Raw genomic sequence first — 72,089 nt, 5'->3', positions numbered from 1 at the left:
TACCTAGCCCCAATTTTAGCATGGGTGGGTGCCTATAGGGGAAAATAGGATTATTTCTGGGGTGTTTTATAATGCCAATCCATATGTGAGTGAGCCTAGGGTTTTTTTTTAAAATGTATAGTTGATAGGTATAATAGAAAAATTGTTAGCTAAATAAGTACTCATGTGTGTGTGTGTGTGTGTGTGTGTGTGTGTGTGTGTGTGTGTGTGTGTGTCCCCACCCTGTCCCATGCACCATACACAATGGGTCGATAGTAGGCCCATTGTGAATGGGCCTACTACCTTATTAAAGAAATGAGGTTATTGTGGTTAAAATGCAAGCCATGCAGTCATTTTTAGAAAGAGAATGTGTGATTTTTTAATTATGTCACTTCTTTTGAATCCAGTAAGGCAAAATTTGTGTATAAGTATCTTGATATCTTCCCATGCTACGAAGTAGTTAGAAGAGGAGCATACTATCAAGTAAAGGAGATTGATGCAGGTACTAAGTGCAGCTTTATGGGGTCTATTACTGTTCTTTTTTATGAATTCAATAGGTGGGATATCCAATAGGTCTCTCTTCCAAGAAAACCTTTGGTCATAGTCTCCTACACATGGTTTATAAAGAGGAATTGAAAAGTTAAGGAATTGTACCGAAGTGGAAAAGAAGTTGTTTGATGTAGTAAACCCTTGTCCATAGGTTGGTTCAATTTTTAAGCACTCATGATAAATATGATTGATTTCCTCCGAGAATGATCTATTATTGAGGCTTAATATGTCATTTATATATCTATAAGTATGCTTAAATAGTGAAAGTTTATGGCACATGCTTTTGTCACCCATGGTTTTGAGAAACCATTTGTATTCAAAGAAGGCTAAGTATAGAATACACATAAGAGGTGAGTGAAGGGGATCGGGGAGCACCACAGACGGAGAGTGAGAGAGAGAGAGAGAGAAGGAGACACACAACACAGATATGGGTGGGGAGACTGTGAAGTGGCAGCTCCCCCTATACAGTATACTCACTATAAGTATAGGGTAACAGTGGGTGGGCGCCCATGACCTGGGCGACCGGTCAAGGCACATAGGCCTTAACCCCAACAACCTCCCACTTAAAGGCCAATGTGCCTTTAAGCAAGATCTACTAGTGTACAACTAATAGAAGGTGAGATATTCTCTCAACCTATGCCCACTGACTCTCGATGAGCTAGTGCATCCGGCTCTACTGATAGACAAACATCCCGCTGCGAAAGCCACACAGAGCTAGCTCCAAGCTCTGCAAAGAGTCTACAAATATGGCCAGAAACACAATGTAAAACCTGTGAGACACACTCCAAAATAGAGCTCCCGCAATGTCAATACAAGCCTTGCATGCCCTAGTATCACACTGCAATCTGTGAGCTAATCACCGAGCCCACACTGTGCGGTATCGATGCATACACACGCACAAATCTCCCACCTGCAAGAGAACACCACACACAAATGTTGAGTGCAACCCGCAATCTCTACCTAGATCACATAAATGATACGCATAAAACTCCTGGGAAAATTTCGCCAGAGTTTCGACGCACAATGGCTATCAACACAAAATAACCATTGTCCTGTAAGCTCAATACAATGAGCAATCAATGTGCATCAAACTACACTCAACATACATGCATAAGCTCTGCAAAACTATGGCAAACAATGCTCGAGATCACAAGACTCTCCCACCCGAGAGCAAACCACTGTCTCAAGCAAAGAAAGATACACAACTCCTCACTCTTGCGAGAGTGGATACAAAAACACAAAACTGTGTCCAAACTGACAAAACCTGTCAAAGTGAGAGTAAACACTCGATCACAAACTATGGCGAGAATCTGGGAAAAATCCGACAGAATTTCCCCCGAAAACTAAGCAAAAAACTCAAGTACAATCTCTACCATAAACCATAACACTACTCAATGCCAATGAGTAGAAATGCTAAAATGGCTCCACATTTTCACATACAATGACAATCCGCACTCAACGTACATCAACGGAGTGACTGCGCATAAGCAAACGCCAAAAGATTTGCAATCCGGAAACTGAAGGAGTACGAGCGGAAGTGCGACGCGAGAGAGAGTGCGAGAAGAAGAGCACGACGATATGGTGAACTCGCTCTACTGTAATGTGTAGAGCATAGTGAGTTCTTATTAGGTTTTACAAAAGAATATGTGTACATACCTGGCAGCCCGCCCACTTACCTGGGCGACCACATTGGGCTTTATACCCCAACAACCTCCCACTTAAAGTCCAATGTGGTACTTTAAGTGTGAGAGAAGCTACTATAAAAGCTAATATACAAGAGATGTAGAGAAGTGATGTACTACCCTACACCTAACTGCTTGCGAAAATGTGCAAAGCTCTCTGAGGGAAGTCCTTTTGTAAGTAGATCAGCAGGATTTTCTGTGGTGTGAACTCTGACAAGCTGAAGTTGCTTATCCTCGAGCATTTCCATGATGAAATGATACTTCACATCCACATGCTTTGTCTTTGAGTGATAAACTGGATTGCGAGCCAACTGTATAGCACTTTGACTATCACAATATAACACAGGCATCTCTTCTTTGATTCCCAAATCTGTTACTAGTCGATTAAGCCAAATTGATTCTTTGCATGCCTCTGATGCTGCAACATATTCAGCCTCTGTAGTAGACTGAGTAGCACAATCTTGTAATCTAGAACGCCATGATACTGCTCCACCAGCCAATGTAAAGACATACCCTGACGTAGACCTTCGGTTGTCTAAGTCACCTGCATAATATGAGTCTGTAAAACCCTTTACACTTAGCTCCTGACTCCCATAGCATATACGCATACTCTTTGTAGCTTTCAGGTATCTCAATATTCCTTTCACTGCCTCCCAATGTTTCTTGCCTGGGTTTGACATGTATCGACTTACTACTCCCACTGCAAATGCAATGTTTGGGCGAGTAGCAATCATTGCATACATCAAACTACCCACTGCAGACGCATATGGAATCTTATCCATTTCAGCCTGTTCTTCCTCAGACACAGGACAATCTTGTTTGCTAAGTTTCACATATGGTGGCAATGGAACACTCAGTGCCTTTCCCTTCTCCATATTGAAACGTTGCAAAACCTTGTCCATATACTCTGTTTGAGATAACCAAATCAACTTCTTTGATCTGTCTCTCTCAATGCGCATACCAAGTATATGACTTGCCTCACCCATGTCTTTCATGTCAAACGATTTTGCCATCTTTGACTTCAAAGCTGAAATTTCTTCCAAGTGCTTGCCAGCAATCAACATGTCATCCACATACAAAATAAGGATCAGCCAACTGCCATCCTTAGCCTTCTTTGTATATAGACAGTGATCGAACTCACTACGTTTGTAGCCTTGAGAAAGCATAAACTTGTGGAATTTATGGTACCATGCCCTCGGTGATTGTTTTAAGCCATAAAGACTCTTTAACAACTGGCATACCCAATCTTCCTTGCCTTTCTCAACAAACCCTTCTGGCTGCTGCATGTAAATTTCCACACCTAAATAACCATGCAAGAACGCTGTCTTGACATCCATTTGGTGCAACACCAAATCTAATATGGCAACCAATGCAAGAAAGCATCTCAATGTAGTCATCTTGACCACCGGATAGAAGACTTCATCAAAGTCAATGCCTTGTTCTTGCTTAAAGCCCTTGGCAACAAGCCTTGCTTTGTACTTTGGATGACTATCATGAGCGGTGATCTTATACCTGTAAACCCATTTACAAGGTAGAGCCTTTTTGCCCCGTGGTAATTTAACTAGCTTCCATGTCTTGTTTTTATGCAGAGTTGTCATCTCTGACTGCATGGCCAATTGCCAATTCCCGGAGTCCTTCATTTGCACTGCTTCCTTGTAACATGAAGGCTCATTGCAATCAGTCAACATGACATAGTTCATAGATGGAACAAACCTATCAGGAGGTCGCGTGGCACGTCTAGATCTATGCACAATAGGTGGCTCAGGCTCAGCCACAACCTGTGGTTCCAATCTATCCTGTCCTTGCTCCTCTTAAGCCCTGACATTTTGTCTTTCACATGCAGGTCCATCTTCTTGGAAGACAACTCTTCTAATCTCCTCAACCCTCTCTGGTTTAGAATGATATTTGGATTCATTAAAGTGAAAATCATTGCTGCGGACAACCTTTCTGGATTCGGGATCCCAAAGTCTGTACCCCATCTCACCAGAATTACCATAGCCTAGAAAGATGCACTTTCTACTCTTTGGCTCAAGTTTGTTCCTAAATTCCTTTGGAACGTGAGTATATGCCTCACAGCCAAAGACTCTGAGTTGCTTGTATGAGGGCATTTTGCCTGACCATACCATCTCTGGCACTGAATCCTTCTGCAAAACCTTGCTAGGAGATCTATTTACAAGATGAACAGCTGTTGATACAGCTTCAGCCCAAAACCCATTTGGCAGCTGTGCATTAGACAACATACTTCTGACCTTCTCTTGTATGGTCCTATTCAGCCTCTCAGCAACACCATTTTGAGGAGGATTGTAAGGAGCAGTAAGTTCACGTTTTATACCTTTTGACTCACAAAAGTCCTGAAAGGCCTTTGAAACATACTCTCCACCATTGTCAGTGCGTAAGCATTTAAGCTTCTTGCCACTCTGATTCTCCACAAGTGTCACAAACGTTTTGAAAACACTAAACGCTTCATCCTTGTGCTTGAGAAAGTAAACCCATACTTTCCTCGAGTAATCATCTATAAATGTCATAAAGTAAGACACTCCCCCTAGAGATAGGTTAGGCATAGGTCCACACAAATCACTATGAACAAGTGCCAACTGTGTATCTCTTCTATTGCTTCTATGCTTATGTGGCTGCTGTGTTTGCTTACCATACAGATAATGTTCACAGAATTCAAAATCATTAAATGAAAAGCCAGGCAAATAACCAGAACAAGACAAGATTTCCATTCCCTTCTTGGACATATGTCCTAACCGGCTATGCCACAAAGAAACGTTCGGCTGCTCGGTTACATTGATTACATTTTTAGAGACATTTGATACATAAATCATGTAAAGTCCTCCAGAATTTACTCCATGTGCTACTGTCATAGAACCCTTGGATATCTTCCACATGTTCTGTCCAAAAGTGGTGACGTAGCCAGCATCATCAAGTAAACATGTGCTGATCAAGCTCTTTGTAATTGCGGGAACATGTCTCACATTCTTCAGCGTGAAAGAAGAGCCATTCTGAAACTTCAATTGAACATCTCCAACACCTAAGATCTCACATGTCTGCCCATTGCCTAGCCGAACATGATCTTTAGTGGTCAAATAAGAAGTAAACCACTCCTTGTTTGGAGACACATGAAGTGATGCCCCTGAGTCTATAATCCAGTCACTCAGTGCATTTCCATCAGATGCTGTAAGAAGAGCTGAGTCCATTGTATTCTTTAAGAAGTAGATGTCTCCTGACACTAGACTGTCATCCTCTGCAACAGTGTTTGTCACATTTATTTCTTGAATCTTCACTGAGGACTTGTTCTTCTCACCATGGTCTTCAGCTTTCTCTTTGCCTTTTTCTGCTTTCCATTCTCTGCAGTCTCAACAAAGGCTTTCCATTCTCAACAAAGGCTGCAGTAAATCTGACAGTACATAGACTTCCCACAAAGTCATACATCCACAAATTTCCCACTGTATGTTGTAACCGCTGCGGCGGTTGTTTGCTGCGTGACTCACAGCCAGCAAACCCTCAACAGACATACATCATCTCTGACAATACATCCCATGTGGAAGTACCTGCAATGTCAGGATGAAATCTGGAATATCAAGCAGCAAACACAAGCTACCTGATGAACTAGTGGATGTTGCCTACAGTCTGTGTGTAGATGCGCTCGTGTCATATGTGACACGCCTCCAAGAATTGTGAGCCGTTCTTCGATGTGTAGACAGCCACAAATCAACACTCTGGGAGTGTCGATATCCTCAGCACCTGCAGTCATAGGCCGAAAAACCCCAAATTTGCAGAGTCGGATCTACACCCGTCGAGACCACGTAGTCGAAAATGGCCTGCGTAGACCTTTGTCGAAGCCGAACGGTGGCCGAGATGACCTCAGAATGAAATTCTGAGAACACCAAGCCCTTCGGGCTTGCCCACAGGATTTGGGGCCGTGTCTTCGCCTGTCGAATTTCACTCCAATCTGAGCTGGTTACTCTAGCCTCCTACAGTGCTGCCCCGAGCCTCGATCTGAGCTCAGATACTAGTTGAAGGAGTACGAGCGGAAGTGCGACGCGAGAGAGAGTGTGAGAAGAAGAGCTCAGATACTAGTTGAAGGAGTACGAGCGGAAGTGCGACGCGAGAGAGAGTGTGAGAAGAAGAGCACGACGATATGGTGAACTTGCTCTATTGTAATGTGTAGAGCATAGTGAGTTCTTATTAGGTTTTACAAAAGAATATGTGTATATACCTGGCGGCCCTCCCACTTACTTGGGCGACCACATTGGGCTTTATACCCCAACAGAAACTTGATCAATGCGAAAACAATGCTCTCAAGAGAGCTTACCGGCACTTGAAAGTGCTCGCCAAAATGCATATATAATGGGCATCAACCATGTGCCATAACCATATGCAAACCATCCGCAAAGACCATGAATCCAAGCACAAAATCACTGCCAAAGTATTTTGTGAAAACCAGTGAAAGAAGCTCCACCTGTGTGCTCCAAAAACCTGCGTCTCTCAAGAGACCGCTTCGGTGGTGTGTAAACGCCTCCGTAGTTCGTTGCCCAAGTCTACCAAAAAACCCTCAAACCACAAGATTAACACAAGCTACAATTGCATCTTCAGCTCAGAATTTATGCACTCAACTTCAAGCATCTCCCGTGCTTCCAAAAGTGCATCAAACTCGCACATAATGCGACAACAGAAAATCTGAAATTTCTATATATAGTCAGTCTGAGCTGAATATCAGCAAAACGGTGAGGAATTTGCAAAAAGTTTCTTCTGCAAAGTTGTAGACCACGTCGAAACTGATGGACATGGCGAACAGAATTCTTAGATCTGCATTCTACAAGGAGAAAAACGAATCTGAAAACAGTGTTGCTGCGCACACAGTTTTAGGGCAGCACCTTCACTTACACACAATCTTCCACACTCCTTTCTGAGCGTCCACAAGAGCATACATCACTCTCAACTGAGCTCACAAGCTCCCATTGCATTCTCACAAAGCTTCCAAGCTTTCTTAATCTCTCTACCGTCGAGAGCGAGCGAGCTATCGCCTCGAAGCTCTCAAAGCCGTCGTGCTCTCCGCGGTCACCATAGCTCTGATACTGATTGAAGGGGATTGGGGAGCACCACAGACGGAGAGTGAGAGAGAGAGAGAGAGAAGGAGACACACAACGCAGATATGGGTGGGGAGACTGTGAAGTGGCAGCTCCCCCTATACAGTATACTCACTATAAGTATAGGGTAACAATGGGCGGGCGCCCATGACCTGGGCGACCGGTCAAGGCACATAGGCCTTAACCCCAACAGTGAGTAGGAAAATCCCATGGGAATGCCCAGGCTTTGTTTAAAGCATCATCCTCCTACGAGAATAGTGTAGTTATCAAGGACCCATGATAGTTTCTCCTCATCGAAGTGTAAGGGATGAGATGATTGTGTTCTTTTAATCCATCTAGGTTTTCTAGAAAGAGAAATATAGAAGAAACCCTTCTTCCTAGCATTTTTAAAGGCCATCGAAGTGTAAGGGATGAGATGATTGTGTTCTTTTAATCCATCTAGGTTTTCTAGAAAGAGAAATATAGAAGAAACCCTTCTTCCTAGCATTTTTAAAGTCTAGCTTAATCATTTGAGATAGAACTTCTTTCAATCCTAATTCTCCTCCTAGGGGTATATTCTCATAGCATCGAGTAATATCTGCTCTGAAAAGATGGAAAATCTGTTTAGGGGGGTTAATAGTAACTTCTGGGGTGTTTTATTAACCAAAAGGGGTTATAGTGTATTTGAAGAAAGTTATAACAGATCTTTTGCTTGGAAGCACAAACAAATTCAAATTCTATAAGTACAAGGTCAAGGCAAAGGGTGATATCTTTGGTAACTTTAGTAAAAATACCATTCAAGGCATCGCATATCCATCTGAATTTATGCTTATGAATTTTATAGGTGGGGAAAAGTACTGGGAGTTTGGTATCTTGAAGAGAATAACACACATTTCCTAAGTGTCCTGAGATATTATTAGTGACCTCACACAAAGCTGTGTTAAGTGGTGTGAATTCCTTCCCGAAAACCCGAGAGTGAGCTGCTTTCTAAGCTAGGTTTTTACATATATGAGTAGGACAATTGGAGATTTTATCCAACCCTACTATAAACCAATCCTTTGAATGCTTTTGAAAATCAATAGCTAGTTGTGATGTGATCCAAGAACTTTCCGTAGACAACCATTTACATGTATGAGTGAGATTTTTTTGGAAAAAACATTGCTCAACTAGATTTGCTAAGTCCAATAGGATTGTCTTCTCGAGTCTGAGAGTACTGACAAGGTAAGTTAAACAGCTAAGTAAAGCTGATAAAGCAAGATATGGGTTCTTGGGAAAGTTAGGTATGTGATTAAGTCCTTTAGCCAGGACTTTCCGAATTGGGGTATCTTCAATAATATTAAGATCACAAGTGCAGACATGCATGCCATATGTATCAATTTTTTTACAAAATGGGATAAATTTATCACAAGCACAATCAAGAATGGAGTTGGGTTGTAAAAAATCATTAATGTAAACCAAATTCTTGATAGGTTGTTGATATTTCCAACCAATAAGTACATTATCAAGTAATTCATGGTTTCCAAATAGTAAGTCAAAACACTCACAAAAAAGTGTCTTAGGGTGTATCCAATCTAGAAGCTCATTCTAAAAAAGACAACGTTCGTAAATATAATCTTTGCAAGAAGTTTTTTGGTTGAGATGTATCCTTCCACATGGGCCCACAACAACCGCATATTCATAAGTGGTCATAAGTCAAGAAGGTGTCAGATAGGGGTGTTTCTACCTCTTCCTCTAGTGTAGCTATGAGATTTTCCTCTATTAAATTTAGAGGAAGATATAGGTGTCAAAAATGAAGTAAATGAATTGGGGGTGGTAAGAGAATTAGGTCTTTTAAGTGAGAGGGAGTCATCATCCTCAATACATGGCTTGAGTAGACCAGTGATAATCTTAACACCTTTATAGTTAGCATAAGCAGTCAGATATATCCCAGGTTCATCAGATTTCAGCTCCTTTAGGGTATCCAGCATAAGCCCACGAAAGATGTTGAAAGCAATTTGAGTAATCACTATTTGTTTAGCTTGGCCACCTAACCGAGAACAGATAAGGGATAGATGGAATTCCATCGTCTTTTCGGGGAAGAGTAGGTCCAGATGGTTGAGGATATCAGTTTATACTGGAATGAGGCTTCATTCTCATAAGACATGTACAAAGATAATCTAAGATTGAGTTATTTTTGTAAACCAGATAGCATGGTCAAACCACATAATGTTGGACTTGCATGATGCTTTAGGATCGAGAAATTTGCAAGCACATTTAACATATGGTCGAAAAACATTCCAAATGGATTCTGTGTAGGAATCCGAATTACTTTTGACAAACTTCATGTTCCCTTTTGTTCAAGTGTATAGACCTGTATTGGAAGAGCATTTGGAGTGGTCAATAAGGTTGAGGTTGAAGGGGGCTTTTATGAGTTTCCCTTTGTCTAAGGATTGTCCTCCTTTTAGAATTATGAGTCTACAATCCTAAACATTGGAGGCAGGGAGATTAGCCAGATATACCCAGGTTTCACTAAGAATTGGTGCTAGAAAGGCTTTGTTAGGTAGAACCCAGAGCTGATGGTCCACACCAAAGGATTCAATTTCAATTTGTTTAACTGGTAGGAAAGGAAAAACCTTGGATGTTTTCGGTACCATTTCTAGAAGGTTAGAGTCACTAAGGGAGAAAAGATTACTCTAAAATTCCTTAACTGCTTCGAGTTCCGCACTATCTTTACAAAAGATACCGCTGGTTTGAGGGATAGTTGGAGCAGCAGGGTACTGATAAAAGAAGGATTGAGGCCACATAATTTTTTCAAAAAGCTAGATACTTCAGTCCCAGAAGAATAAAATAGGGCAAGCTCTTGTTGATATTGTACAGAGAGTATAGGTAACTGGGCTATGTATTGAGAAATCAAATTAACCCTGTAACATTTAATGGCCTAAAAACTTGTGTGTAGCGGAAATTAGCATGAACATAGTGGGCATTTCATTAAAATAGATTCCTAATGAGAATTACAAGAGTGCTTGGGTGGAGAGAGCAACAAAAAGCATAACACCTAGTTAGATAGCATGAACAATACTTTCAAAAGAGAGAGAAATTAAGCTATTGACAATAGTTGAGGATCGGATTTGCATGGAGCCGGTCCCCCCTCCAAAAGGCTTTGTATTATGGTTTCTCCCATCAAGAGAGACATTGTACAATACAATTCTTTGTGTTCCTTCAAGACTAGCTAGTGCAATGAAGATGAAAAATTCATGCACTAAGCAAAACACTTAGCAAACACAACATCAATTATCCCCGGTCTCAGACCCAAGACCTCACACACCTGCGAAGATGGTGAGAGCTAGCAGGGTATGAGAGTAGATTGAGAGGAATAAGGAGTATCTTACGAGAAAGATGTACATCTCCTCACATAATCACTCATATTAGCATAGCTTAGCTTAGTAATTAGCTTGATAGAGGAGATGAGCATGCATTGAAGCTTGGCTCTTGGTTGGATTTGCATCCACATGCCAAGAGTGTGTTGATGTAGGCTTCTATCTCACAAGCTTGGAGTAGGTGATGAGCTCTCCATTAAAGCTTGGGAAGAGATAGTTGTGTGTGTGTGATAATGCCTTGCAAAAATCAGCCCCCTCTCTCTCTTGGGCGAGCCCCCTTGCTATTTGTTCTTACTGTCCTCCCATTGGACCTCCCTAGAGCTAGCCAATGACAAATAAGCAGCATAAGTGATAGCCTTCTGACATGTGTCCCCCTTTTCCCTTTTGTGAGATCTTAAGGTAATTTAATAATTAAACTAAACTCTCATTGGACCTCTTTGCCTCCTGGCCAATAGGAATCAGGCAAGCCATTGGGCTCCTGAATGCTCGTTGGACCCCTTGGGAGACTGTCCAATAGTCTTCTAGAGGACTTAATTCTCATTGGTTCTTTTATTAAGTGTTTTTAAATTAATTAAACTAGATTTACTCTAGCCTAATTCTCATTGGTCCACCTCCAAGGCCATCCAATAGGAATTGGGTACACCTTGTGGGCATGTGGGCTAGGGAGCTGACATGTGTCCCTCATTCCCTTTGTGTAAAGGGAGCTTGTGTGTGTGTGTGTGTGTGGCTTTCTCTCTCATCCGCTACATGCTAGGCTCGCCCCCTCCTATGTAGGGATGTACAAAGACTTTTTTGGTCACACACAAAGCATCCAATTCCCTTAAGGTTGAACTTTGGACACAACCTTTGAATTTTGGAACCTTAGCATTTTGGAAGTCTTAATGGGCTGAACCTTAGGGTCTTTTTAGCCCATTGCTGCACATGGCTCTTTTGCAGATGGCCCTCCCTTTGGATCCCTATTTTCCCTCCTTTGGATCCCTACTGTGGTCGGTCTGCTAGCTTAACCAATATTCTACCTTTTCTCCCCTGGCACTTCCACATATTAAATGACCAGTTTAACATGAGAAAATCATTTAGGAGAATTAGATATTGATTATTATGACATTACCTCTCTCTTGAAATCATAGTCGTCCTCGACTATGGTGTAGAGAAGATAAAGCATATTCATGAGTCCTTTTCTTAGAGGGTAGAGGATCCCTATGTTACCCTACGACATCATTCCACAATGGATGACTAGTCCATTTGGCGCTTGAGAGCCTGAGGCTGCCGCAAGCATGTCTACACATTAGTCCTATCAATCTTCCATAGTAGAGTGACAAGCTCTACTTGGTGTTTGGGAGACGTCATCTCCGCAAACTTGATCTAAGCATGCATACTACTTCATTTTTGTGCACAATAAAGAAAAAGAGAGTCTTATAAGACAAAAAAAACTTTGTTCATTTTTAACATTTTGTACATTTGCTTACTCTTGGGAAGCATTGTAAGCATTGACAAGGTTTAGGTTATCCTTTAATTGTATGCCTTGCATCCATCTAGCATCTTCAAAAGGATAATTCTTAAACTTAATAAGATATCGTCGGTTAGTCTTACCGCCTCTTAGTACCTTGTCTTCATGTTGGAGAATGGACTCGGGCTGCAGCACCTCCTCTTGGTCCTCGATCTCCGGTGGGTCTTCAATAGTTGGTTCTTGAGGTGGCTCTCCTTTGTAAGGCTTTAATAGGCTCACATGGAAAGCATTGTGTATGAGCCAATGATTGGGCAACTTGAGTTGATAGGCCATCTCATTGATTGGCCTAAGAATCTAGAAGGGACCATAGTACCTTTTTGCTAGCTTAGCATAGTACTTTTGGTGTCCCGTAGGATTCTTGCCCGTTGTGTGCCTTAATCGAGCCTTGGGAAACTTTAATAAGACCCAATCATTTTCTTTAAAGGCTTGGGCTCTTCCGTGCTTGTCAGTAGCATCCTTTTGCCTTTGCTGCTGTGAGATAGAGATAGCATCCTTAATCTTTTGAAAATATTCTTGTAGGTCTCGGCTATACTCAGCTGCAATGAAGATCTTCCCATGTACCTTACGTAGCAAGGGACTTTTTGATCTTCCCTCAATTACCTCGAAAGGTGCTTTTCCCGTGGAAGTATGTACAATGTTATTGTAAGCATACTCCAATAAGGGTAAGTACTTCTCCCATTGGGATCTTTGATCTACTTCCATTACATAGGCTTTTAGTAGATCGAGAATGGTTAGGTTAGCTATTTCACTTTGGCCATCCGTTTGTGGATGATAGGCCGAAGAGAAGTTTAGCCTTGTCCCTAAATTCTCAAAGAGACCCTTCCAGAAATTATTGGTCATTCTAGGATCTCTATCCGACACTATGGACATTGGCAAGCCATTGTACTTGAAAATTTGTGAAATGAAGAGGGTTGCCATTTGATGGGCTTTGATAGTCTTTTTGACATGTATAAAATGAGCTTGTTTACTGAACCTGTCTACTATCGTCCATATTCCCGTATTCCCATGGATAGACTTAGGTAATCCAAAGATAAAATCCATGGATATGCTCTCCCATGGTGAATTAGGGATTGGCAAGGGTTGAAGCAATCCAAGTTGCTTCCCTCTATCAAATTTTGTCTTTTGTCATACCACACATTTAGAAACATACTCTTGTATGTTCACTTTCATGGTAGGCCAATAGAAATATGTTTCAATTCCCTTTAAGGTAGACTGAATCCCTCTATGCCCCGCATAAGGTGGAGCATGAGATTCATACATTACTTTCTCACGTAGTGAGTTAGTAACACATAGTCTATTACCATAGAGAAGATAACCATCTTGTAAAGTAAATGGTTCTTCTTTCTTCCCTAATGCAAGGGCTGGAATCACATCTCTAAAATCGGGATCAAAAGCATACTCATCTATCATTGAAGATAGATCATTGTGAGTTGCTATGGAAACTGCATTCACTCTCGACCGTCTTGAGAGTGCATCAACTACTTGATTATGCTTGCCAGCAATGTGAGCAATATGAAAATGAAATTGCGAAAGGAAATTTGCCCACCTCATTTGTTTGTCGGAGAGCTTGGTCTGCGTCATGAAGTACTTAAGACTTTGGTGATCCGTTCGCAAAATGAAAGGTGTCCCCAATAAATAGTGCTTCCATGAGTCTAAGGCATGTAGAACTGCAAGGAGTTCCTTTTCATATATGCCTAGAGCTTGCTCAACAGGGTCGAGCCTTCGACTCTCATAGCCTATGGCGTGCCCTTCTTGGAGAAAAATAGCTCGAAGGCAATCACCACAAGCATCACATTGGACCTCAAATGGTTTTGAGAGATCCGGTAGTGTAAGCACATGTTGAGAGATAAGCTTTTCTTTAAGATTTTCGAAAGCATTGTTCTCCTTAGCAGACCATGTATACCTAACACTTTTCTTTGTTAGGTCATGTAATGGTCCCTCAATTTGTGAGAACTTTTCTATGAAGGGTCTATAGTATGCACACATACCTATAAATCTTCTTAGGTCATGAAGATTCCTTGGTTTAGGCCATCCTTTTATTACCTTTAACTTTGATGGATCCATTTGGATGCCATCTTGAGAGATAATGTGAACTAAATAATGAATCTCTTGCAAGAAAAATTCTCTTTTCTTTTGATTAACATAAAGTTTATTCTCTCTCAAAACTTGAAATATTACCTGGAGGTGTTGCTTGTGTTCGTCTAATGAATTAGAGTAGATGATAATATTATCAAAGAACACTCCAATGAAGGTTCGATGAGGCCTGAACAGCTTCTCCATCAAGCGGTTGAATGTGGCTGGTGCATTGGTCAAGCCAAAAGGCATGACAATGTATTCATAAAGACCAAATGTGGTGCGAAATGCGGTCTTTACAATGTCTCGATCAACTATCCTTATTTGATGATAGCCACTTTTTAGGTCAATCCTACTGAAGTAGGTCGATCCTTGTAGCTTATCAAATAGGTCTACTACCCGTGGAACGGGAAACCTATTCTTGATAGTGATCCTATTTAGTGCTCTATAGTCGACACACATACGATATGTGTCGTCTTTCTTTTGCAGTAATAGCACCGGTGAGAAAAATGGAGATGAGCTAGGCCTAACCATGCCCTTCTCAACTAACTCATGCACTTGCTGCATAATCTCCTCTTGTTGAGCTTGAGAAACTCTATAAGGAGGTTTGTTAGACGGTGAACTTCCTGGAAGAAGTTCAATTGCATGGTCATCATTACCTCGTTTAGGAGGTAGCTCACAAGGGATGTCGTCAATAAAAACATCTTGAAACCCCTTGAGAAAATTGGATAACTCTAATTCCTTTTGGTTGCTTTTATTTTCTTTTGCTAAAGCATTAGGTTCATTTTGAGAATCTTTAACAAAAATCATGTACACGGAAATAGAGCTCTTTATTGACTTGTTGAAAGTTGGTGTATGTACAATGGGGATAGTGTTACCTATTTCCTTAGCATCTATATACATGTCTTTTTCCCTGAACTTAAAGGAGATTCTCCTTTCAGGAAATTTAACATTGGCAGCCAGGCGGTCAAACCATGGTGCCCCTAGGATTATATCCTCATGCTTGAGAGGAGAGATAAAGAAGTCCTCTTTGTCCACATAGCTTTGAACATGAAGCCTCAATTTCCCGATTAAGGGAGTGACTGAAGCTTCTTGCCCCTTGAAAGCACTGTCTGCGGGTAGGACATCTCCCATATCATAGGCTTGTATGCCTAGCTTGGTGGCCAACTCTATAGATATAAAATTGTGAGTAGAACCATGGTCAAAGAGAATAAAAGCATCATGTTCTCTTACCTTTCCCCAAGCATGGCATAGAGGAGATCCTTTGTGGTGAGTTTGGTAAGTCTCCTCCTCTTGGATTTCAACCAAGGAAGCTCTAGGAGGATCTTGGCGGTTGTTCTTTTGGGGACAAGCGCGGTACACATGCCCTTGTTCGCCGCACTTGAAACACCGGTTATCCTTGCGATAACGCTCAAGCTCTTCAGGAGAGAGTTTGTTTTTACCTTTGTAAACTCCCTTCTCTTTAGCTTTGTTGGAGTTGCCCTTAGGAGACTTTTGGACATTGTCCTTCCCCTTAGGCTCATTGGAACCCTTGTTTTCTGTGGGCTTATTATTTCTTTTAGCCCCCATTTGGAAATTGATTCGAGAGGCCACCATAGTATGGTGTATTACCGCCGATATGGTACGTGGCCTTTGGGAGTTGACATACTCCGCCATTTCTTCGGTTAAGCCCTCACAAAATTGTTGCTTTTGCTCTCCAAAATCCAACTTCTTGAAGACAGTGGCTTTGAGTTGTAGGTCCCAAAACTTGTCTACATATTTGTGGATGGATTCATAGGGAGAGAGCTTTAAGCTTCGCCATTCGGTGAGTACTTTGTCTTTGGCATCGGTGGCCAAAAATTGCTTCATAATGGAAGCTCTTAAAGCTTTCCATGTTTGTGGAGCTTCACCGTTGGCTCGTAGGCTAGACCACCATTGTCTGGCAGACTTTTGAAAGTGCATAGCTACATGGCGTATCTTAGAGGACTCCGTGAAGCCCTCATCTCCAAACGCCGCATCGAACTGTTGGATAAAGGCCAAGACTTTGTCCGTAGCACCAAAGGTACCATCATAAGTAAGGAAAGAGATGCTCTTCCCTCCCTCTTTGAATTTCTTCAACTTGGACGACCTCTTCCATGCGGCATAGGATTTCCTATGGCCTCTTCTTTTTGATGGTTCAAAGGTTGCACCATCACTTTCTTCAGAAGGTGAAGAATTTGAAGAAGGTGGAGAAGAGGGTGACCTCTTTCTCGCCTTGATCTTCGTTGTCCTCACCATCACTTTCATAAGAGGAAGAGGATGAAGAAGATGGAGAAGAGGGTGTCCTCTTTCTCGCCTTTTTCTTCTCTTGCTTTTTATGATCCCTCTTTGAATTATGGCGTGGAGAAGAGTGTGATGGTCTTCTCCACTTTGGTGGTGATGGAGAGCGTTTAGCCCGCCGTCTTCGTGGAGCCATCTCCGCCGAGGTGGTGGGAGACTCACTTCTTTCTCGTTCCTTCGGTGGAGGCTCTTGAGTTCTCCTTTGGGAAGGAGATGCATCATCAAGAAGTAAATTCTTGAGCCCTTCGTATGGATTCTCTTCTTCTTCCCGAATCGGAGAGAGACCTCTTTTGGGAGTCTCACAAGGAGGCTTCCTAGGTGTTCTCTCCTCATGGTGATGAGCTTGGAGAATCCCGTGAGCACGGAGCTGCCGCCGTTGCACTTCACGTTGGAGAGATGGATTGCCCATGTCTTGTTGAAGCCTAGAAACAAGATAGTTAACAAGCATCGGAGCATCATTAGTAGCTTGCTCATTAGCAAAATCAAAGTTATCAACATTAATTTCACTCTCTTTACTATTGTCAGCCATTCTAACAACTTTTAGGTGTACTTTGGCACTTCAAGCCCTAGTTGCTACTCCTCTTTACCCCTTTAGAAAAAGCACTCAAGCAACTGTACCCGTGGCTCGAATACCATTAATTGCAAGGAATAGAAGAGAGGGTCGTTCAACACCAAAACAACACCGGCTCCTGTCAAGCTTCTAATAGCTCAATAGTGGTTAAGCTGTAGGCAAGCCCCGTAGGACTCCACTATCAAGACCATAGCTCTCAACGGTGATGCCCCGTTAACTGTACGAAGGCAGGCGCACTGCAAGGCTGAAAAAATCCCTATTCTACCTACTCACAGGCAATTAATAATACCAACGATTTATAGCTAGCTTGAGGACCTCCCTTCTTGAGCAAGAAAAGAGAAACCTTGTGCTCTGATACCAATGTAACATTTAATCGCCTAAAAACTTGTGTGTAGCGGAAATTAGCATGAACATAGTGGGCATTTCATTAGAGTAGATTCCTAATGAGAATTACAAGAGTGCTTGGGTGGAGAGAGCAACAAAAAGCATAACACCTAGTTAGATAGCATGAACAATACTTTCAAAAGAGAGAGAAATTAAGCTATTGACAATAGTTGAGGACCGGATTTGCATGGAGCCGGTCCCCCCTCCAAAAGGCTTTGTATTATGGTTTCTCCCATCAAGAGAGACATTGTACAATACAATTCTTTGTGTTCCTTCAAGACTAGCTAGTGCAATGAAGATGAAAGCTTCATGCACTAAGCAAAACACTTAGCAAACACAACATCAATTATCCCCGGTCTCAGACCCAAGACCTCACACACCTGCGAAGATGGTGAGAGCTAGCAGGGTATGAGAGTAGATTGAGAGGAAGAAGGAGTATCTTACGAGAAAGATGTACATCTCCTCACATAATCACTCATATTAGCATAGCTTAGCTTAGTAATTAGCTTGATAGAGGAGATGAGCATGCATTGAAGCTTGGCTCTTGGTTGGATTTGCATCCACATGCCAAGAGTGTGTCGATGTAGGCTTCTATCTCACAAGCTTGGAGTAGGTGATGAGCTCTCCATTAAAGCTTGGGAAGAGATAGTCTTCTCTTTCTTCACACATGAGATTGTGTGTGTGTGTGTGTGTGTGTGTGTGTGTGTGATAATGCCTTGCAAAAATCAGCCCCCTCTCTCTCTTGGGCGAGCCCCCTTGTTATTTGCTCTTGCTGTCCTCCCATTGGACCTCTCTAGAGCTAGCCAATGACAATTAAGCAGCATAAGTGATAGCCTTTTGACATGTGTCCCCCTTTTCCCTTTTGTGAGATCTTAAGGTAATTTAATAATTAAACTAAACTCTCATTGGACCTCTTTGCCTCCTGGCCAATAGGAATCAGGCAAGCCATTGGGCTCCTGAATGCTCATTGGACCCCTTGGTAGATTATCCAATAGTCTTCTAGAGGACTTAATTCTCATTGGTTCTTTTATTAAGTGTTTTTAAATTAATTAAACTAGATTTACTCTAGCCTAATTCTCATTGGTCCACCTCCAAGGCCATCCAATAGGAATTGGGTACACCTTGTGGGCATGTGGGCTAGGGAGCTGACATGTGTCCCTCATTCCCTTTGTGTAAAGGGAGCTTGTGTGTGTGTGTGTGTGGCTTTCTCTCTCATCCGCTGCATGCTAGGCTCGCCCCCTCCTATGTAGGGATGTACAAAGACTTTTTTGGTCACACACAAAGCATCCAATTCCCTTAAGGTTCACCTTTGGACACAACCTTTGAATTTTGGAACCTTAGCATTTTGGAAGTCTTAATGGGCTGAACCTTAGGGTCTTTTTAGCCCATTGCTGCACATGGCTCTTTTGCAGATGGCCCCCCTTTGGATCCCTATTTTCCCTCCTTTGGATCCCTACTGTGGCCGGTCTGCTAGCTTAACCAATATTCTAGCTTTTTCTCCCTTGGCACTTCCCCATATTAAATGATCACTTTAACATGAGAAAATCATTTAGGAGAATTAGATATTGATTATTATGACAAACCCCATCTTTGAAGTCCTTCTCTAGGGTAGCTAGAATCTTGACCCAATCATTAAAAGACAACATGTGTAAGATAGATAGCTTTTTATCCAAATCATATATTAATTGAGAAGCATCCAACTGCCACTACATCTGAGGACAAGAGATGTTGCCACTGAGAGGGGCTCAGAAGATAATTCCAGCCCTTGCGAGAGAGGAAGGGTCTGCAATATACAAAATTGTTAGTAAGCCATTGATTACTTACGATAGTAAGTAATCAATTGTTAGTAAGACATTGATTACTTATGGTAATAAGTAACACAAAATTTGACCCGTCTAGCCAAAAAAGGTCTAGTTCTAACAGCTAAGGCTTTTTTTGGAGTATGGTCCTTTAGGTAAAACCTAATCTACTCTAAAATCCTTGTATGCTTCTGTAGGTCGTAGTTAACTCTCATGCGAGCTGTCATTTAGAAATTTTTGTGATCCTAAAAGAAAACATTATAGAAAATTAGTCTTGTGGGTTGGGTCTCCAATCCTTAAACTAGCAAAGTCAAAGACTATAATAGCCATAAGCAGGTAACCAGAACATTAGCCTATGAAGGACCACCTAACATTAGCCAACCAATGAAGGAATTATAGACTGTGGGTCCAACTTATAACTAAGATTCAATCTAGTTTAAAGCCAGCGTCCTGGTTTATCCAAAAAGTATGGAAGAAACCTTATGTATAGGACGTGTGTGTAGTTGTTTTTACTTAAATAATAAGACATAATTGAACTTTAACATTCAAAAGACAACTGGCTTTAGAGAAAAGGCCATGATAAGTAGTAGAAGTACTTCCCAAGTAGTAGGAGCAAGTGTAGTCATGGACAGGCATTTGCTTTAAGCGAAAAAAAAACCCAAGAAAGGATAGAGTCCTCACTTGCATGCATCCAAACAAAACATCACATATGTTAGCCTTGGATGTGTTTTATAGGTGTCAATTGTGCACGTCTATCGCACGTGTCAATGCAAGGAACTTGCCGATACACTGTGTGCGAGCCACAAATGGCTCCAAGCACACAACAAGCCTAAACTAGTAAGCTCAAAGATGGCGATGGTGTGTCACTCACCGCTCTACGCTTGCTATCGTGGAAGATTCCTCGTCGCGAAGAAGAGGGAGACGCCGCTACGCCGCACTCAATCGCCTCGCTGCCATCGTACCGCCGCAATACTCGATCGCACACTCTCTCTCTCTCTCTCTCACGCATACGCACGCACACAAGGAGATGAAGAAGAAAAAGATGGAGATGGAGCAAGAGCACTCTCCAATTGCACAAATGAGAGAATGAGTGAATTTTAGGTTTAGTTGACTTTTATATGAGCTTGCCCCATTCACACTTGGGCACCCATGCTTAGCCAACCAATCCCTTGAATGTTCTAGTTAGAGTGCGCCTCTCATCGGCGATCACTCTTACCCTTTTCCTATTGGACCGACAAGCCCAGTACCTGACTCTACCAAATAAATAATACGGCGTCCGTCTTAGGTGATAGGAATGTGCGTGAGGGTTAACATGCCCCCCTTCCTGATGTAGATTCCATCCTCGAAAGCTATTGAGTTGAAGCTCGTTCGTCGAGGTGGAAGAGCGTTTGAGATGAATGTCTCTAGCCTTCTTCAATCACTCCAAAATCAAACAACATTGGCACAATAACTGCATTCTCATATACAATTAAAAAGCATATGCAGTTGTAGACAGACAATTTGATTGGTAACAGAATTTTAAACCATTTGTCAGCAATAAACATTAAATTTCAATATAATCAAACGCATAAACAATTATAAAGATAAAAAATTAAACAAGTATGGGGTCGCTAATTTAACGGTCGAAAGGCACTAAAGATCGACTATTCATACCACGGGCAAGCTTCTCAATTTTCTTTGGTCAATTAAGTTGTTTAATCGCGAGAGCCAAGTATTTCATGTCCAAGGGCTAACTAGAGGCTATACATAGAAGACCTTGTAGTTAAGCTACGATAAAAGAAATTTCTCATGAAATCATTGCCTGACTGATTACTTTTTCTTTGACCCCCCAAAGTTGTTTCACAGTGATTCAATTTTGATGTGTGTGCTTATTTTGTATGCCTTGGATTTTTTGCTTTTCAAGGAAAAGCGCCCACACTGGGAACCTCTAGGGCTCTAGTACCATAGGCGATACATATGAGTGGAGTACCAAATCAAGTTGAGGTTTCTCTTCCAGCTTAAGATTTTACATTGTGGCACTTTGATTTTTTGTTTGTTCGTTTTCAACATTTTAATTTTGTAACTTTGGGGGGTCATATAACACTATTACCCTCCCCAGGCTCATCACACTAGCAAACTCCCTCTATAATACTTAAGCTAAAGGTCAATAGGGACTAAGCCCACTAGAAAGCCCTAGTACATTTTACACAATGTTGCCTCAATCGGATTAAGAACCTAAGTAACTATTGATTATTAGGAAGGCATTCCCCATGGTATTAAGAGAAGATCTCTAACGCCTAACTTGGTCAAACTAGCTTAGTCAGACTGCTTGATTTTTAAACCTAGACAAGTGATTATGACAAAAAATTACATTGAATTTAATGCTTGATACTAAGCAAATGTGTTTAGAATTATGCTACCAATCACAATTAAAGCAGACAAACATGGATGCAAAAAGATAAGGGGCAATGCTAGTGGACAAGAAACACCTGTATGTGTGGATGGTCGTGCTTGATTTGAAGTGTGAACAAGAGAAAGATTCCATGACGGTCCAAATCCTAACCACAGCAACATGTTCCTGTACACACGAGGAAACACAAAGAATACCTCTAGGAGGCACATCAGTAGGAAAAAAGAACTTTGCTAATCAGTAAAATCTAAAACAAAAACACTCCTATCGTACTAATCTTACCTACCCTCCATCACTCGAGTGATGAGGATCAAAGGTGTTTGATGACATAGGTTTCTGTTTCAGTGTACCAAATGTGAATGTGTAGGTCTGGTCAATGTTTTGGCTTTTATTGTGCATACTCGTTTGCTAATTGCTCTTGCTCTTTATATTTTTGATTTTTGTGAGTATAAGGCTTTATATATACATTCCCTAAGATTGGGAGATTGAGAGGTCAGGGAGGAAGGTTGAGAGGGGAGTGAGTGAATGATGAATGTCAGCAAACGCTCCCCCCTTCCTTGGGTAGATCATACCGTTTGAAATGTGCTCGTCACCCTTTGAAACCAATTGTTCCACTTGGTAATAGGTTAGGATTTTTGCCAGTAGTTTTCTATTACCTTAGGAGCCTCATCGAGTTGCAAGGGTGGTAAGGTACTCTCCCAAGATCGAACTTGAAGTGGTTCATCAAGTGATTCTTGAACATTGGGAGGTGTGGATTCCTTTGTAGCTTTATGGAGGTCCAATATTGTAGGTGGAGGCTGTGGAGAAGCTTTTACCTCTATGGATGCATTACATGAGGAGCTAGAAGCTTCATGGGATTCCCCCCTTCCTGAGCTAAGTGGAACAAATTGTTCTTTCTTTGGTACCCAAATTAGCTCTGGAGCTGGTGTGTAGCATTCTTTGATTTTTTTCTTTTCGCGATCATCAATTCGTTTTGGAGCTACAAGATTGGGCACACATGGGTCAGGTGACAGGTAAGAACACAATCTACGTTTTGGCACCCGGATTTGATCATTTCCTTGATAGTAGCCTTGGGCTTCCAATAGTCATTTAGGAATCCACCATCACGTTTCCTAAGGCTTCCATTTTTTAGCACTAGTTATGGTCGCTAAAGAAGCTTTAGGGACCCACTTGTATGTTTTCTTTGTTATATTAGGATGAGTCTTGTCAGAAGCTATATGCATTGCTTGTAGAATATTTGCATATTTAAGGGTACGGGCATTTCATCCCCCTCACGTGTTACCCAGGTCGTCCCCCTGTTTCCCCAAGTGTCTATGGCTGCTGCTAGGTGGACCCAATCCACATTGTCTGACTCAGTCATCCTAGGTAGTACATCCATATAAAGAGAATCTTCCCTAACATCAGTGTCCGCTTTACACGTGTAACAATAATGCAATGGGGCCGAGTGAACTGTGGTGTTAGATCTATGATCAATTATAAACCTGTTTCGTAGAGGATGTGCTCGACCAGTCACAAGATCCACTCTAATGACAGAATCTTGGAACTGTAGGTAGACATGGTTTTAGACCAGTCATGCAACATTTTTGCTTCCCTCATGAAAGGACGTCCTAAGATCATCTCCGATGCCATAGTGTGTTTGGAGAAATCCATAACAATGAAGGTAATTCTTATTTTATGTCCAAAGACATTGATCTTGAGATCTTCTAGCATCCCAATAGGTTTAACTTGATAGATCCATTGGCCATCTTCACTACTATGGTTGTGGTCGCAAGGTGAGGTCTTCCCATAGTTTCCCAGCAATTTTTAGTCACAATGCTAACCCCAGTGCCACCTTCAAGGATTACCTTCACAGTCAATCCCTTAGTAGTGATTGGTATGATCGCATTGGATTCATCACCCTCAAAGTATTGTCCCAAATTGTTAACATATATTTCTATAACAAGGTTCTCATCTAGGTTGGGTTGTGGATCTAAGTGTTCCTCCTCTATTGGCATCTCCTTAACTCCATCCATCTGTGCAAATTGTGGTAGCCCAAACTTTAGTTCTCCATTGAGGAAGGCTTGAAGAGTTGAGACTAGCGCAGGGTCTTTATATAGTTTGGACATGATGGTGGTTCTAACTTCTGAAGACATGAAATCCATCAATTTGGCAATGTTTAACGACACCTTTTGGGCTTCATCCCCTTGACGTGGGGAAGATGGGATCTCCATTTCTTCGATAGGATTACGTAGTCCCTCTGTAAACATTATTTCCATCAAGAAGTGAGTACGCCCACTTTCCCATGACTTTAAGTCACTTTCTTCTTGGATGACACTAGGTATTGCTAAGGGTCTATGGACTTGGTGAGGTTGTTGTTGCGTAGGGAACACGGTGTCTGTAATCTGGACCTGCCTAGGTGCTGGTTCTAGATCCCTTTGGGTATCTTCTACCAAACTCCTTAATTGCTTGACTCGCTCATAAGTTCCTATCTTCTTCTTGGATCCTGGCCATTGTGGCAAATGAAGATCTTCATTGTTGGTTTCTATCTTAGTGGTTGTTTTGGTCTCCATGGCTTCACCTGAATCAGAATCCTCTTCAACGTCGTTCATATATACGGGGTCATCATCAGTCCCTATGTTGGTCTTTGAACTGGGGTCTGACTTCAATGCTTTTTGCGATATCTTCCTTCGTGTTTTCTTCTTTTTCTAAGATTGGGCAATTGATGCCGTGTCTCTTTCCTCAAGAATAGAATTTTATTTTTGGAGCATCGATCGTGTGAGTACGTTTACTGGTAACACAGGTGTACTTTGTGATGGCTCCTCGGTAACTTCAATCAAGTTTAATGGCGTGATATTCGGTGCATTTGGATTATTTGGACATTGGGCAATCAAATGATCTATGCCACATCGATTACACATGAGTATCGGCATTGTAGACGTGCTCGCTTGATTGGTTTGCATTAGTGTGGCATTCTTTTGTACCTAATAGGACACTCGGCTACACGATGTGGACCTTCACACTCATAGCATTGAAGAGGTGGTCTCTTAGCAGTGTAATTGATATTTTGGCCTCTTGCTTCAAGAGCAGCTACTTGATAAGACAGGTTTGACTTGTCCCCAATAGTCCTCCATGTAGTATTGTGGACTTTCTTCAAGCACATCCATCCCATAGGCAATATTAAGATCTATATCTTCCTCATAGCCTTCCAAACAAGCAATAGATGACTCACAATCCACTTGATTCATTGAAGTGATTCTCGGATGTGGTGGTTGTGGTCCTAGCACTCGAGGTGGTAAGGGTGTTGTTTGAATAACAGTTTGGGCCCTAGGGACCATGTGTTGTGCTGTTTGTTCAAGAGGTGGGGCCGACATCAATGCAGGCACTCGACGTGTGTCTGTCCATACTAAGGTTGGGTCTATTGGCCATCTCATGCATAAATACTTTACTATCCTTAGCTTGATGACGATACCTTCCACAGGCATTGCAATTGCCATTGAATTTTACTCTGAAAGTAGGGCATTCATTGGTACTATGCGGTCCATAGCATACTGAGCACCATTGTTGCTCCCTTCTTGGATACATATGATTGTTTTGCGGAGCACGATTCTCTCTAAGACTCTCTTGAATAGCCTTGGTGAGATCTGCTAAAGTCATCTCAGATATCTTTGGCATCTTAGCAATAGCTTTAGGGTCATTGGCTGATGCTCGGATGCTTGTGAGCTAATAGATTTAGGCTCAACAGACACTCTTTCTCCTTGAATCATTAAATTATCCTCCAATTGGATTGCATTGGTGGGGACTGCTTTCCAAGTGGTGATACCTCTAATCACTAGGCTATTGTAGATATCCTCATGTCGTAACCGCCTTATGAATCTATCAAGCAATTGGTTATTGTTGAAGCGCTCATTTGGATTACAACAAGAATTCAAATGCTTCAAGTGACTTATAAAGTCTCTCACCGACTCTCCTTCCTCTCGTTGGGCTCTCTGGAGCTGAGAGGCTACACCCCAAAGCACTCCCTCTCGTATGTATTCTTTCAAGAACAGTCTCCTAAGAGTAGGGTAAATCATTTTTTCTTCCACCCTTAGGGTTCTATACCAATCCTGAGCCTTTCCACTTAAGGTTAGGCTTAAAGCATTGCTCTTATGCAGGTCATTGTGTTCTCCCAGAGAATCGCATATTTGTTCAAACACTTCGATATGATTTCTCACATCCCCATCTCCACTAAATTTTTGTGTGAGCTTGGCTATTTGTACTGTCTTACTTCTAGGCTCTCTATCAGGCGTGTTACGCATATTCTCAGCAATAGATCGACCAATAGCTTGAGCAAATGTTGCCAAGTCACCTAAGTGAGCAGGCACCACGGGTGAAGGTGCTCCAGAGACTACATGTGGAGTAGATATCGGCATTGGGCTTGGTGCATATGAAGCCCTTGGATTCCACATTGGGTACGATGTTGTGCCATGGGGTGGCCCAAAGTTCATATGTGTGGCCCTAGGCATAGTAGACGTCGCATGTGACATGCTAATGCTAGCCGGTTTTCCCCATGGAAATAAGAACTTGGGTATTGTGGTTGTGGAGCATAGGTAGTTGAAACAATGGGAGGGATAGGGGCTACATGAGTGCGATGACCCATGGGTGTATACGATTGGTACACACTTGTAGGTACTGTTGCAGGCATTGAGCTACCATGTAGTGGTGCTTTACTAACAAATGAGGTCCATGGCCTGTTTCTTGGCATGCCTATCATTGGGGTAGGCATGGTAGCCGTGGTGTCATTAAGGGAAAGATGAGCTAGACTTGGAAAGGTAAAGCTATCACTTGTGGGCTCAGATTGCACTGAGACCCCTAGCGAAACAACATATGGAGGATCCATCGGAGTTACCGAGGGAGTCTCCATTTGCGATAATGTTGGTTGTTTAGCCTTCCCTGTATCCAAGAATATCACGAGACCCGTTGAAAGCATGTGGATCCCGTTGTTCTGTCTCTCTAACTCAATCACCCTATGGATGACCTCGCAAACTCTGTTGTTGATCCTCCACACTAGTAGCACCCATTGTGGATTGTAGGACATCTAACCAACCCATGTGATTGGTGTGACCTGTGTATAGGTCGGTCAGAGTTTCTGTTGTAGTTCGTACTCCCAGTTCTCATTTAAGAACGCTCCATCTAGAATTGAGGTGCTAGGGGTGTCCTTTGAGCTAGATGCAATGCTGCTTTCTAGGGGTTGGCCCTTAGTGGTTGCTAAGTCAGGAGCACTCGATTGCTCTCCTGGCAAAGATATTGACATAGGAGCTTTTGATTTTAACTCTCTTCGTTGCTCCGCCTTGCGTAAGCTCTCAATTTCCTTTTCCCTCGCTGCAAGGATATACTGCTCAACCTCTTACACTTCGGCAAGGCTTCTACCATCAGGTAATATAACCTCGGAGGGGAATAGCTCTGAAGAGTCAGGAGGTGCAGTGAATGAAGTATTCACGTGCACATTCTCTAAGGGCATAGGGTCTACGTTGTTCATCAATGGAGAATTTACTTCCCCACCCCCCTCATTTACATTACTAGCACCATGTTTGGAGCGAGTGGCTCTACTAAAGGTTTCCTTCAAGCGGCTAAGCACGCTCAGCCCGGACTGCACGCGAGCACACACACACTCTACCTACCTACTTACAACTAATACATCTACTGTTACACACTAACACACTTCATTAGCTCTCACATATCTACTTCCTACTTACTGTACTTTACATTACACAGAACTAACAACCTTAATACTAAGACCTTATCACAGAGAAAACACAATAACCTTTCAAAACTTCATTAACAAAGAAATACACAGTAGCAACACAAAATCCTTATTCTTAACACACACACCTTCCTTCCCTACATTTCCTACAATTGAAATTGCACCACAAAAGAAGCACAAAGTGCCATTCAAGCTTAGTGTATGGCATTCCCCGGAAGCGGCGCCAAAAATGTGCACGTCTGTCGCACGTGTCAATGCAAGGAACTTGCCGATACACTGTGTGCAAGCCACAAATGGCTCCAAGCACACAACAAGATTAAACTAGTAAGCTCAAAGATGGCGATGGTGTGTCACTCACCGCTCTACGCTTGCTGTCGTGGAGGATTCCTTATCGCGAAGAAGAGGGAGACGCTGCTACGCCGTGCTCAACCGCCTCGTCGCCGCAATGCTCGATCGCACACTCTCTCTCTCTCTCATGCATACACACATACACAAGGAGATGAAGAAGAAGAAGATGGATATGAGGCAAGAGCACTCTCCAATTGCACAAATGAGAGAATGAGTGAATTTTAGGTTTAGTTGACTTTTATATGAGCTTGCCCCATTCACACTTGGGCGCCCATGCTTAGCCAACTAATCCCTTAAATGTTCCAGTTAGAGTGCGCCTCTCATCAACGATCACTCTTACCCTTTTCCTATTGGATCGACAAGCCCGGTACCTGACTCTACCAAATAAATAATACGGCGTCCGTCTTAGGTGATAGGAATGTGCGTGAGGGTTAACATCAATGGACTCTATCAGTTGTTATCCATGTCCAACTTACAGCTTTTTTAACTTAAAACCAATGTCCAAATTTTTTCAAGGTATTCCAGATTGTTGTTTTAAAAAAATAAAATTACCCAATAATTATATTATAAGTATGGTTCCCGCATTTTCTTTATACTTCTAAATAGATAATAGCAATCATATCATTTTTTATCAGAGGGCCACCACCCCTTCCTATCCAAGTGTCGTAGTTTCTATAGCATCTCATTAGTCAATATCAGATTTTGCTTTAGTCAGACACTACTTCTTTTAGTTTTTACAGTGCTATGAAGCTATAAAGTAAAAAAGAACCTTTAAATACCTCTTATCAACACAAACTTCTATTTGTCAGTAAAAGGTATCCGATTCGGTCATGTTTATCAAAATCAACCAAAATATAAAAGTCCACTTGGGCTAACTGAATCACTCTACTTTTAGTTTGTATGTCCCAAGTCATTTTTTATATTTATACCAATCTTTCCTCCAAGTATATTGTATCAAACTAGTGAACGAGGTGTCAAACCTTCCAAAAAACAAAAACCAGCATAGTAACCCATCCTTCTATGACAGAAACGAGCTAGAACCAAGATGTTAATGCATCAAAAAAATCCTTTTATAGCTTTTTTAGCAAAATTTAAACAATTAACCATTCTTGTTTACAGTCCTGATAGCGTATATTTTTAGATGCCATGCCACGTAAGACAGTAAGCAAGATATCCTCCAAGTGCAACTTTTCCAAAAAGGCATCAGGGAAGAAAACCCTGTTAGATTATGTAGTAATGTGTAGAGTTTTTTATCGTTAGGTACAGAGTCTAGAGAACAGACACAGAGCATGACACTATTGTTTTATAGTCCCAAAAGGCAGGATTTCCTACCAATTACCAAGTAACATAGTTGTGTACAGTACTGCCAGAGTCCAAAGCAATAAGAAGAGGTCCCGTCTATAGTACAAACAGATCATGGCAGAACATATCAGTAAAGCATAGGAAACACTCCCCCCCATGTCTGGTTCCTTCATTAGGGTATGAAAAAGGTGCCAAGTATACCTTAGAGTATGCAATGAGTTTCATTTATGTAGTGCTCAATATCAAGCTGTAGTGTAATAAAGACCAAAGTGCACAGTAATTTCAAAAAGCGGGGTTGGAACAAAACAAGCCTACACCTAGTTTTTCCTCTAACCTAGCGCCCCCTTTTTTTGGGCAAGGAACCATCCCATGCGCTGTTGAACCAGCCAATACATCCTAATAATCAACTACTCCAAGTGTTATCATACATATACAGAGCCAAAGATAACCATCATAAGCCTGTGCCATTTCACCTTTAAATGTTTATTAACATTGTCGGAAATGATTGTCAGTCGCTTTTATAATTAAGCAATTACCACAAATGTTCAATCAATGTGTTTTATCGAGGTACGAGCATAGGTGCTTAAATCACCTCAAAACCACCATTTCATAGAGAGATCACCATATTACACTATAAGAATGAATTTAAACCAGGTACAAACCTGTGTGGGCTGCATTGTGATCTCCATACCACCACAACAAACAGCAATGCACACAGTCCTCTCTTTCAAACTCAGTGAGAGGCAAAATGCACCCTCACTTGTTTAAATAGAAGCAGGCCGAGCTTGAATAATCATGGCATGTAGTGATGAGCAGTAACCTCCATCAATCTAAGCTTGATTTGGCAAAGTGCCACTCTCATCAAGGAACCAAATGTAGCCGCCTCCAATGTGGCTAGGTTATGGTGAACAGAGCTACCTACACGCCATTAACACGACAGGGAGGAGAGACCGAGGCAAAGAGAGAAGGCGTGAAGCCGACCTCATTATACGAGAGTTTTATGCCCACATTTTAGGCTTATTAAGTTTCTTCCTTAGGGATACCATCCCTTGGTGGGAGTAACCAAGGGTAGTCAAGAGGGAAACAGACACAATAACCTTGCCTATCTAGTTGTCCACATGTAGGATGTTCCTAGCCCCAGTTTTAGCATGGGTGGGTGCCTATAGGGGAAAATAGGTGAGTAAGCCTAGGTTTTTTTCTTAAAAATTGTATCAAAGAAAAATTGTTAGCTAAATAAGTACTCGTGTGTGTGTGTGTGTGTGTGTGTGTGTGAGAGAGAGAGAGAGAGAGAGAGAGAGAGAGAGAGAGAGAGAGAGAGAGAGAGAGAGAGAGAGAGAGAGAGAGAGAGAGAGAGAGAGAGAGAGAGAGAGAGAGAGAGAGAGAGAGAGAGAGAGAGAGAGAGAGAGAGAGAGAGAGATGATGATTGCAAAAGGGTGCAAAAGGAAGAGCCATGTTGTGTTTACACAGAGAGAGTGGATAGATGAGCTCCTCAATGTTGCCTTTTATGAAGATAGCACTTGCGGGATATCTATCGAGGGTGAATCGAGTGAGGATCTTGAGATGCACGACCTTTTCAGAGATGAAAGTGCTAAGGTTGAGGTCAATGAAGATCCCATCCCTTTGAAAGATCCCAATTATCTAGGATAGATCTTGAACCAGTTTGCGTACATCTCAAAGACCTTCTTTTCATTTGATGAGAAGTTGTACTCGTTGATTTGCTAGATTTGTGGGGGGGCACAATTACGGTGTTACTCAATGTGCTTAAGTTATATGATGCATGAGGAGTCATGGACATAAAGAAATGGAATATGGTTAGAAAAGATTTGAGGCTTACCACAGAAGGAGGCTCCCAACAATGTCACATTTGCTTAAAATCATCTGGCTTTAAGATACCCTGCATTGAACAATGGGAGCATATAGTCCATGCAACCCATTGTTCTTCAAGGGATGGAAGACACTTGGGAGTGGTTGCCACCATTAGTGAAATCCAAGCAGAATGCTGCACAGACCAAAGAAAGCATGCATGCAACAACGAATGGATGCACTAGCAAGTGGTGGAGGTGAGTGCGCGAACCAGGTTGGAGCCCCTCATGAGTGCCATCGACCATGATAATCACCTTGTCTCCATCATGAAAGTGTTGCACCACCACCTTGAACGGACACCCACATCTCTTAGACATTTTTTGTCACCTTTTGTTTTCAAGGCTATTCCTTCTTGCATTCCCACCTCGATGACACTGTATCAATGGCCACAGAGATGTGTATCAAAGTGTTTCATGGATAGTGTGTGTCCATTTTGTATGGTGATTGGATTGCAATGCTTGCAGAAGTTGTTCGCTTGCAAGACCTGAAGAAGGTAGCATTGGATGATCATCTTCTTGCCTCAAGTTCAATTTGTCTTGCTCATACCATAGTGCCTTGTATCAAGTCATTTTTGTGCAGATGTACAACCTACAGGCATCTAATGAAAGTAGACAACCCTTCATCCTCATCATCATTCAAGATGAGTGGATGCGGGAAATGGATCTTCGATTCTCACGACATATCGCATGGGCCGTAGACAACACATGCAAGACAAACATATTTGGGTTGCCTCTTTATGCCGTTGTCTTGCCTAACCAAAATGGCGTGGAGATTCCAATATGGCTGATGTTGTGCACAAGTGATGTGGGCACTAGCCAAGAAAAACGTGCCTTGGAGTTGACCCTCAAGATGGTGTTTGCAAGGCCAGGTGTAGTTCGGCCAGCTGCCATTGTCACTGACAAGAATCAATAGGAGTTGGAAGCAATTCTCAAAGTGGTCCATGAAGACCCTCACTGTTGGATTTAGCGATGAAGGCGGCGACAACAAGTAGCATGCCATGTGTTTCTTTGATGGTTCCATATGAAGAAGGCATGGGTGGAGAACCTCCTGCCACAGGTTTGTGATCCATCAATTGGTCAATATTCACACTTTTTTTTTTTGGCATGCCATACAAATACAAGCGGACTTGTACATTGGTCTCAACTTGTCTGTGTAGTTCCCTAAAGACAAACGAGATGACGTGTATAATCGCTTGCCAAACCTAATGTATGCACCACTTGAGGAGATGTTCGATAGGGGATACACTGAGTTGTTGCATAGATACTCAACACACAAGAATATACAACATTATGTCTCAAATAGCTCGTGTGGTCCGACGTATATGTGGGGAAGAAGATGCTTGAGGTTTGGGAATTTCTTCCCACATGGGAATGTTGATACTACAAACCTACTTGAGAGATTATAGCAGTATTCCAAGCATACTCTACTTGATGCAAAGACAAATAGGTCAATTCTCGTTCTCTTGCATATGCGTGTCGGAGATTCGCTTCATGGAATAGCCATTGGTGGAACATTGCTCGAGTTCTTCCAACAAAATCAAGAAATTGGTAAGAGCCAGTAGAAACACTGATATCTATGCTTTTGCGCCCGAGTTGGATCTAACTCTCAGGTTTTTAATGCATTTTGGCTCTTATTTCAACAGATTCTAGTAGTTTTAGCCGGTTTGGTTCGAGGAAGCAACACATAGCTAGATTGGCAACATGTGAAGCAATCCTCAAAAGATTTGAGAGTGACTCCTCCACGCTTGAAGTGCTAGATGAGAGAACTTTCAGCTTCAAAATCCTAAGCATGTCATCTCCATTGAAGTGGTATCATGTGAGCATGCAATGCAACTATTGTGATTATCTAGATTTGGAATCAAAGTGCAAGTACCTTTATGGGATCCGGCTAATAGTTGAAAGGCACTTCCTCACCTACAAATCGTTCTCCCAACCCTTGATAGTTTTCATGCTCTTAGCTAGGTAGTAGATGTCCAATGCCTAGGTGGAGTGGAGGAACAAGGGTCACCATCTTCAGAGGCACCACAAACCATGATGGTTGGGGAGACAAATTGAGCATTGATGAATAGATTGATGACCACATCTATGACTTCAAGGGTCTTCTACAAACCCTTGAGAAGGACATGCACAAATGTGACATCAAGCTAAAACATGTCATTCTAAGTCACCTACTCATCTCAAGAAATAACATCTCTAGTTTGATTGTCCCCAATAAGATTGAAATGCCAGCAAAGGGCTTAGCTAGACAAATCCAAGCTCATGTTACCTTGACATGATGGGCTACCTGGAGTAGTTGGTGTTGACAATGGATAGGGGGGTGATCTTGATATGGTCTTTGTCCCTTCGGCTAGAGCTTCTGCTTACAGGTGTTTTAATGCACAAGCATCAACGTGGAAGGAGCCAAGTTTTCTTCCAGAGGAGAAGGTGGATATTTTGTCCTCATTGTTTTAGTTAGAATCTTTTGTTGGATCCAATGGAGACAAACTCATGCCACACATGCCATGCATCACTTCCTCTATCACAAAAGGTATCACCAATTGGTTTGAAGTTGCCGCTTCTTCATCAACATGTTACCCTCTTTGCTAAAAATGTTCAAGAGGAGAGGATTGTTGATTCCAATATAGTCAGCTTGAGACATCAAAGAGAACCTTCACAACTTGTTTGGCAGATGGAATCGTGAGGCATTGTATCACTATCAATGTTTATCTGGACATAGGCCTTGTGCTGACATGAATGCGCATACTCCATTGTTTTGGGTGTGTATATATTTGTTGGGCGTACCATAAGCACTTTGTGGATATGGATAGTAGTATATTATATGCATAATGTAGGGCTTGTAGCTTCTCTACCTGTTAAATTATATAGGAAGGATGCATACACTAGGCAATGCTTTTCTCTTGTGGCAACTTGCCACTAGCTGAAATTTTTTGCATGGAAATCTTATTTTCTTGCTTGTATATGGGCTCTCAAACAACAAAAGTGCACCATAATTATGAATGGACAGTTTTTGGTTGTGTTATGTTGGTGCATTGGATAATGCCTCCCCATGGTGAACTGGCATGAGTTCCATTTTTTTGCATGGCATTCTTTTTCACTAGTATGTATTTGCGTTCTTAAACATCGAAAGTGCACCAACATTGTCACTAGATAGCTTAGGGTTGTGTTATGTTGGTGCATTGGATTTGGTCACACCTATGCTCGCATTATGTGTATCTTGACCTCACTTGCTTTATTTTACATTTATTGCAGGTTTTAAGGTCTCCCCTATTGTCTACTTGAAGCTACCGAAGCTGCTCAAGGAGGATTGAAAGTGGTGGCAATCACAAATCTGGACAACCAACAATTAGGTCATAAATACAGCAATAGGACTAGCCCCTTGGAATGTGGTAACATTATGCGAGCCTTTCGATCGTGAAAATAAAAGGGACGAGCCTTGCCTTTTGCTGGTCGGAGGGAGGGAGAGAGGGAGGCTACATGATGAGAAGAACCAGGAGCGCCTTCAATCTAGATACACGTGCTCCATCATACAATGGCGTATCGGCTTCACTTTTCATATCATCATAGATAAGCCTTTATGAATCCATGATCGTCTCGATCATTTCATTGATCTTGGGCTCGATCTTGGGCTCAAACATAGCCTCGTTGGGAATGTGGTCTGCATGATCATCCTCCGAGTTGTCAGAGGCTACATCTGGTGGCCTCATGTATGCTGCTTGACCAAAGGGCCTGCAATACGTCTATTGGGTTGCAAGATTGCTGCCTGTTGGCCAACGTTAGAGTCTCGACGAGTTATAATTAGCAACAACTCGATTTATAATAGATGTATCAAACTCGTCGCATTCGCGAACATGCTACAAAGAAACATGTCTTGTCCGTCGCACAACATGTTTGCATTGGTTACAAGGATATAAGATCCTCGTTGAGAGATAGGTGTTTCGGTTGGACAGCCCTACATCGTCATCACTACTCATAATGAATGTAAAAACCGTATACCCTGGACATAAAGTTAATCTTATATTGGCATCCTCCGTATTTTATCTCTCTCTCTCTCTCTCTCTCTCTCTCTCTCTCTCTCTTTGATCACACTATAAACTACCTCACACTCTCTAGTCATGTCCGATCCTCGTACACCTCGGTCTAGAGGTGCACGGCGATCAGAACCACCAGGTTATAATATCGTCTTTATTGGTCAATGCCTATATTTGTGGGTACGAGAAATCTACACACCCACATCTACATGGCAATGTATGTAGTGGACAAAACCCCTTTGCCTCTTCTTTAGCTGTAGCAATTCACAGCATCTTAACATCTCTTCATAGCAGATCCTTGTTCGAGGGATGACTGTGCACATTACATGTTGGCCTCCAATCTGAGTATCATGCCGTTGCAAGCTTTCCAACTTAAGGTCGCATCTGTATAGAGGAAGAGAGGGATCATCGTTGGCCTAACTCTAAATTTTTTTTGTAATTCTGAAGGTAGACTTTAATATAAAAACTAAATCCAAAATCTAATCTTAAATCTAAGCTAATTGAACATATGGTGATTCTGAGCTAATTGAACATGGTTAGTGGGTGAGTTAATAGGTGTCAGATTTTGATGGGACAGTGCATTGCGTTGTGTACCTAGTTTTTGCTCTTTGGGAAAATCCTTGAGCTTAGCTGGAACTCCCCCTTCATTGACATGCCCTAAAATCTAACCTAAATTTAAATCTAAATCTAATCTAATCTTAAACTCAACATAAACCTAAATCTCGTCTAATCTTAAATCTAACCTAAACCTAAATGTAATCTAACCTAGTTTTAAGTCTAACCTAATTTAAATCTCAACCTAATCTTAAGTCTAACCTAATTTTAAATTTAGCATTAATTTTGAATATAAGTTAAATGTAATCTAACCTAATCTTAAATGTAATTTTAAATCTAACCTAATCCTAAATCTTAATATAACATTTCATTAATTCATATTTTTTCTACTTTTTTTAATCTCTCTCTCTCTCTCTCTCTCTCTCTCTCTCCCTCTTTCTCTTTCTCTTTGTTTTCTCCTCTTAGCTCTCTCTCTCTCTCTCACTCTCAGATATTCTCTCTCTTTACTTTATCTCTCTCTCTCTCTCTCTCTCTCTCTCTCTCTCTCTCTCTCTCTCTCTCTCTCTCCTTCTCTCAATGTGTGTGTATGCATTCTTTATTTATGCATGTGTGTGTAATTTTTTGTACATTCAATGTGTGTATGTGTTTTGTTTATGCATGTGTGTACATTCTCTCTCTCTCTCTCTCTCTCTCTCTCAAAGACACAATGTGTATGTGTGATTGAGAGGGAGAGAGAGAAAGAGGGGAAGGGAACATGAGAGGGAGGAGAGGGAAGGAGCACACATGGCTCTCCTTCTTCTCCTCGTGTGTGTGTGTGTATGTGTGTGTGTGGGGGGGGGGGGGGGGGAAGAGAGAGAGAGAGAGAGAGAGAGAGGGAGAGGCGTGGGTTTACCTGTTTTGTTAGAGCGTCGAAACTCAGATATGAGATCTGAGTTTTTGGCACTCTAGGTTTATTTTTTACCCCTGTCGGCATCGCTATGAGCGTCGCTATGCAACAAAGAAAATAGCGACGCTCATAGCGACGTTGTGGATTTTAACTTTTGAGCGTCGCACTGCTAGCATCGCTAATATGAAGAACCTCTTGTAGTGCCAAACCAGGAACAAAAAGAGCTAGGTTCCAGTCACGATCACGGACAAATGCTCAAGGACCGTGCATTAGAGCCAATGACAATGTTGAATACCACGGAACTCTTTCAAGGGATTTCACATAGCTATACTTGACAGTTGTAAAGAAATAGATGGTCTTGACGAATTGTGGAAACAACTCAAAGGCCAATGAAGCAAGTGAGATAAGCAAACGAGTAAACCAGACGGGTGATGGAAGAGGAGTGTCTTTTCCACCAATAGAGGAAATTGATACTGAATCTCAAATCTAGAAGTCAAATCGTATAAGGGAGACAAAGGATCTGTGTACAGTCTATGGAAAAACCGCATTCGCTAAGAACACTACCATCCTATACGGGAGACTACGAGGCCAAGTCAGATGTTATTGCAGTCCCATCATAGAGACTATCTCCCAACAAGGTCATAGATTTAAAAGGACTGATAGACTTTTTGTTGACACCAGTCACTTGTACGATAACGTTAGCCAAGTTGCTCAGAATACGAACAAACATGTGGGCTACTATGGGGAAATTCCTAGAGAAATTTGGTGCTAAAAAACCAATGACTCAAATCAAGGAAGGGATCAAAGAGCTAAAAATGCCGCAGCTAAACACTAGGCGAGTGCCATTAAACAAGGTCGGAGAGTATTAAGAGGGAGAAAATGGGAACACCACTCTTCCTGTGAAATTCCAAGGTGTAAAAACCATGGCAATCCTTAACAGTGGAGCCGGTGTTTCCATCACAACAAAAGAGATCTTGAAAAAATCAGTAGTGAGGCCTACTAGGATAGAACTGTAGCTTGCAGACAGACACATGGAAAGGCCCATAGGACTGCTAGAAATTTTTGTTGGAATTAGGGTTGCAGAGAAACACACACAGCTTGGAGAAGACGAATGAAGCTCAAGGCACACAATAGAGAGTGTGTTACTTAGTGCGCAATGGAAAGATAGATAGCCCTAGAGTGATGGGCGTATATACAATGCACGGGGGAAAAAACCTCCTAAAGAGGGAAAAAATGCCCCGGCGGTCCTAGTGTGTTCACACACATCACTACCACATGTATATGGTAACAAATCCCCCCTGGAGTGATGCGGTGAACGAGAGCTGGCACATGAGTAAAGGGAAGTGCCATGCCCTGAGGACAGGATCAGTCCACAAAGGGGAGTAAGCCCAAAGCTTTGCGGAAAGCTTCAAGCTTCTCACGAGACAATGCCTTTGTGAAAAGATCTGCAAGGTTGTCCTGTGTTGGCACATAAGCCAAGCTGATCTCTCCTGCTGAGAGCCTCTCCCTGACATAGTGGTAATGCACCTCAATGTGCTTTGTGCGAGCATGAAAAACTGGGTTCCTCGCAACTGCCAATGCGCTCTGACTGTCAGTGTAGATAGTGTTGGCAGTGTCCTGTCCAACACCCAAGTCAGCCATAAGGCGTCTGAGCCATACACACTCAACCGTAGCTGTGAAGACTGCCCTGTACTCAGCCTCACAACTCGAAGTGGCCACAGTAGGTTGCTTCTTGCTCAACCATGATATACATGAACTGCCAAGCATGAAACAAAAACCACTTGTGGACACTCGCGTGTCAAAACAACCAGCCCAATCTGAGTCCGAAAAAGCATGTAAGTCTGGCGGCAATGATCCCCCCTTGGGATAAAACAAGCCAAGATGTAAAGTGCCACTAAGGTAGCGGAAAATCCTCTTGACAGCCTGCCAATGCTTAGACCCTGGGCTATGCATAAATCTGCTGACCTGCGAGACTGCAAACTGAATATCTGGCCTCGTGTTGCATACATAAATGAGGCAGCCAACAGCAGTTTGGTAAAGAGTGACATCAGCAGGATCTCCAGCATCATGTAGACTCAACTTCAAACCTGTTTCCATGGGAGTGGCAATAGGTTTGCAATCCTCAAGTCCAAACTTACATAGCAATGTCTCTATGTAACTTTTCTGACACAAGGCAATACCACCATCACACTGCTTAAACTATATACCCAAGTAATGATGCAACAGCCCCAAATCTTTCATCTTGAAAGTAGCATTCAAATCAGCCTTAAATTCAGCAATATGTCTCTCATTTGGTCCAGTGATCAGCAAATCATCAACATAAAGAACCACAATGAGAAATACATCATCCTCACGCTTTACATACAATGTGCTTTCTGTTGGACTGTTACGAAAGCCTCGTTTAACCAAATGAGTGTCAGCTTTCTCATACCAAGCACGAGGAGATTGCTTCAACCCATACAAAGCCTTCTTACATTTGCACACTTTGTCCTCTTGTCCTTTTATGACAAAACCGCGAGGCTGCGTTACATAAACTTCCTCAAATATGTCACCATTCAAGAAAGCAGTAACAATGTCTGATTGATGTACATCCCAACCAAAATGAGCTGCCAATGCACATAGAAAACGCACAGTAGTCATACGACAAGTGGGAGCAAAAGTCTCTTCATAATCTATGCCTTTTTGTTGTGCATAACCCTTTGCAACAAGTCGAGCCTTATGGCGATCGATCTCACCATCCGGCTTGCGTTTCAACTTGTAAACCCACTTCGTACCAATGGCCTTTTTGCCAGGAGGCAAATCACATAAAGTCCATGTGTCATTCTCTATAAGTGCATCATATTCTGATTTCATGGCAGCAATCCAATTTTCTGAATTCTGTGCTTCATCAAAAGACAGAGGCTCCTCAACATCATGTAAACTAGACACAGCCAAAGCATAACAATCTGATGCATAAGATGCATGGCGAGAGCCTGAACGAGTACGACTAGATAAAGGTGCATCCAATTTACTGTCACGCAAAGTGTGCACCAGCCATTTTGGCATACCTCTAGCGTGCTCATTTTCAGCCCTTTCCTCATCAAGTACATCATGTACATCTGCATCAGTAATAGGCTGTTCTAAAACATTTTCAGAAACCCCCATAGGCTGTACATTTGCCTCATTGGAACTTACATTCGTATTTCCACCACTGAAAAGAGGCAACAAAGTGTCATAAATGTCCTGTGAGCTTACATTACTGTCTCTAGTACATGACAGCAAGGGTTGAACAGAATCTTCCACAAACACTACATCCCGTGAAACCAAAATACGTTTTGTTTGCGAATGATACAACCTGTAACCTTTGCTTTCAGCACTATAACCAACAAAAATACATTTGACAGCCTTATCATCCAATTTTCTGCGCTGCACTTGTGGCACCAAAGCATATGCCAAACAGCCAAAAACACGCATGTGCTCAATAGAAGGTTTTCTATCATGCCATGCTTCATATGGAGTAATAGACTGCAAAGCTTTCGTAGGACACCTGTTAAGTACATAAGTGGCACACATGATGGCCTCAAGCCAAAAAGAATGCGGCAAAGCTTGACTTTTGACCATACATCGTGCCATTTCCGTTAGTGACCTGTTTTTCCTCTCAGCAACACCATTTTGCTGAGGTGTATAAGGCACTGTACATTGGTGTTTTATCCCACGACTAGCCAGAAATGCATTAAATTCATGAGACATATACTCCCCCCCTCGATCGGAACGGAGGGTGCCCATAGTACATTTTGAGACATTTTCAGCCATAGCCAAAAATTGTTTGAAGCACATAAAAACTTCGGACTTCGCTTTAAGCGGAAATACCCACGCATGCCTGGAGTAATCATCAATGAAAGTTACGAAGTACAGGTAATTGCCCAAGGACGGAGTTTGCATGGGCCCACAAACGTCACTATGCACAAGCTGCAACCTGCATGTGGCCCTAACTGAACCATCCTTTGGAAACTTAGAACGCTGCATTTTACCCAGAATACAGCCTTCACAAACATGTTTGATAGGTGCTTCAAGAGGCGGCAAAGAAGCAACCATATCAGATTTCTGCAAACGCAGCAAACTGGCAAAATTCAGATGACCAAAACGTGCATGCCAAAGTTTTGCATCTGAAATAGCCCTTGAATCTGCAACAGCATTTGCAAAATTTTGTCCACACTTGTCATACAAAGTGAGCTTATACAGCCCACGGTACAAAAGCCCAGATGCAACAATTTCATCACCAAAACTGAGATCATGAACTGTACATCTGTCATCCACAAATTTGACTACAAGTCCAAGTCTAGCAAGTGCGGATACAGACAATAGATTCTTCTTGATCCCAGGTACATAAAGTGCATCAACAAGTGTGAAGGAACTGCCATTAGCAGCAGTGAGCACAATCTTTCCAACTCCCTGAACTGGATAAGAGGCGTTGTTGGCACAAGTGACTGAATTCCCATGAGGGACAGACTCGAGAGAGGTAAACAATTCACGATGTGAGGTAATGTGCTTTGTAGCACCATTGTCGAAATACCACACATGTGAATCTGCAGCAACTGACAAGCATGCATCATGGACAGCAGGATTGTAAGTGCACTCTGCGCTAAAAGCCCATTCTGCATCAACATCAGCATCACAATCTCCTTTCACAGAAGACTCAACAATGGCTGCATTTGTAGTGGAACCAGCATTTGCAGTGGAACCACCCTCTTTCTTCTTAGCCTCTTTGGCCTTCAACTTAGGACACGACTTGATCAAGTGATCATTGGCTTTACAATAATGGCAACGCATCTTCTTTTTGCCCTTATCACCAGAATTGCCAGACGAAGTGCTGCCAGCAGAAGCATTAGGAACAGAATTTTTGCCACTCGCAGCAGAACCATAAGAAGTGGCTGCATTACTGTTACCACCCTTTCTTTGAGAAGCAATAAAAGCCTGTTCAACTGCACGTTGCCTAGTCCTGTTTTTTCTAGAAAGTGACTCTTGCAACAGCAATGTGCATAATGCATCAAACTTGACAACTTCAGGATTTCCTTGGGTCATCAGTCTCCAAGTACTAGCAAAAGTCTGGTAGGAATCTGGTAAGGCATCAAGAACAGTCTGCACAAGGGAACTGTCAGAAATGACTTCACCTGCAGAAATGAGTTGCTCATTGATATCCTTGACACTAGCAAGGAAAGTGTCCATATCATCTTCCTCATGCATAATCTTCGACTCTAGCTCTTTACGCAGCAAAGCAATTTTAGCCTCATTGCGGCTTGCATAAAGACCTGCTAGAATATCCCAAGCCTGTTTTGCAGATTTTGCTGAACGGATGTGAGGAATAATGGTGCGCTTCACAGACAACGCAATCAATGCATGAGCCTGCGCATCCTTAACATCCCAACGAGCTTGTTCTGCTGTAGGCAAAACAACTCTAACAGCTGCAATCCTTGCAGCAAGACCTGCAACATCCTCAATATCGCCTACATCTTCAGAACCAGGACGTACATCAATGCCCTACACAATGTTCCAGACACCTTTTGACACAAGAACGTGTTGCATCATATAAGCCCACATAGGGTAGTTGTCCCCATCCAACCTGTCCTCAGCAGCAAACATCTTGAACACATCTGTGTTGTTGTTGTCAGCCATGGTAAATGCTGCACCTGATGTGAAAACTGCCCGAAAATAGGAGAAATGGAGCAAGAACAACTTGTGCTATATACCACAAACCGTAGAAGACTATAAGGCACCTGTTATGCAGAAAACGGCACTGACAGAAAATCTGCACAAAATGACGAAATAACATGTGCAGTACTACCAGTAGTGGAAACGGAGGCCGAAATGAGCCCAAATCAAAATTCTGAGCAGACCAAGCTTTTCGAGCTCTCCCAAAATATTTGTCGACCTGCGAACGCTTGCCAAAGCTCACTGAAATCGGAGAAAGTGAGCAGGCGTGTGCTGGAGCAGCTGGCGACTAAGCCCGGGAGGACGTGACCTGCTCTGATACCAATTGTTGGAATTAGGGTTGCAGAGAAACACACACAGCTTGGAGAAGACGAAGGAAGCTCAAGGCACACAATAGAGAGTGTGTTACTTAGTGCGCAATGGAAAGATAGATAGCCCTAGAGTGATGGGCGTATATACAATGCACGGGGGAAAAAACCTCCTAAAGAGGGAAAAAATGCCCCGGCGGTCCTAGTGTGTTCACACACATCACTACCACTTGTATATGGTAACAATTTTTTTTGTTACTTCTTGTGGAATTGAATATGAGAAAACCTTTTCTATTGTTGACTTTGGCAAGAAGAACAACTATGATATTATTCTAGGAAGACCATTCATGAGGCAACTGGAAATGGTCCAAGACTGGGCTTATGACCATATCTACCTGAGACATATGGAAACCACGACGAGAATAAATCTTAAGGACCATAGTTACAAGGATGTGATAAGAACCCTAGTAGAAGAGTTTGATTTCTCTACTGTAGTAGGATTAGAGCTTCCAACATGGTTTGATTTCGCTACTGTAGTAGGATCTGAGCTTCCAACATGGTTTGATTTCGCTACTGTAGTAGGATCATGGTTGGGTAAGCATAAAGAGTTGTGGATGTGTGGAGCTTCGCAATGCGGAAGCTTAAAGCGAGAGGAGTGTATTTTAGAAAGGGCAATCAAAGATAAGGATTATATCCTAGAACCCTTTCAGGAGGAAGCATTAGAGCCACTCGAATGGGAACACATCTTGGCTACTCTGGATGTGTGCGCTATTCAAGATAGTCCAACAACGAAGTTTTGTGATGAAGATGGCTATGATGTCGTTCCTTACTTTGTAGTGAGTGTGATCCAGGAAAACAAAGACAAAGAAGGAGATGAGTTCTATGAATCCATAGAACACTTGGAGCTTCAAGAAGATGCTGCCATTGGACATCTCAACAACCCAATAGGTGACATACAAGACACTTTAACTAATGAACGGTTTTTGGATTGTCTAGATCAAAGACCCAAGAACCAATGTCACGACTACAAGAATAAAGTGTATCAAAAATGATTCCAAAATCCTTGATGGTGATGCAACCGCAACAAGCATCCTCATAGGTGGCTCCTATACATGTAGAGAAGACTCAATCAAGAAGAACATAACCATGTCAATGGGCTAACAATGCTCTAATCAATTTACTAGAAAAGCCCTCCCAGAAACAACAATCCAAGAGTAAACAAACAGTAATTTTCAATAACAAACTAAACCACAAAGGGAAAGTGCTACAATGCAACCTTGCGAAGGATTGTAGCAACAATGATGATTCTTATGACATCCCCTACTAGTAAATCAGGTCATCAATGAACAATGAAGGCCGAAAGCAAAGAACAACAAGTCAGAGCCCAAAAATTTGACAAATCCAGATTCCAAAGAGCCAGCTTTGTCAAAAGCAGGTATGGATCAAGAAGACGAAGATCTCTGATGAAAAATCATAAGATCGAATAGCTAGCAGAAAAATAGTCAAAGCTTGCAAGGATATCTAGGAAAAACAAAAAATTACAAGCTTTCACAACTTAGATTTGGTTTCCAAAGAAGTTGCTTCAAACACAGAGAAGTTAGGAGCTTATTTGGATTCCAAAATAGTTAAAGTATCAACTCCCGATGCCTGAATCTCGTCCTCAACCGAGCCTACATGGACTTAAGCAAAGACCACCGAAGACTCTCACAAAGACAAGGTGGATCCCAAAGAAATCTCTTCAAACACAAACAAAGCAGGGACTAGTATGGGTTCCTGAACGAGCATCATTAACAAAATAGCTAGCAATCACGATGAAGTGGGTTCCAAAGGAAACCAGTAAAACTGTTGTCACTACACCGTCGCTCAAATTCTTTCAATTCCTCCTACGGTTACAATACAATTAGAAGAGAACCCACTTTGAGGAACAATGCCAATTACGACAACCAACCACAAGGCTAAAATGGATTACAAAGAAGCATCAAACAGATAAGTAAGGCTTCAAAAAAATCCTCTACAACCTTCAATCAAGCAAAGGACACAGGAGCTTCAAAGACCATAATATTGCTTAGAATAAGAAGCGTCGCCAGCAAATGCCAATAAGCAAGTTGCTTATACCCACATCTTGCACATCATAAATTTTTCCATGCATTGACTATGTATGCATAATAGGGCTACATTACAAGGCCTGCATAGGCACTACTTTTAATTTCCCAAGCACAACACATACCCTTGGCAATACCCTATCGTCAAGGAGGACTCGAAATAGGAGGGGGGAGGCATTCTAAATGCAGACCTAATATTATGAATATTAGAGACCAATGTTTTGTGAGTTGTATTTGTGTTTGATTGTGATGAATTTTTGATAATATTCAGAGTATATGCCCTCATAATAGCGTTACAAGAGGATTACAGGGACAGAAGCCATATATGAGTCCCTAGGGACATGTGTACAATATACATAGCATTTAGAATTCTATTAACTTGATTTTTCTTTTTGAGTTGAGTTAATTTTTGGTTTTATTTTTTAGATTTTCAATTTTTTTATTAAAAAAATCCATAATTCAAATGAAGAAAAGATTGAAGAGATGCTGCGCTGTACAAAACAAAGAAGGCCCAAGAAAATGACGACATTTCACGAAGTATATCTCAAAAAACATATGCACAATGGGTAATGCCAGAGGCCCGCCAGAGGTAAGAAAAGAATGCTTATCAATTTTCAACAACAACATGAGGCAAAAAATGATTGAGAATGGTCATCAAACTTTTCAATGGACTACAAGGACAAAGGAAGTTGGTGATGTGACTAAACGGAAACACCCATCAAGTGTAAAGTTGCCTATCCGACATTTCATGCAACTAAAAGGCCGTATACAGGAAGTATATCTTTATACTGTAAATCTTCTATATTGTATGTGACTTAATGAAGCCTAACAAACAAAAGGGACTAACAACACTGACAAGGACAAAAGGGGTAGAAATGAAAACTCGGTCATCTTTTGTGATAGATGTCTGCAGAAGCAACTAGGGATCAAGCCCATTCTGGTCATCATCATTGGTTCTACATGTGATTGGCAGCCAAAAGGTGCCAGAGATGCCCATCAGTCATTTTCGAGACTGACATCCAAAAAGTGTCAAATACAAGTCCAAATAAAGCTAAACTTTATCAGGAGGATGTGAATAGAGAATAAGCTAAGGGTTATTTTTTAAAAAAACGTAAAAAAGTATAACCCCTAGTCAAAGCTATAATTTTTTCAAATCTAGAGTGATGATAGCCACCGACATACCTTGTACATCATGTATATGAGCTTTGGGGACAAATGGACCATGATAGCTCATAGATGGGCATCTATCATGAATGATGTCAGATAAAGCCCTTTTGATGCAAGAGTTACTAACTTGGGGAACTAACTAGGGTTTGTTGGGCTTCAATTAAGTCATGTATCAAGTAGAAGCAGTATAATGATTTATACAACACACAAAAGCTAATAGTGGCACATGCGACTTTGGTCACCTTGATGCAGGAACAAAGGAGTCACCAACAAGGAAGAGCAGGCACAAATGTTAGACAAACCAACCTTCACAGGGTTGCATATCGTGTCCTTGATTAGGCGGATCAAATGTTGGACATGGGTTTGAACCTCAAATTAGAAAAATTATCTCTCAGAGTTGGCATGACAGACAGACTTGGTATTGCAGTGCAACTTGGCCAAATGGAGTTGAAGGTTTAGCCAGACTATTTCTACAAAATCCTTACAAAGTTTTCATTGGCTCACGAGATTTGAAAGCCAATCATTCAATTCTGCAGATTGTAGGGTTGTTTTTGAGAGTGAGAAATACTCAAAATTGACAAATTTGGTGAAGCAAGTGATGGATGATGATAAGAGTCAAGATGAACGAGATTGGGTTCTTTCAGAATTTAGATATGACAATAACCCTATAATGATAGCAACAACAGATGTAGCTTAGGCATGGATGTGAAGGAAAAAATTTCATCATCAATTATGATTTTCATGGATCATAGTTCTTGTGTGGTTTGACAAAAGTACAAGCAATGGAGCACAAGAAAGCAAAACGACAACAAAGACTACACCGACATCAACAACCGGTCATGTGAGGGATGACATGAATTTGGAGGGGGGGAGTGTTGACCCGTGGGTCAACAACACGGCATAACTCAATTTCCACAACAAAGCCTTATTTTTTGAGAGTTATAAAATGCTGGAGATATGGTTAAAAACATCATTTGTAAATAAGTAGCTAGTCTATTTGCAGGGGTGCAATGGCACTTCCAAATTGTAAATACAAAGCCATTTGACCCCTTGAACTCTATTTTAGGTAGCTTTAGTATATAAGGTACCTAGGTCATTTTGTAAAGAGAATTTTTTATCATGATCTAAGTTTTAAGCTGCCGTCGACTGTGTGTGTGAGAGAGGAAGAAAGAGAGCGTGAGCTTCATCCAGACGCTACTCCCGGCTTGCTCATCGCATTGGAGAACCGACAACACCATTGTGCTAGGCTTGGTGAGAGCTACGCGACAATGCCTAGCATTCCACATGAGATGAAGCACATGCGCTGATGCATCTACGAGCCATTTATGGTTGTAAGTGTATCAAACGATGTTGTTTTCTGCTTGCAAGTAGTCATTAGAACCGTGGCGACATAAGCTACGCATAAGTACTCAAAGATTTTAGTTCGAGCACTTCCAAAATAGTGCTTTGTCTTCATACACATTTTTTCCAGATGGGTCTAGAGTGAGGGTTTTGAGTGTAGAGGCTTTGGGACAGGTGTAATGGTGTTCCTTAAGTTTCATACAATTCTGGTATGATTTTGCGAGTTTCCTTCGCGCTGGTGTGCATGTGGGTTGGTGGTGTAGTTGAGAGCAGTGAGATTCTAGATTGTGGTTTAGGTAGCCTTCCAGAGTGTTGTATGCGTGGGATGGTCTCAACCTGACAAGCTAAAGAGATTGCCTCTGTGTGCCTATCGTGTCATTTGTGCTTGATTGTGACATTATGTTATTCTAGGTTGTGTTGCATGCACTTTATAGGCGTTGTGATTCGCTCCCATGACATTCACGAGTCAGCACTTGCATAATTTGATACCCATTGTGAGGCTACATGAAAGGCTATTGTTTAAGTTTTTAAGCTGGGGAGCCGCTCCAAAGAGGTTGGAGGAGAAAAAGATGACTTAGATTGGTCCTAACTATAGATTAAAAAAACACCACTATAATAAACAAGGGCATGTTAAGTAGACCGTGACAATTATATTTTAGTAGACAATGATAATCATAAATTAGTGGATAAGATGGCTTTAATGAAGACTCAAGTTTTGTGTAGGTAGACACACCTTGAGGTAGACATGGAAGACAATATTTTGCAATAGGAGAGGGTTGCGGCACTTGAGTGAACAATAGAGAAAAATGACAATTAGACAAGGGGGATCACCAAAACATGGGTAAAAAGGCATCGTGTGTTTGGCAACCTTGAGAAGTAATTAGATCCTTGTCCAAAAAAAAAAAAAACCTAGGACCTTGTGTACCTTGGGATTAGGTAACGTGAGCAAAGCAATCATGAACGGACTTTTCACCTTGCTCTTTAAGTAGAAGCAAACAATGACTACTTTTTTAACAAAAACTCTTTGAGTAAAAGCAAGCATCGAATGCTTCACAACTTTACTTTACGTTATCAAATTTTATATAAGGGTGAAAGTTGGTTGTGTTACATTGCACTGAATATAATTAGGGTACGGAGACAACGATTGATTACACCAAATGACACAAGGCATCCAAAATGTGTAGGGGACAAGTGGAGTCATATACATTTGAGCAAATATGTGTTGCATACATAATACGGTGAGGGTGAGGCAAAACTATGCCGACATGTCCATTGCCCAAGAAACACAAAATTTGACGAAAATTGCTATACCCAAAGCCACCAAAGAAGCCAAAACCCTATATCATTGTGTTGAACCTAATACAAAAACATGTAGGCTATGTGGTGGCCGCAGTTAACCTTAATTTTAGCCAAAAAAACATGGCACAACATACATTGGCATGACCCACAAAGATGGAGCTTCACACTATTGCAAGGAACTACATGCACCAATCATGCAACTGCCTCCTTATCTCGGAAACATCCTCATGCTTGAACCAATTCCTTGTCAACCAATTCTTGTTTGGTCACCCTATGAGACCTTCTGAATCAGATTACTATGAAAACATAGAAGTTATGATTAGATTTCATAACTTGAAGTCAGACCCCAAGAAGGTCCGAATCTAGCATGACTGTAGCTGACAAACTTCATCACATAAAACCCACAATTGGTGCCATTCGATTGCTATGGAATATTGACAACCTTGAGCTCAGCTGCTAAGATATCCATGGTCAAGGTGCACTGGATATTAACATCGTGCATCACTTGTGCAAGGCTTTGTAAGCCACTATAAAACAACCAAGTAAAACCATTAAGAGAGAGTGCCGGATACACAAGTGAAAAAGTTAGAAAAATCAATTAGAATGAATGCAAAGATACATGTGCACTCTTTTGAGACACTCGAACAGGTCTGTAAGGCCTAGAGAGTCAAAGTACAACACATAACTCTTCTTTCTCGGTAGTCAAAGAAGTCTCGCACCCTTGTTTATGTAGAGGGAAACAAGGACGAATGGTGCCTGTGACAAGCTAGAATGGTTAGTTTCACTACTTTACAATTGGCAAGGGATGTAGAAATCACATGCTAGAGCACACAAATACCTGCACACATCAGGCCTAAAGCAGAAGACTAGCTCACTCATGTCAACACCCATAAATTGTTGCGAGAGAAATTGGCCGAGAAGAATGGTGTCCATGATATACCATAGCGAATCAATAATATGGACCTTGTTTAGGATGTGTGTTAGTAATCCATGCTCAATCCACCTACAAGGAAGCAAGCATACACACTCCAGGTTAACACCACAATATGTGCAATTAGTCTTGACAATTTAATGCAAGACATTGTCCATACTGTGCAAACAGGTTCAATGTCTGGGATGATGCGCCCTCCCCGTCCAATATACTTGATAGCAATGCTTGGCCCACATCAAACACCATCTTGAATCTCATCGATGTAAAAACAACAGATGCCATTGATGCTAGCCTAGCAGCAAACAATGAGGACTCAACACACAAAAAAACGACACTCGAACAATAAACAATGAAGGGTGCAACAATGTTTACTTGGGCTACACACCTGGCAGCGGCAATGTTTCCCTACGTGGTAGTAACTTTGCCACCCCACCCTCTGCAAGATTCACACTGCCATTTTGAATGATGAAGTCAATGTGGCACACATGGGACCCCAATGCAACACAAGGTGATGTGGCACATCTATGACAACCTTGGTCTTTCAATTGGATTAGACGGCCAACCTTTTTTGGTGACCTAATGAAACCATGTACATTAAAGCACAAGAATCCTAAGAATCAGCAATGGAGCAAGCCCAAAAATCTTAAATTTGATAATATGAAAATTTGCATGTGCCAAAAATAGAAAATTCGATAATTGTAAATATTGTAGAATTGAAAATTTGTACGTACCAAAAATAAAAATTTTGAAAATTGAAAATGTCAAAATCTAGAAATTTCTAGCAAATGGAAAGGGCTAGCAAGGGAAATATTACCTCATCATGCTGTTGGAAATTAATGTTCAGGGTCACCATAAAAGCAAATCTAGTAAATGCATTTATGGTTTGTTGACCTGAGGAAGACATGGGCTCCACACCCTCAATCTCACCTGTGGATGGTGGTGGTGGAACATCCTATGCATCCTCAATGCAGGGCATGGTTGGCTGCTTGTCGACATATGTGGCTGCCAGCAAATCAACAAGGATGATGGGTGCAGGGACCTCAACCTCTGGTGTGTCCCCCATGCCAATCGAGGAGCTAGATGTAGATGTATTCATTCTTAGACCCCACCTCCTCCTCTCCACCACTCTTATGCTCAATGGCCTCCTCATAATTGTCCCCAAACCCACCTTTAGTATCCAAGCCATCTGTATCACACCCGCACTCATCTTCCTCCTCCACCTCCTGATCCAAATAATCTTTATCATACTTGCGGTCATCCACATCCTCATTCAAAACATCTTTATTGCACCCAAGCTCATCCTCCTCCTCCACGTCCTTAACCTTATTGTTATGCAAAGCCTGCTAATCGTCGTCAATATTAGTCATGATCACATTGAGCCAAGTCAAAAACTTCTTGACGCACCTCTACATTTAACCCACAAAAGAAATGATTATTGGCAATGCACTAAAATCATATAACCTAGAACAATGCTACATCAATGCAAAAATAATTTTCATTGCAAGCTTTCCCTTGAACATGAAAAAATTGATCAAGACAAAAACTAAAAAATTGAATAGCTAGCTACCATTGAACAACCCACTGCATCACACATGGTAGCTCCATGCATGTAGATGATTGTGAATAGTCGAAGACAACTACCTTGAACAAATAGAGAACGGACCATGGGCGAACACAACTTACCTAGTGCAAATAGAGGCACTGATGCAATGAAAAAAAGGACATGAACCAGAGCATGGCCTTGAGGATGGAGGTAGCCACGGACCACTGCATAGTCTTGAGGATGGATCTAAATGAGCAAGGTTAGGTAAAGGGAGGTAGCCATCAACCACTACGCAGTCTTCATGTCGACTTTGAATAAACAAAGAGAAAGGGACCTAGGTGGATGGATTTGAATAAACAAAGATAGAGGGACATAGGCGTTCAAGTAGTAGACATGGACCACTACACGGCCTCTTCAATTGCTCTAGATGAACAAGCGTAGGAAAATAGAGGTAGCCATGGATAGTGCATAGACAACGATCAAATGATTCCATGCAACAATCTAAAGAGAAGGATACAAGAACTCCAAGTGCCAAATGATTTTATGCTTGTGGTTTCTCGAATCTACGAGAAGGTGATATATCAATTGCACTTGAAAAGAGAAATTTCAAAAAAAAAACAAGCACTATTGGGGTTAAACAAGGAGGTCCTTTGTCACCAACTCTCTTTGGTCTATGCATCAATCAATCGGAACAAATGGTACTTGACTTTATGCAAGAAGAAGGCATTGAAGAGGTTACTATTTGCAATGTTGTAATCATGCTTTTGTTGTATGCAGATGATGTAGTGCTTCTAGCACACACTTAAGAGGATGCACAAAGGCTTATGGTTGTCCTTGAGAAATTTTTCTTGCACAATGTGCTGCATATGAATGAATCCAAAACAAAGATTATGCTTTTGAAAACCAACCATAAGAATAATTCATGCAATGTATACAACAATAAGACACTTCAAGTTGTTGAGAGCTTTAAGTACCTTGGCCTTGAGGTTGCAGCCAATCACAAGTGGCATTGATGTGCTAGGCCTCATTTAGAAGCCAGGAACAGATCATATTGTGCATTTGAGAAGAACTGTAATGTTGGAAACATCAAATGTTGGGTTCTCAAGAAGTACCTTTTTGAACATTGGTGACACCGGTTCTTCTTTATGGAGTTGGTGGGGTGGGAGCATCTCAAAGTCTACTTGGAAAGAGTTTGAGAATGTCCAAAAGCATCTTCTTACAGAACTTTCTCCAAGTTAATACACAAACACCATGTATTTTCCTACTTCTTGAGTTAAGATCTCTTCCAATTGAGGTTATGGGCTTGGAAAGGGTTTTTTACATGATAGAGATGCATCAAAACCCCTCACATAGACTTCCTACAATTGCATCTGAAGCAAGAAAAAAAGTTCAAAGACGCATGAACTTAAGATCTTGAATATGGGATAAATGCAAGACATAAAGAAGTGGTTTGGGAGATGGGATGCATTGCACTTGCTACATGATGCCTCAACAGACTCCCAAGTGAATGCACCTTTTCTATATACACCACCCATATTGCCCCCAACTACAAAATCATGTTTATCATTGAAAAAGGAAACCACACTCACCCTTATATACTTGAGCCTATCCCCTTGTTAGTGATGCATACTATTGCAGCCAGCCAGCTTAGCTCCCACTCCCTTCAATGCAAGACTAGGCATTGGGACAATGGAGAAAAGTCAAATCAATTGTGCACATTATTCTCATTGCAAGTTCAAGTGTTGAGTACCACACACTACTAGAGTGCTCAGACTTTGGTCATGTTTGAACTTGCTTCCCTCACATTTGTAGCAATGACAGTGTGGGCTTTCCATTGTAACTCTCATTACCACAATTTTGGAGCATCGAGAATCACTCATCAACCGCACACATCCTACATCACATGTAACTTTGGGCCCATAGGTCATATTTGATCTCTGAGGAAACTGTTATGAGCGCGTATAGAGCTAGAAGAGAGAAAGAGGAGGCGCTCACAATGTACAAGAACTTGGAATTGATGATAAGCTTAATATTGATTATAAGATTTAATACTTTATTAAGAGATCTAGATACAAGACTTGGATTACATGACTTGAGTACAAGACAAGGCTTGATTGCAAGGACAAGACTTGAACATAAGAACTAGAAGAGGGATTTCCTCATAGGAGCCTCACAACTGGTGTTGGCAAGACTGAGGGGCTTGTGGCCCAAGACCCCTATTTATACTAGTGCTTGAGGAGGTTACTTGAGGAGGTTAGGACTTTCTAGGTCCTTCTTGATCCTTCTAGTCCTTCTAGAACCTTTTGGATCCTTCTTCAAATGTCTAGAGCTTTCCAAAAACTTCTAGATTCTTTCGAAATCTTCTCCAAGCTTCTAGAAACTTCTTGATCCTTCTAGTTCTTCTAGAACCTTCTAGATCCTTCTTCAACTTTCTAGAGCTTTCTAAAAACTTCTAGATTCTTCTAGAATCTTCTCCATGCTTCTAGAAACTTCTAGAATCTCCTCGATACTTTTAGAACTTCTAGAATCTTCTAGATTCTTCTAGATTCTCCTTGAGCCTTCTAGCGATGATAGGCGATGACGCAGGAAGCGACTGACTCTCAAGCATCCATGACATTACCCCTTCCTCTAGCGACGAGTTCCACGAGGAGAAGTGGTGTTCCTTGAGGTGGGCTTCCATGGATGTTGTTGATGGAACTCTTGGACTTTGGGAGATGCATGTTGTAGATTGTGTGCTGGCTCCCAGGTTCATTCACTAACATCATAGCCTTTCCAATGAACCAAGTACTGTAATCTGCGACACGAAACTTGAGACTCTAGGACTTTCTCGACCTCATATTCGTCATGTCCTTGAATCTCAACCGGAGGAGGTGGTTGTAGGGCTCTTCTTGGGATCTTAGATGTGTGACAAGGTTCTAGGACTGAGACATGAAAGACCAGATGGATTTTCATGGATGAGGGCAATCGGAGTCGATAGGTGACTGGATTGACTTGACGGATAATTTTAAACGGGCAAAGCCTTCGATAATCAAGCTTTTGACAGGGACAAGATGAACGCAGATCGCGTCGAAGGAGCCACACTTTATCCCCTTCTTTGTATTTTGGATGCTACATGCAATGGAGATCTGCACTTTCCTTATACTTGGATTGAGCATCTTTGATATGAATTGTAAGTTCTTTGTGAATTGCAGATAATTGTTGTGTAAGATGAATAGCAGCTGGATTCTTGACTTGATAGTGTGTGTGGATATCCTGTTTGGGATGTTGACCATAATTAACAAAGAATGGAGTGTGACGGGTGGAGGCATGAAAACTGTTATTATAGGAGAATTCTGCTAGCGGTAGGAGCTCGACCCAATTATCCTGGTGATAATTGATAGTACAGTGCGAGATACTGTTTTAAGACTTGATTTACTCTCTCTGTTTGTCCATCACTTTGTGGGTGATTGGCTGAGGAAAGGTTGATTTGTACTCCGAGTAGCTTGAATAAGCTTTTCCAAAAGCTAGAGATGAATTGTGGGCCTCGATTAGAAACTATGTCATCCGGTAATCCGTGATAACGATAGAAGAGTTGTTGAAAGAGTTTGGCCGTACCTTCACTGGTGATGGTTTTAGTGGTTGGAATGAAGTGTGCCATTTTTATAAACTGATCCACGACTACTAAAATGGAGTCAAATCCTTGTGACAAGGGTAGCTCTACAATGAAATCCATGGAGATGAATGACCATGGTTTGGTTGGAATGGGCAAGGGATGGAGTAACCCTTGAGGATGATGACGAGGGGCCTTTGATCTATTGCAAGTGTCACAAGTGCCTACATACACCTTGACAAGATTCCACATTTGAGGCCACCAAAAGTCACGGGAGAGAAGCTCAATTGTCTTATTAACCCCAAAATGCCCTGCTGATGGAAGATCATGCCGTTGCTGAAGTACCTCCAAGCGTGTTGGTCCTGGCGGAATATAGAGAAAACCCTTATAGTAAATTAGTCCATCAATTTCTTGAAAGTCCTCATTAACCTCTTGTCCTTGTAGTTGTTGTCTAATATTCTGAGCAAGTGGGTCTTTGGAAATTTGAGTCTTCACCTTAGAAAGAAAAGTAGAATCTTCAGGAGCTTGGCTCATGGTGGCGTTTAGCTTAAGCTACTTAGGTTTCAAAATCACCGACTCTTGTTGATCAAATGCTGCGTCGCCTTTTCTAGGTGCAAGGTAGGATCTTCTTGATAAGGCATCTGGCTTAGCTTGTTGACGGCCAGGTCTATAAGAGATAAGAAAATCAAACCTTGATAGGATACCACTCCACCTGGCTAGGCGACGATTCGAGGCGCGGGATGTCATGAAGTATTCCAAATTCTTGTGATCTGTATAGACAGTGATCTTATGAGGAGCCCCTTCAAGTAGGTGATGCCAAGTGTCAAAGGAGTCGATGATTGCTAAGAGCTCTTTGTCATGGATTTCATAATTGATTTCTGCAGCTGAGAACTTGCGGGAATGAAAAGCCACTGGATGTACTCGACCATTCTCTCCTACTTGGGATAGAATAGTGCCAAGGGCAAAATCTGAAGTGTTTGTTTCTAGGATGAAAGGCTTTGTAGGATCTGTGTGAATTAGAATGGTGCGGTTGTGAAAGCTTGCTTGAGAGTCTGAAATGCTTTCGCGGCCTCTGAGTCCCAGACAAACTTATTATGGCCTGTCAACCTTGTGAGTGCTGTAACCACCTTGGAGTATCCCCGTATAAAGATACGATAAAAAATTGCAAATCAGAGGAAACATTGAACATTTCTTACCGAGGTGGGTGTCTCCCAATCAAGGATGGTTTGAACCTTCTTTGGATCCATGGAGATTCCCTTTTCTGAAATTACATAACCAAGAAATTCCACCTTAGATTGATGAAAAGAGCACTTCTCCAACTTTGCATATAACCCTGATGCACGAAGCTTTTCAAGCACTAATCGTACATGGTGCTCATGCTCTTCTTGATCCTTGGAAAATATCAAGATATCATCCAAATATATTACCACAAAATATTCCAAATACTCCCGAAAGATATCGTTCATTAAATGTTGAAAAACCGTTGGGGCATTTGTGAGACCAAATGGCATGACGGTGTATTCAAAGTGGCCATACCTTGTCAGAAAGGCTGTCTTCCATTCATCACCTTCTTTGATTCGGACTAGGTTGTAAGCACCACGAAGATCTATTTTTGTAAATATTCTTGCCTTGCCAAGGCGCTCAAGAAGCTTTGGGATCAAGGGAAGGGGATAGCGATTCTTGACGGTGATATTGTTTAGGCCCCTATAATCCACGCACATCCGAAGAGTTCCGTCCTTCTTTTTTACAAAGAGTATTGGAGCTCCTGCTGGGGACTTTGAATGCCGTATGAACCCCTTAGCAAGATTCTCATCAATATTTTTCCGTAATTCTACCAATTTATCTTGAGATAGCTTGTATATTGGGCCAAAAGGGGGTAGGGTTCCCTCCTGAAGCTCTATAGCACAATCATAGGGTCGATGCTCCGGTAAGAGGTCTGCATTCTTCTTCTCAAAAACATCATTGTAATCTTGATATTGACGTGGCAATGCCTCCATGATTTTTGTTATTGACGTGTTGGTGTGTGTTGCAAATATCAAGAAAGTTTGAACTTTTTGGCTGCACGCATGAAGACCTTGGCTCCAAGATATATAGGCCTATTATGCCTTCCCTTCTTCTTTTGGACTTTTCGTGGTTCAATTCTCCGAGCCCTCCAATCAATGTCAAGATTGTGTAATTCAAGCCACGGTAGCCCAATAACAATTGGACTGCTCGGGCTTTGTATAATATTGAATGCTATTCTTGAAACATGCTCCTGCAATGTTACTTCTATGGGGCGAGTTTCTATCTATCTATCTCTCCATATTTCCCTCTCTCTCTTTCTCTCTGTCAATGAAGACGGCGGGGAGTCATGAGATAGATTAGATATGTCTTTGTGGTATGCATTTTCTGTCTTAGGTGTTCTTTCTCTAGAATTGTTTTGGAATCTTCCATTAGATTCCAAAAAGCGCTCGCTAAAAAATGCTCATCCAAAAAAAAACCCTTTGAGTCAATTGAAGTTCATGTGAGGCTCAATCCTAAACCAAGAGCACATGCCTTTGAGTCTTACTGGATTTTGATCAACCTCTAAGACATATATGTTGTCTATCTTTGGTCATGTTGATGATGGTTACCTATGCACTTTTTAATGAGCATGCTAGTTCTCCTTCTGTCTTTTATCCTTTGAGCATTTTCTAATAGCCATAAAGGCTTATTCAATAACATGATTCTTATCCTTACTTTTTGGGATTGAGCCTCTTCCAACCTTTGGGGTTCATTATATCTTCACCCTCTATATCAAGTGTGTTCAAGTGAATGTTAAGAACTAACCGTAGCCATGGGTACTTACCTTAACTCCCAACACATGATATGGTGTCACACATTAATGAGGCAACACCATGATCCATGTGAGTTTAGGAACATGAGGATGGTCCATCAATGCTTGTGAGACATCACATATGACATCACTCAAACCTCTCCCAAGCTCTATATAAGGGCTAGCTTGTATGCACTTCTATGAGTTGAGTTAATCAAAGTCTACTTTGCACTCAAGCTCTTGTACAGTGTGTTAGTGTCAGTCTATCATCCTAATCATGAATGTGTCTAGCCCTAATCCACCATAGCCTACTCCTAACAAAACCTAACAATTGGCATCATAGCCATGAGGGCTAGTCTTATTTCTAGACCCACCTAAATCCATTAGGAATCATCATCAACTCTAAGCTACATTAAGTGGTTCTCCTCCTTGACCACTTTCTAGACCCACCTAGATCCATTAGGAATCATCATCAACTCTAAGCTACATTAAGTGGTTCTCCTCCTTGACCACTTAAGTGATCAAATATCTTTTTGCACTAGAATTGAGATAATAAATAATTCCTAATTATCTCTTTGTGATTGGGTATGTATTTTTCTCTTAAGCATTGTGCCTCTACCCTTGGCCTACCCTTGGCCAAAGATTGTTAAGGATCCTCTAGAATCTAGATCTTGGCATAGCCCATCTTTAACCAATCACTTGTGGGAAGAGAGAAAAGGAAGGAGGTCATGGTCAAGGTTCTTTAGTCAAAGGGCTTATTTTTGAAAGGGAAAATTCTACGTTGCATGGTTAATTTGAGGAAGGTTGGTGACAAGCTGGCAGGCATGACAAAGGACCCACACATACGCCCGTATTCAAGGAAGAGATCCATTTTTTGATCTATGCTTCTTGCTTGGTTATAGTAGGCTTTGAGCTCATCATCTACGGTCATCTTGCAAACTTTGCTTTTGCTCTCCCTCAACTGTCTCAAGCCACCCTGCCATATTGCTCTTGTCCTAGTCTTGACACCTAGCTTCACCTACATCCTGAACTACCTATGCAATCATTGCCCAATTCTTAACTATTGAACCTACAATGAACAAGCCGTGTATTCTTGTATGCTCACCATTACGGTTATAGCCCACCTTGCCTCTTTTAAACCCTATTCAACGTCAACTCTTGCATAAGGCTTGTATTTAACGAGGCATAAAGCTCGATGGCCACTCCTCTCAGACTGCTAGTACAAAATAGCATGTGATTCTCAAGTGATTGCCTTCCACGCCATCACCACTTTAACTTGATTCGATAGTTTCTTTTTACAGCCTCTCAACTCCAAATTTGTAAGGGTACTTTCACATGAATGTCTTGCAAAAATATTTATTTTCTTTGTGCAAACCATTATCCTATGCTCTATTTTTAGAGCCTTAATCCTTGCAAAACTTAAAAGCCTTGTAACACGACTACATGCTATGTATGCTCTCCTAATTAGAGCTCATGTTGTAATTGTATGCCTCCAGGCCGCACAATGGTCTTATGGTGGATACCTTTGTTTGCTTTGCCGTTGTTCACACGCTAAGCCATTGAGGAGTTCTCAGTGTGGTCTGTGTCTACTTGAATACCTATGACCCTCTAGAGGTATTTGTTTATTCAAAGCCATCCTTGAGGCTGCATAATGGTTCATGGCTACCTCCATTTGCTTGCCCTTATTCATCTAGCTCCATCCTCAAGGCCATGTAGTGGTCCATCGCTACCTTTGCTTCCCTGTCCGTGTTCATCTAGAGCCATTGAGGAGGTCCCCATATTGGTCCGTGTCTACTTGAACACCTGCATTAATGTGTCCTTGTCTATTTCCTCAAAGAATGTAGGTGTCTACTTGAACACCTGCATTAATGTGTCCTTGTCTATTTCCTCAAAGAATCCCCGTGTCTACTTGTCCATGGCTCTTGTTTGTCATCCATGTTTGCATAGCATCAGGGCTAGCACTCGCATGCTCGACCTTGTCTACTTGAATGCCTATGTCCCCTTGAGGACATGCTTCACCTGTCCTCAAGGCCGAAAAGTGGTTTGTGGCTACCTTCATTCACTCTACCCTTGTTCACTCCTTGAGCCATTGAAGAGTTCTTGGCATGGTCCGTGTCTACTTGAACACGCATGTCCCTTGATCTTTGCATGTCCATCAAGGCCACACACTGGTATGTGGCTTGCTCTATTCACTCTATCCTTATTCTTCTAGATTTGTCCTTGGAGTGGACCCTGTCTACTTGAATGCCTGCATTTGCCTATCCTTGCCTTTGTCCTCAGAGCGGCTCGTGTCTACTCTCTCACATAGTCGCTTGTCCTTGTCTATTTTCTCAAAGCGGTCCGTGTCTACTTGTATGTGGCTACCACCATGCTCTTATTGCTAAATCGCCTTCATCTAATAGAAAAATAATTCTAAATGAATTATTGAATTTATACGTGAGAGGGTTTTATCACTCGAGACATCCGAGTACATATATTTATAGTGTGTCATTCAGAGTAATGATGAGAGCACTATGAATGGGAATGTCTATAAGGCCATCACGAACGAGTGCTTCTGATGCATCACATTGGCTGGGTGACAGGAAGCATTGGAAAGAAGTACTCGACCATCTGGGAAGGAACATCTCTTATGTGTTATAGGATGGGTGACACTAGAGCATCACAAAGGAGACTGTACTGTAAGTTTGGTGAGAAAGGACTAGGTGATGGGAATTCGTGATGCGTCATAGGGTGGGTGATGGGAGCATCTAAAAGGGAATATCCATAGTCAGGAGAAAATTCTGAATTGTGTTAGATGTAAGGATCGGGAGGGGAAGGGAGCTCAAGGAGGCTCAAAGGTGAAAGGCTCCATTGTTACACAGTGAGCTGCACACACTTAATAAAGGATGCACGACCACTAAAGGGAAAAATTAAGATACACACAAAAGTAGGATATCATATTGCATAGCATATAGTATATGTACAATACAAGGCTTTATATAGAGCCTTGATATTACACGGTTGGCACAAATTCCTAGACATGGCTTATTCTTGGCCATATAGCACATATACAAAGGTGTCAACATTATTAGGCTAAGGTATAGGGAGATGTCCCATGCCTATCTCAACAATCCTCTCCTTAGGCGTGGACTACTGAAAAACTAGACAGAGACTCACTGTCACACAGGCTTTGCCACACAGGCTAATAGAAGTCACACAGACTCGTAGTCACATAGACTATGCCACACAAGCGACAATAAGTGGTCTCATCTTGCAATATGGTGTGACCTAGACCAAACTATCCTCCCCTCAGACTAGAATCACTCAGAATCTATGAGTAGACTGAGGACCATCCATATTTTCTACAATACATCAATGTATTTGATGAAAGGGTTGGGTGAAGTAAAAACATGGAGACAGCTCTCCTCTTCTTTATCTTCGTCCTCGTCCGTGTTCTCTGTATTGTGGACTCTCCCTTTGTCTTTACTACTACTGTTGCTGCTGTCATCTTCATCTTTGTTGTCAGGTTGCAACCATACTTGCTCCTCCCCTTCTTAAGCAGAATCTCATGAGTTTCCGAGAGCCCAAGCAGGTAGAAAAATATTTGTCTACCATCTTTATAATTTCTCTTGTGAAGCACCTCTTCACAAGCGTGAAGTCACCATAAGCTTTTATGCATCTTCCAAAGTGTGTGCTAGAAGCACTACATCATCTGTATACAACAAAAGCATGATTAACACATTGCAGCTGACTGAGCTCTGCTTTGAGTGCATGAGATAGTCAACGTAAAGGTAGTGTCTAAGCTTGTGGATTTACAAGTCTTAGTGTGCCTAGTAGTACACAAATTTAACATACAAATCTTAAATCAAAAGATTGCGTGTGAATGCTTGATTCTAGGCTCTATAATTTGTAGGCGAGTCTGAGAGCGAGAGTCTGAGAGCGACTTGCTATCAAGTTTGTGGGCTGGAACACGGGGTTGACTATGTTGGCTACAAGGTGGGGATATCGATTGTATTATGCTCAGGCAGGTGAGATTGGACAAGTTGTGCGTGGGTACAAGGGCTTATATATCATAAAAGGTTACAAAGCAGAAAAAAAAATGAAAGCTTCCAAAATCTGTCGATTGCCAAAAACAAGCAGAAGCCGTCCAAAAGGGCAATGCGAGTAGAGTGGAGCTATTCACTGAGCAGAAACTGCTAGAGGGGGCACCTTCATGTCGTGATTGCATCCGCGAGGTCGGATTGGAAGAAAAAGTCGTCGATCAATAGCTTGTGTGTGTGTGTGTGTGTGTATGCAAATAACACTGTAGTAGAGCTTTGAATTGCATTATGTGAGTCTAGCGCTGCAGTTTGTGTGTGTAAAGCAATCATCTCTTGCTCAATTTGGTCTGCCCCGATGAAGTAGCACTATCCAATCTGCTCCAATCTCCAAGCTTCAATTCAATTTGTGTGCTCTCTCAGCTCGGTCCCACTATCTGCCGCAATTGAGTGTGTGTGTGTGTGTGTGTGTGTGTGTGTGTGTGTGTGTAACCACCACACAAGGGACTCCCTCCAGGTTTCATTCTGCAACTCTCTGCCTGGCCAAGTGCAACAAAATTTACTCACTATCCGACCTTAATCTAAGCTCTAAAAGCTTTTTGTTCTTTGCTTAGCTTTTGATTCGATACTGCTTTGAAGCTCCTTGCTTGGTTTTGGATTACCCGACTGCAATTCGGTGCCAATTTGCTGTAGAATGCCTTCAAGCTCTAAAGATTCCTACGGATGTAGTCAGGGATGCCGACAAGCACAGCCTATGATTGAACGAGTGGCAAACTACTTCAGTTAGCCAAATAGGATATTAATTGGCTTCTAATCGATTGTGTGATTAGTAGAAAGTGGGCAAGTGGGGTGTCTATGCAATGAGGAGAAGATTGCTAAGCTAATTATGGTGCTCACTGCCTCTGATACCAGTTGTAAGGATCGAGAGGGGAAGGGAGCTCAAGGAGGCTCAAAGGTGAAAGGATCCATTGTTACACAGTGAGCTGCACACACTTAATAAAGGATGCACAACTAAAGGGACAAATTAAGATACACACAAAAGTAGGATATCATATTGCATCGCATATAGTATATGTAGGCTTTATATAGAGCCTTGATATTACACGGCTGGCACAAATGCCTAGACATGGCTTATTCTTGGCCATACAACACATATACAAAGGTGTCAACATCATTAGGCTTAGGTATAGAGAGATGTCCCATGCCTATCTCAACATTAGAATTGTGCACAAGGATGAGCAAGAACTTGAATGAAGATGGGTTCAAAGGAAAGTTTGAGGAACAGATGCTTTCTAAGAAAATGGGCTGCAAAAAAAACATAGGGCACCCCCTCTCCCTCCTTTTTCTTAGTAAAAAAGTAGTGGTCTATGTCTACTTGAATGCTTATGTCCTAAGTTTGCATGCCATTGTTCATCCAAATCTATCCTCAAGGCCATGCAATGGTCTATGGCTACCTTCATTGCCTGCACTTGTTCATCCAAAGCTATTAAGGAGGCCATGCACTGGTCCGTGTCTACTTGAATGCCTACATTTGCCTATCCTTGTCTATTTCCTTGAAGCGACCCATGTCTACTTGTCCTTGGACCCTGCTCGTTTGTGTCTGATTAGCATCAATACCACCACTCGCATAGCAAATTCTTGTCCACTTGAATGCTTATGTCCCCTCGGTCTTTATGTCTACTTGAATGCATATGTTGTTCGCAAGGCCTTTGTTTATCCAGAGCCGTCTTCAAGGCCACACAATGGTCCATGACTGATTCTGTTCACCTATCCCTATTTATCAAGATCTAAACTCGCGGACACACACAAGTCTCTGTTTACTTGAATTCCTATGTCCCTCACGACGTCTTTGTTAATCCACAACCATTATCAAGGCCGTAAACTGGTCTATGGCTACCTCCATTTTCAATGCCATGTTTATTCAAAGCCATCCTCAAGGCCATGCAATGGTGCTCAGGCAGTAGAGATGTATGTGGCTACCTTCATGTGCATGTCCTTGTTCATCCAAAGCCAACGCCACGCCCGCCTAGTGGTCTATGTCTACTTGAACACCTATGTCAAAGTCCACAAAGTGATAATATAGGTGCTTGCCTTTCATCTGAATTTTCCTCCATGATAGCACAAAGAGTGACAAGATGATTAGATGCTATGGTGCTGACAAAAACCCGCTTATCCTTGTGCATGCGTTTCATTCTATTCAGCCCAATCGTTCAATTTTATCTCCATTATGTACCCAAATAGCTTTGCCATAGGAGACCCAATGATTATAGTTCGGTAGTTATTTACATTATTTACATCCCCTTCTTTATGCAAAGGCCTAACCCAATTAGTGCTCCAATGACAAGGCATACCATGTTGAAGTGCAAGGTTAAATATATCACACATCCAATCATGTGTAGAATCTCCTGTCCATTTAATCATTTTTGGCTTGATGCTTGAAGATCTCCCACTTTGCGAGTAGCCAACTTTTTGAGCCAGCTGCACACATCCTGAAAAGTAAAAAAAAGAGGGCATACATGGAAGTGAACCATAACATGACATCTTTTTGTTTCTCATATAGTTTCCTACAAGGAGTGTGTATATATCCATAAGACTGAAGTTACCAAAACTCTCAATCTGCTTGCCCTTTCTTGGACTTGAAAAAATTGATGCTCGACTTCCCATCTTCTCTTCTTTTGAATCAATGCCTTGTATGTATGCAAATGAATTTGATAGTTAGCTTTCTCCATAGTTGCATCTAGCTTTATCAAGGACTTTTGAGCATCTTGACATTCTTTATCAAACCACCTTTTGCATGATCTATCTTTGTTGATATTATGGACATGCTTTATGACAAAGAATTCTTTGACACAAGAACAAATAACTTTCTTGAAAGCTTTTCATTTAATTTTCAATGGTCCATCATATTGAAGCTTTTGTCATCCACAACTTTTGCTCAACCATTTCAATATACATTGGTGCCCGTTTGAAATCCATACAAAGAGATAATTTCTTTTCCCTTTGGCTATATTATCATGCTTAGTTGTTTCTCCATATGTAAGGTCAATACATAAGTCCAATGCTCTAATTTTGAGCTCAATTGGCCAAGTGTAAAGCTCTTTATGCGATACATGATGGCTTCAAAAAGTAGCAAATAGTCAATCACACTATTCACATTGTGTTTTCTAGAAAGAGCATACCGCAAAGAGAAAGAGAGAGAGAGAGAGAGAGAGAGAGAGAGAGAGAGAGAGAGAGAGAGATAGAGAGAGATAGAGATACATACTTCATCGCTCAAACGGAGGACAACAAAATACAAAGCTTCAAAGATGGATACACATTATTCATAGAAAGCATGCCATCAAAAAAATATTCATCGCTCATATAGAGGACAACAAAATACAAAGCTTCAAAAAAGATAGATATAAATTATTCATAAAAAGCATGCCATCATCATTGCTAAGACCTTGGACAACAAAAATATAGATTATGTGAGACATATGCATACATCTTATTTCTTTGAAAATGCTCCATTGCTTAAATATCAGATAATTTGATCAAAACATCTTGAAAAGATGAACATTCATCATTCATAGAAGGCGTTACAATTCAAATCACTTGTAGTGCATGAGGCATCAAGTTATAAGTTGCACAGGTAATCAATTGCTCAAAGGTGTTGGTTTTTGTAGCAGTTTTGTCCTTTAAAGGCAAGAATTTATAAACCATGCGTCCTAGATTATTCTCCAAGTTCTCCTCATCCACCTCTTCGATGATCCTAGCTATCTTCTAGCAAGTGATGGCGAGTTGCTTTCTTTTTGCTCAAGCTTTGCAACAAATGTATCTTGAGCTTTGTGCACATTTAGTAAAAGCCATACATTTCTACTATTGTATTGATAGCCTTCTAGAACCATTATTTTCTTTATGTTTCTTTGCCATTGAAGATGGCCACCAAGGCATCCCAAGCAGACTTATTGGATGTCTCAAGATCGACAGACATTGTGGGAAGAGAGTAGTGCACAACACTAGCTATTGAGTGTTGAACAAACAAAAATGTAAACACAAGGCTATTTTATAGAATTTTGAGAGAATTTAATATTTATATGAATGGATGACTAATTTGACACATCAACAACCTCATACCCTAAGGCACAATGCAAAAGAAAATTACAAAGCATTTGTAATGTGAGCAATACAAAGAATACACATTAGAAAATCATGTTAAATATTTTTAGTAATCATAATCCTTCATCATTGGGATTCCAAAACTACAAATACTTTGATAAGAGAGAAGCTGTGTCATTATATGGAAAAGCAATTTAAAAAATAGTTGCTCATCTATGGTAGGATAGGTGCTCTCTTTGTAGAGTGCACTAAAGGCTTGAAACTCACCAATAATTGGCTGGTGGATAAACATATTCTTGTTTTGGTTTAAGCTTAAAACATGCAAGAATACAAAGTAAATGTGCTCACACCCAAGATACAACCACTTGCATGCAAGACAATCTTGAAAATCTGAGCATGTACAAGCTGATTCTTCACAAATTGGAGCCTCGTACAAAATCACATGGTTTTTTTCTCCAAGTGATTCCACCTTGAAGACATTATTTACTCCTTTGGACCAATAAATCTCTTGTATCACCCTTGCCTTCAAAGCAAGAGCTAAAGCAATTTTACAAATTGTCTCCACTAAAATTGTTGTGCGATACTTTGTTCATAGCCCTTCTCGATTGTTGGAATGATCCCTCTACATCGGACTATGTGATGACCACATCATATTCTCATTGGCAGATAGGGTCGCCATAATATGTAGAGCACGCTCCCCTACAACTTGTTCCACTCAATACACACCTTCATAAAAAATTTTCACTTCCTCTGGAGAAAGGTTTGTGTCAATATGCAATGGCTGAATGGTCGGTACTATCCCAAGTTGTGTGTCATTATTGCTATCCAAAATATGGCAACGTAAAATGTGCTTGGGACATAACCAAAACCATTGGTAGATCATTCCCCTGGGATATTTGCAATATCCTTTGAAAGAGGGAGCAAAAAATCCCACAGTGGAGCCTACATTGGACATGCCACATCTTTGCCCCCGTTAAGCGTTCATCTATAAGTCACTTTTCTTGATCAGATAGTTATTAGTTTTTCTTTTAGGTATTTACTTTACTTATTTGACATGATTCTAAGTAGGAAAATCTCTATTGGGTAATATTTAAGTATACCCTACCTTGATCGGACATGCAAGGGACATCCGACCGTCCATCACTTGTACATACTTTATTCTTTACTAGATAGAAGAATAAGGGAGACTCTCTCATACATTGTGGTGAGTTGCTCCACCCACATCTTGTGTGTTCCCTCCCTTTCTCCTTCTTCCTCTCAACACATGCACTTCTTTTGTACACTCTTGAACTGTTATTAGAGCAATGGTGATCGCAAAGAGCATGGTGGTGTCAAGAGGTTCGAAGTGATAGCTTGCTTGCTCTTGACGGTGAAGAGATCAAGAAAGCTTGGAAGCTTTGTGAAAACACAATGGGAGCTTGTGAGATTAGTTGAAAGTGATGTATGCTCTTGTGGAAGCTCAGAAGAGAGTGTGAAAGATTGTGTGTAGATGAAGGTGTTGCCCTATAAACTGTATGCATAGCAGCAATGTTTTTAAATTTATTTTTCTCTTGGTAGATTGCAAATCTAAAAATTATGGAAGCTCAGAAGAGAGTGTGAAAGATTGTGTGTACATGAAGGTGTTGCCCTATAAATTGTATGCATAGCAGCACTTTTTTAAATTTATTTTTCTCCTGGTAGATTGAAAATCTAAAAAACTTGCCCCTCTATTTCTATATGGCCTACAACTTCACAAAAGAAATTTTTTGCAAATTCCTCACCAATTTGCTGATATTCACCTTAGACTGAATGTATGTAGAAAATTTCAGGTTTTTTGGCTTCACGTAGTGTGTGAGATTGGTGCACTTTTGGAAGCATGACAGGTGCTCAAAGTTGAGTGCTAAAATTTAGAGTTAAAGATGAGATTTCAACTTGTGCAGAGCTTGAGGTTTGAGGTGTTTGGTAGATTTGGATAAAGAAGAAGCGATAGTTTTGGTTGACGACATATATCAAACTACTGAGATGAAGTTGTTGGCATTGGCACTACAAGTGGAGCTTCTTTCATAGGTTCCACATAGGACACTTTGGCAACAATTTTTTGCTTTGGTGTATGATCTTTGTAGATGGATTTGCATATGGTCATGACACATGGTTGATGCCCATTGTACATGCATTTTGGCAAGAACTTGTGCCAGTGAGCTCTCTTGAGAGCATTGTGAGTGCCAGTGAGCTCTCTTGAGTGCCGGTGAGCTCTCTATGATCTTTGCAGATGGATGTGCATATGGTTATGACACATGGTTGATGCCCATTGTACATGAATTTTGGCAAGCACTTTTGAGTGTCAATGAGCTCTCTTGAGAGCATTGTTTTCGCATTGATCAGGTTTCTGGATTGCACCTCTTTTGGCATGTGTTTATGAGCAGACACTCTGTCGATGTAAGTTGAGTGTAGATTGCCAGTGTATGTCACATTGTGGAGCCATTTTGACATTACTATTTGGTATTGAGTAGTGTCATGGTTTATGGTTTAGAGTCCTCTTTCAAAGACTATAGTGGTCGAGGTTACTCCCACTTTCCCATATCTTTTGCTGACAAATTTTGGGCATTGTTTAGGTGATAGTGGTCAAGTTATAGAGTATACTCGTTATGGCTACATGTTACAAGTCATGCACTATTTTTGATTGATGTATATTTTGATCGTGAGTCTATTGCTTACACGTTACATGTAGTCACAAGTTACTAGTTCTGTCAACTCACTTTGACATTCACTTATTATGGTAGTTGATATGTGTGACAATTTTGAGTCTATGATGACGACTCATGTGAGACAATGGTCTCATTTGTCTCGACACTTGAGATGTTAACATTGTGGTCACATAGGGCACATTCAACATTGTTGCTTTAGATGCATGAGACATATGTATGCGAGATGCACATGTGGCTTTGACACATGTTAGAGAGGCAATTGTAGTGGTGGTATATGCCAGTTATGATGATGTCACACTTGCATTGATTATACCTTTTGTAGATAAATCTATGGATAGTACACTTTCTCCACAATGGTAACTAGATGGCGATGTTGCTTTCCATATCACACCATGTATGCGAGATGCACATGTGGATTTGACACATGTTAGAGAGGCAGTTGCAGTGGCGGTATATGCTAGTGGCGGTGATGTCACACTTGCCTTGAGTATACCTTTTGTAGATAAATCTATGCATAGCACAATTTCTCCAGAGTGGTAACTAGATGGTGATGTTTCTTTCCACATCACACCATGTCGTGAATGTAGTAGTTTTTCTAGTGGGAGACTTGGTTGTGTGCAACTTACTGATGGTTCAACATATGACATAGAGGGTGCATGAGATGTATGTTATTCATTGTCTAATGGTGCATTATACACACTTTGTTCTGTGCAATACAATCCTCAATTGAGACACAATTTGATCTTGGTGAGACAGTTGAGAGACAATGGATGTCAGGTAGTGCTTAGAGAGCACTCTTTCTAGATGCATCGTGATTTGCTAGTCATTGTTTGCAAGAGGAGCGAGGATTGGCTTGGTCTACCCTATGCATGTATTTGAGGTGCGAGGCAATATAGTCTTGATTACATTATAGTCTCATGCCAATGAGAGACTAGACACATATCTTTCACGGACCCTTTGCATGTATCTAAGGTTCAAGGCAATATAGTCTTGATTACATTATAGTCTCATGTCAGTGAGAGACTAGACACATATCTTTCACGGATGAGCTCCAAAGTATTGTGCAAGTCATGTCTCTAGATGGAGAGTTAGAGCAGCCACACTCTAGCAAGACACATCAGATTGATCCTCTTAGGGACAGAGATGCCTCCTACCATGGAGATGAGCAATACAGAGTTCTTTGACATGCTTATGCTAGAGGTTGATATGGTGACACCAAAACATGTGGATACAGTCTAAGATGGGTCTATTGGATATACAGTTGTAGGAATGTACGCAAAAATGCAAAAGATTAAGGAGAAGCTCAAGAGCACACAACACATAAATTAGTATTACTAGGGGCGCTAATACAAGGATAAGGCTTGCCCAAGGGTGATGGATGTATGTATAAGCTGAGAAAAAAAACCCTCCTAAGGAGGAAAAAGGTGCCCCAATGGTCCTAAATGTGCTCATAGATATCACTACCATATATTACCTTGCACAATGTTTCAAATGCCCTTTGAAACATAGAAATATTGCATGTGTATACATTATGTGAAAAATGTGACTATTGTTAGACATGACGAGTGACTACACCTGATGCAAGAACGACTTTTATCAAAGAAAAATTGCACAAAACCAACTTGTGCTATATGGAACAACCCACATCATACTATAAAGTGCATGTTTTGCAAAAATCTACAATTTCAAGAAACTTGCACAAAATTACAAAATTATCGGCACAATACTACCAATAGTGGAAATGGAGGTTGAAATGAGCCCAAATAAAAAAATTTGCAACCCTAAGCTCAAAGATTACTCTTAAAGGTGATATGGCCCACTAGCCAATGCTCACCAAATTTCACCTCAATTAGAGAACATGAGCTAGAAGGGTGTTGATTATGCAAATTACAATTGTAAGAATGACAAAACGATTAAGAAGATGCTGGAATTAGGTTTGCAAGATTCCACACTAGACTTGTAGAAGATGAATAAGCTCAAGACACACAATAGAAAGTGTATGAATTAGTACACAAATGAAAAGATAAGATAGTCCTAGAGTGATAGGCATATATACAATGCAAGGGGAAAAACCTTCTAGTGAGGGAAAAAGCTCCCTGACGGTCCGAAGTGCATTTACACACATCACTACCACATATATGGTAAAACAATCCCCCCTCTTGGGAGTGATGCAGTGAACGAGAGCTAGCACATAGTGTAGAGGGAAGTGCTATGCCCTAACGACATGATCAATCTACAAAAGGAGTAGCCCAAAGCTTTGTGGAAAGCTTCAAACTTCTCACAAGGCAATGCCTTTGTGAACAAGGTTGTCTTGTGTCATCACATAATCCAAGCCGATCCCTCTTGCTAAGAGTCTCTCCCTGGCATAGTGATAATGCATCTCAATGTGTGTTATGTGAGCATGAGTGTAATGGAAATGGCCTATGAACATTGAGAATAACATAATTAAGAAAATTGTAGTGAGCATTTTCATGAGACTACTTTGAGAAAATAGAGGCGAACTTGATTAGAGGTAGCAACATAACCATTATACTTAGTTAACTTGGCATGAACAACACTTTGCAAGAGAGATAATTAGAGAACTTGAAAACAGTTGAGGACCGGATTTATGTGGAGCCGGTCCCCCCTCCAAAAGGCTTTTGTACTATAGTTTCTCCCATAAAGAGAAACTTGGCACAATACAAGCTTTGTGTTCCTTGGAGCCTTGATGGTGCAATGAAGATAGAGAACTTCATGCACCACAATTATCTCCGTAACTTAGCTAATTGAAAGCATTAAATTGTCCCTGGCCTTAGTCCCAAGACCTCAAACACCTTGAAGGTGGAGAGAGCTAGCAAGGATTGAGGGTAGGGAAGAGGAAGAAGAAGCATTCTTACGAGAAAGAAATAGTTCCTCACTTATTATCACTCTTGTTCCTTAGCATAGCATAATAGCGTAGTAATGATGATGAAGAAGATGGAAAGCTTAAACATTGAAGCATTGCTCTTGGTTGGATTTGCATTCCATAGCCAAGAGTATTGGTGTAGGCTATCAACTTCTCAACAAGCTTGGAGAAGGAGATGAAGTTCTTGCACTTAGCACTTCACACAATGAGAGTGCATGGGAGTGTGTGGGAGAGAGTATACCCCTCAAGCTAGCCCCCAAGTTTCTTGGGTTGACCCCCTCTTTTAGCCCTTGATTGAAGCTCATTGGCTCTCCCAAGCCTAGCCAATCACAAGCCTTGGTCACAACTAGCAATATAGGTAGTCCTTGGACAAATGTCCTCCTTGCCCATTTAAGAGAGAGGGCTTGGAAAAAGCTTAAACAATTAATTTAATTAATATAAATTCTCATTGGACTTCTCTAAGGGTCAACCAATAGGCTTTAGGCACACCACGAGGGTAAGCTAGGGGCTTGACATGTGTCCCTTTTGCCTCTTTGAGCAAGGGGTGCCCTTTGGGTGAGGGAGTAGTTACTCAACCCCATTCCCTACTCTCATGGCTCGCCCCTCCTTTGTAGGCATGGGTTTGAATTTCAAGCCCTCAAAAACCTTGGCCCCCAACATGCTTAAGCACCTCATCACCTTATTCACAAGCATGGGATTAGCAAGTGCATGGCCTCTCTCTCTCTCTCTCTCTCTCTCTCTCTCTCTCTCTCTCTCTCTCTCATGCCCCTAGCCGCAAGGGATCACCCCCTCCTTGTAGGGATTGGCTTTGACTTCAGGCGCATGCCTAGCTTGACCAAGCACCTTAGTCATTAAGCATCTCAAGCATAGGTGAAAATAAAAGTTCTTATCCTTGGACTGCTAGCAAAATTTCAACCATTATGGTTTTCCATATACATCATAGCACAACTTTAAAGTAGGTCCACAAGGATATATATATATCTCACTATATTTGATCCACACAACACTCTGAAGCAAAGCAGATATGCGTGCGTTCAACCTTTAAATTTCAAGCTCCAAGTGTAAAGCTTGAAAAAGACGGTCACAAATTGAATAGTCCATAGGGGCTACGAGTACCGAAATTTCAAGCTCGACAGATGCCTTAGCCTCTTATGTCAATGCCCGTGAGGGATTAAAAAAAAAAAGGACTTCATCCATGCATGCATTAAGTAGCGAGGTAACGATGTGTGTACGAGATCCTCAGTCAAAAGTTGGAAATTGAGAGATACCCCTCCCGGGGTTCTATG

This window comes from Adiantum capillus-veneris, chromosome 8, assembly GCF_014529385.1.
Source record: "Adiantum capillus-veneris isolate H3 chromosome 8, ASM1452938v2, whole genome shotgun sequence".
NCBI classification, from domain to species: domain Eukaryota; kingdom Viridiplantae; phylum Streptophyta; class Polypodiopsida; order Polypodiales; family Pteridaceae; genus Adiantum; species Adiantum capillus-veneris.
Note: the sequence above shows the minus strand (reverse complement) of the source record.